General features: G+C 42.1%; 6 protein-coding genes across 6 annotated transcripts; all 6 read right to left on the bottom strand.

The window, feature by feature from the left end:
• Positions 1–28,776: 28,776 nt before the first annotated feature.
• LOC125694023 (heat shock factor protein 5-like) lies at positions 28,777–30,090 on the bottom strand. The gene is made up of 2 exons (XM_048946653.1): positions 29,578–30,090; positions 28,777–29,148 (listed from the first exon to the last, which is right to left on the bottom strand). The coding sequence occupies exons 1-2, from the start codon at positions 30,088–30,090 to the stop codon at positions 28,777–28,779; spliced, it is 885 nt and encodes a 294-aa protein (XP_048802610.1).
• A 2,660-nt stretch (positions 30,091–32,750) lies between these two features.
• Positions 32,751–34,058, bottom strand: LOC125693180 (heat shock transcription factor, Y-linked-like). Its single transcript, XM_048944731.1, has 2 exons — positions 33,546–34,058; positions 32,751–33,116 (listed from the first exon to the last, which is right to left on the bottom strand). The coding sequence occupies exons 1-2, from the start codon at positions 34,056–34,058 to the stop codon at positions 32,751–32,753; spliced, it is 879 nt and encodes a 292-aa protein (XP_048800688.1).
• A 2,632-nt stretch (positions 34,059–36,690) lies between these two features.
• Positions 36,691–37,998, bottom strand: LOC125694027 (heat shock factor protein 5-like). Its single transcript, XM_048946657.1, has 2 exons — positions 37,486–37,998; positions 36,691–37,056 (listed from the first exon to the last, which is right to left on the bottom strand). Exons 1-2 carry the CDS (start codon positions 37,996–37,998, stop codon positions 36,691–36,693), a joined length of 879 nt encoding a protein of 292 aa, XP_048802614.1.
• A 2,492-nt stretch (positions 37,999–40,490) lies between these two features.
• Positions 40,491–41,798, bottom strand: LOC125694026 (heat shock transcription factor, X-linked-like). Its single transcript, XM_048946656.1, has 2 exons — positions 41,286–41,798; positions 40,491–40,856 (listed from the first exon to the last, which is right to left on the bottom strand). The coding sequence occupies exons 1-2, from the start codon at positions 41,796–41,798 to the stop codon at positions 40,491–40,493; spliced, it is 879 nt and encodes a 292-aa protein (XP_048802613.1).
• Positions 41,799–44,248: 2,450 nt separating this feature from the next.
• On the bottom strand, positions 44,249–45,556 carry LOC125694025 (heat shock transcription factor, X-linked-like). The gene is made up of 2 exons (XM_048946655.1): positions 45,044–45,556; positions 44,249–44,614 (listed from the first exon to the last, which is right to left on the bottom strand). Exons 1-2 carry the CDS (start codon positions 45,554–45,556, stop codon positions 44,249–44,251), a joined length of 879 nt encoding a protein of 292 aa, XP_048802612.1.
• Positions 45,557–48,018: 2,462 nt separating this feature from the next.
• On the bottom strand, positions 48,019–49,326 carry LOC125694024 (heat shock transcription factor, X-linked-like). The gene is made up of 2 exons (XM_048946654.1): positions 48,814–49,326; positions 48,019–48,384 (listed from the first exon to the last, which is right to left on the bottom strand). Exons 1-2 carry the CDS (start codon positions 49,324–49,326, stop codon positions 48,019–48,021), a joined length of 879 nt encoding a protein of 292 aa, XP_048802611.1.
• Between the last annotated feature and the right edge of the window lie 21,875 nt (positions 49,327–71,201).

The following is a 71,201-nucleotide window of genomic DNA, read 5'->3' as shown; positions in this document are numbered from 1 at the left end:
AGTGCCTACTGGAAAAAAATCATAGTAACAAAATACATTATTTGTCTTATTTGTTCTTTCTGCTTCTAAATTTTTGAGGAGGACACTATTATACTATCCTACTATATTATGGAGCAACATGCTGTCATTTGGTGGTTTCTTATTTTATTAGTTGGCTGCTATTTTAGAGTCAAACTGTACTTTGTCTATAATGGCATTAAGTGCCTGGAATGAAACTTTGGCTTAAAAGTAACAGAAGTCACCTAAAATATCAGACAGTGTTTACAAGCAAAAGAAGGAGCTGAGGGATGAAAATGAAGACTAGAGAACCCAGTTGTTATATACTGCAAAAAAAAAAAACCTTCTGGCTGAAAACTTCAAAGATAGGTAATTATGTTTCTAAATGGGGAAATCTTTGTTAGGCTGTGAAGAATGTAATTAATTTTATAACATTCTGTAGTATTGTAGTCAATACAGATAGCAGACTTTTTCAGATACTAGCTGTCCAAACACACTCAATTCATTTGAAAAATCTCATTGTGCATTCTCTTAATTCAACAGTGATAAAGCTCTTCTGTGTCACTCCAGTAAACTCAGTCAGTGAGTTTTTCTTAAATGAATTAAACAACTTTAAAGAAAGTGTGTAGTTCCACTCTACATATATTTAACCAGATTCTAAATTTATTACATAAGGTTTTCTATTTGCAAGCAAGTTGTATGGTTTAGTATACAGTGGAATAGATTTGTCTTTTGTATAATTATATTGACTAAAGTAGAAGAATTTCTAGACATATATAGGAAAGTTAAAAAAAAATAAGAAGAAAAGCAATCTAAGAAATCATTGCTCTTTCAGATTATCCTTCATCAGAGTCACTACCTTCTGTCTTATGGAGCACAACAGAGGATGCTTCAGAGGAAAACCCACAAAGTGAATAACAAGGGAGTGGAGAAAATCTAAAAGCTAGAATTACTCTTAAGACTCCAATGAGCCAAATCAGATTCTATAATAAAATATTTCACATGTGAATGTAGTCTTCTACGTGCTTATGACTGCAAGACTGTTGTCTCCAAAGAAGATCTTAGTTTGATCCAGAGGCAAATAGCTTATGTCTTTAAAGTAAAGCCTAGGTCTACTGAGACCTATACAAACAGGAACATTTGCATGTAATAGGCTTCTTGGAGAAAGACCAAGAAAGCGTAGATTACACTGCACCACCATTCCTGCAAAACTTGTATGTTGCTGGTGCTTATTTTATCTATTTTTAAAGCCACTAAAAGGCAAAATTTTATCCTGCACTCTTTATATTTTAGAATATTTTAGATGGCATGATGCTTAAGCAGAAAAGCTAATTCTTGTGGCACACAGCCAATTGTAAGAGGATTCTTTTCCTGCAAAAGAACTTTGTTTTTATTGAGATAGGATAGGGAAGACCAATACATGAAAGTTTTGAGAGAGACTTGGAGATCCTACTGAAATGAGATGATCATGACTATTTGTCATACAGTCCTTGTGTAAGAGGGTGATGACCACTGTATAACCCTTTCTGTATATTACCACTTCTTGTCTGTTTGCACAGGCACACAGGTCTTGGTAATCCTTAAGCCTAACACAGGGTCATCCCTTCCTGCCCCCATGGCTGTCACTGGAGCAAGAGGAAGTATTTGGAGTACTGTGTCCAGGTGTGGAGCCCTCAGTACAAGAAAGACATAGAGATTTTGGAAAGGGTCCAGAGGAGGGTGACTAAGATGATCAGGGGGCTGGAGCACCTCCCCTATGAGGACAGGCTGAGGGAGTTGGGCTTGTTCAGCCTGGAGAAGAGAAGGCTGCGGGGTGACCTCATTGCAGCCTATCAATACCTGAAGGGAACCTACACCCAGGAGGGGAGTAAACTCTTCAAAAGGGCTGACAACAGCAGGACTAGGGGAAATGGTTTTAAGTTGAGGAGGGAAGATTTAGGTTGGATGTTAGGGGGAAGTTCTTTACTAGGAGAGTGGTTAGGCCCTGGAACGGGCTGCCCAGGGAGGTTGTGGATGCCCCATCCTTGGACGTGTTTAAGGCCAGGTTGGACGGGGTCCTGGGCAACCTGATCTGAATGTGTATGTTTGGTGGCCCTGCTAGGCAGGGGGGTTGGAACTACATGATCCCTGGGGTCCCTTCCAACCCGGGTGATTCTGTGATTCTGTGATTCTGTGTGATTTGACTTTCTCTTTTCAACAGATTATGAATGTGGATGAAAAGAAAAAGATTCAAACTTGTCATGTGTTAGAAGATGTGGAATACTGAGCATAAGCCTGCTTTTTGGGTAGCTCCACAGTTAATGATGAATTGTTGAGAGCTTTCAATTTTAGCTAGTGCATTTTCCATTGCTATGTCATATACCACCATGAAAAAGACAAGAACTCTCCTGCCCAGACCACGTTTGAGTATTTGAATCACATGACACATCAAATTATCAACAAAAATGTACACAAAAGTTTTGTGTGATATGCAACAAAGAAAATAGATGTGGTAATGTTCTCCTGAATTATTCATAGGATACTTGTTTATAGAAAAATTGTGTCTATTCATTTAAAAAACTTATTGGGGAGATTGTGATTTGTGGAAAGGATCTGATATCAAGACCATCCTTTTTGTGATTCTTTTTACCCACCTCTTTCATGTAATAACATGTTTGTAGTAACAATAAAAGGCCGTTTGGGTGGAGTTTCAGCTTGAGCTATGATCACTGCTGAAATCTCCTAAGAAGGTTGGACACCATCAAAGTACACATCCCTGCCTTTCAAATACCATGGCTTTCAAAGCAGAGATCAATATTATCTTATTGCCCTTCAAACTACATTGTTACACTGACTGATATAATGGGAAAAACATAAAGTACTTGTTGAGAGGATGGGAAAAATATTTTATAAATATATAGACATCCAGTTATCCATATGAAGACACACTGTGAACACTAAAAATGATGCAAATCTCATTTCAGTAACATAGCTCTTTCAGGAAAACAGAAGTTATTTTCAGAAATGATGCAATTATTTTATCTATGTATCACAGAATATTTTACTAGTGCTGGAAACAACATGAACTTCAAATATAGGTGTGTTCCTTGTATAGAGACTTAATATAATACTGAAATCAGTACTTGTAGACTATATTAAGTCCTTGCACTAATTCTTGGACAGATGAGGAGTCCAGAGTGCAGCATAAAGCAACACATCAAATTTAAGCTATATTCAGGCATACCACCTTACCCTTGTTTTGGGAGAGCAACCTGCACTATCTGAAGCATACGCAGAGTCTTTACAGTTCCTGTCATCAATCAGCTGTATTTTCTGGGGCAGGCTGATACAGCATGCTATCAACAGCATTGGAGCTACACTGCACGGGCACCAAATATGCAGGATTCCTTTTTTTTTTTTTCACATAACCTTTCTGCTCTGCATCTTTACTTCAGAGGAATGGAAAAAGAAAAAAAAAAACAATGCCACTACATGTCAAATGCAAGCAATAATTCACAAAGTGAAAGACCTAGGGAGAAAACACTGTTAGAAAGAAGCTTTCTAATACTTCTAAGAGCGTTCTCTATAGTTGTCCCAGTTGATATCTATTATTAAAAAAAAAAAAAGGAAAGAAAGAAAGAAAGAAAATGATGGTGATAAAATTGTGTATAAAATTAAAATATTATGCACAGCGTTTTGTCTTTTTGGCTTCAGCAGTTTATCATTGTCTTCTTCAGGCCACCAGCAAAACTGGACCTGGCAACTTTCAACCCTGGTCAGAGCTGCTAAAGGTCCTGCATTCACTGGAACTGCAAATGTAGCTTGGGGCCCTGCCTTGGGGCCCTCCACTTTATTATTAGTCCCCTTGCTTTACTGACTCCTTTTGGCTCTTTCCAATTTACAGGTGAACGTTTGTGACAGGTACTCTATAACTTGGATGTTTCTTCAGCCACCATTTCCATCTTCCAAGTAAATGCATTACTGCTTTGTTTAAAGCCCTTGCTTTCCTTTTCATTTGTACTATTTCTGAGTTGAAATATGGGATGCAATTTAGTAAAGCAAACAGATTAATAGAGAAAAAAACAAGAGACATTAAATAATAGTCTCAGCAATTAGATGAGGAAGGGAATTAAATAGCTTAATTCAAAGGCTTTAACATTCTTCACTGCAGGGCTTAGTTTGAATTAATACGTAGTGTACACACATTTATAAATGTCATATATGGGTGGCTCTTTAACAAGGAATATTGAAAGTAATAGCAAAAAGGATTAATCCTTGTATTTTCAGTAAAAGCACTTATTTAAGGTCTGGTGAACTACTGCTTTAATGAGAATGTTATTACTGCAGAAACTGAGTGCTGTGAATGAGACAAAGCAGCTCTTGAAAGAGCTCTCGGATTTTAAAATAAAATAAATGTGGGGTTTCATATCTTTTTACTATTATTTTAATCTCATTTGGGTCAGCCTTCTGGTGCAGTGTCCATTTGGACTGTGGCAGTGTAACCAGCACTACAGTGAATGTCACTGTTTTTCACAATCTGCTTTATTCAATTCAGTGAAGCATTTTTCAAGGCTTAGATTAGCTCAGGCTGTGAAAATTGCAAAGTCATTATGCTATATTTCTTCTGCTTTCCTGAAAAAGCTTGTTATGTTTTTGTTCAGTTTTGGAAGTTTTAAGGCCAAGATCAAGGTTTATGAAAAAGCTGATTTTCAGACATAGAACACAAAAGTGCATTTTTATTTGTTGGGCAAGTGCCAAGAGGCTCATCTAAATATGTGTAATAAAACTGTGGGAAATGTTAATGTATTTATTTGTTTATGCATAAGCTGTTTCTGAAGGCAGATTTAGAGAGTGCCCAACTAAAATGTGTTTATTTCTGTTGGAGAAATGAAATACCAGCACTTAATCTCTCTAATAAAGAGTATGACTGTGAATAATGTGTCGCATTACCCTAAGGTATATCCTTTGTCTGCCTTATAAGTAAAACAAAGAAGGACTCTTGTCATGAAACTGATGGTCCTGGAAGTGTCCTTCAGCCTTCAAATCTGAAACTGGTGATATCTTAAGTAAATGAGTTAATTATAATCTTAGTACTTTGCCAGTCATCTTCATTGTTGATGCTTTGAACAATTAGCACCATTTTTATTTTATTTTATTTCATTTTATTTTATTTATTTTATTTTATTTTATTTTATTTTATTTTATTTTATTTTTCTTGGTAAAAATCTTTGCTAAGTTAGTGTGCACTACAGAGGGACACTTATCTTCTAAGTTCTGATGAATATCCTCACACATAGCACATTTCTGAATTATAAAATATTTGTTGGCTTCCTTTTGCAAGGAAAATAGGCCACTTGACAAATAAATGTGGTTTTCTTGTTCTTTTATTGCTCTGATTGTTTTCCCCTTGCGATACCTACATCATTTCATTTAAAAAAAGGCAAACAAAAACAATGGCAGGAAAAGAATTCTTCACTTCATTCTCAACAGAAATACCTGTTTTGATGGCAAGGCAGCAAGGATCAGCAGTAATGAGAAGGCTGCAGGCAGAGAAACAGGATCTACTAGATAACTAATACAAATAATAGCAAAGAAACAAAACCAGAAACTGAGCTTTCCTCATGCCTTGAAGATCACAGAATTTATGCCCCACAGAGACTTAATTACCTTAATATAGAAGCATTTTCACAACAGATTTTTTTTCCACAAAAGCTTAGTCACTCAGTAATACATTTCAGTTTCTTAATAAAAATTTGTTTCAATAAACATATTTGATTGATTTTTTACAGCTTAAAAAAAAGAAAAAAAGACATTACTGTGGCATTGCAAGTGAACAGACACTTACTGGTGAACTTTCTTCCATGTTCAATATCAAAAGAAACTCAACAATATGAGTGTATTCTAATCTCAATTCCTTGCAAATAAGACCAAACAAAATAAAAGCTTGTTACTCTTCTTTGCTTTGCATGTATTTATTCAAAACATACATAGTTTATTTTTTCTTGAATGCAGTAGACCTCTGGTGAGAGAAGTGGATACTTAGCTAAAATTTATGTCTTTTCTCCTCTTGAACATACAATAATTATCCACTTACCAATGTTCTAATTGGATAAGATTGTCATCACCTACCACTGAAGTCTGATTACAGGAAGAGCTGAAATATCTGTTCTGTTAATATACCTTAACAACGTAACCCTCACTGGCACAGAAAAGCCATGTTTAACAAACCTAGAGTATTTTTACTAATTTTTCAGATTTTGTGAACTTTATATTCTGTCTGTTTTATTTGTGTTTGGTTTTTTGTTTGTTTGTTTGTTTGTTTTTGTTTGTTTGCTTTTTTTTTTAACTGTAAGCTATTGATTTCTTATAAGGAATTACTTATGGGTAATATGTTCTGTAACAATGCAAGGAATTCACATCACTGAGTTGGAAAGAAGCAAAAAGGGCAAATGTATTCAGGTGAACTAATTCATTATACAGATATTTCTAATAGGACCTAAACATTATGTTTATTTACAGTGTAATGGAAAAACTATTTTATTAATGTTTGGGAGATCAGGAATAATTTCACCCTTCCTCCTTTTCAAATATGGAAGGATTGCTTGACTGACTGTGGGAAATTACTTAACCTGTTCACAAAACTTAATTGTTCATCTTACATCATATTTGGTGATGGTTAACATATTCTGAAGATAAAGAGGTTCATATTCTGCACAAGTAGTTAAAGTACATCCACAAGCCACATTTCAGAATCTCTAAGTTTTTGATAAATTAATAAGGAGGAAGGTAAGTAAACAGGAATATAATTAATCAATTTGTTTGTTGTAACCATAAGGAAAAGTCATTGTTATACATACATACATGCTTTGGAGACTGAAGAAATATCAAATGTATATGGTTGTTTTCACAGAATCACAGAATCACAGAATTGTGGGGGTTAGAAGGGACCTCCAGAGATCATCGAGTCCAATATATATGGATACATTTCCATGGTGCACCATTCTATTCTGTATAATCAGTGGAAAAAATATACTACCCTTTATTTTTATAAGATTTCAGTTGTATCTGAAGTGAAATGAGAGCAGTTTGCTTTCATAAATTAGATATTCAGATTAAATTGGTCAAGAAATGATGAATATGTTGCTAATCCTGATAGAAACTGGAATAATATTTTCATAACAGGCCTAACTTCACGTTTGAGAAGTTAATTAGGTGCTGACAGGTCTCCATATCAGGGAAGGGGAATATGAAAGTTAGTTAGAAGAAAACTTATGAGACATCATTTATGAAGCATTGCTACAGCCTAGAAAATCCCCTAATGTCTAAGTTATCATCTATGAATGCTCGAGGATTCCCCTCCCGACTAATTGGGTTTGTATCATTAAACAAAAAATGTTAATCCAGAATATTTCCTGCAGTATGAAGGAGGACGTGGCTGCAAAGGTCTCAGGGCCAGGTACATAGTGCCAGGTGCATCTGCTGGGAGCAGCCACATCCTCACCTGTGGGAGGTACTGCACTGAAGTGCTGAGGCACTCCCTGAAGGGGATTAAAGAGTGGCAACCAGCAGGGAGGGTGGACAGAGGAGTGCTGTGAGGAAGGAGGGGATCTAGAGAATACCCACAGATAATCCATAGATGGAAGTTCCTAAGGTGACAGATTGGAAAGTCATGATTTTTGATAATTCATCTCAGGGTCCTTTTCTACCTCCAGGTCTGCAGTTATGGACAGATTAATATGCAGATGAGGAAGACAGCCTCCTTCAGGGCAGATATCAGAGCCAGCTGAGCCCCACTCAAATATTCACAGAATGTTTGTCAAATAAGCAGCGTGGAAGCTATTGGAGACTCGCTCCTGCAGGGAATGGATGCTCCATCTGCTGACCTGATTTGATGTCTGGGGAGTGCTGCTCACTGGGCAGTGGAGTTCAGAATACCACAGAAAGACTACTGAGGTTTATCTGAGCTGCTCATCCCTTTGGGCAGCAGTGATTCTGCCCGGGGAGTCCTCAAACATTCATGGATGATTGCCTGGCCCTCATGATGAGGGTGCAGAGCATGGGGGTCCCAGGTGGCATCAAGGCAAGCTGGAGGAGCAGCATGTGCTGGCAGCACCAAGGCCAGTAGCATCCTGTATGGTGTGAAAGGAGGCAGAGCCAGGAGATGAGGGACACAGGAGTTTATTCCTCTCTAGTGAGCACATATTAGAACACATCGTGACACTGTCTCCAGTTTTGGACATTGCCAACCTAATTCAAGGTCAGTGGGGGACCCCAGGGCAGTCAAGAGTGGAGCAGTTGTCCTAGGAGGTGAAGTCCCATGGGGGTTGGACTTGATGGGCCTGAGGTAGGGGAAAGCTTCAGGGGGACGCAAAGAAGCAGCCTTGTCTTCAGGGAAGGAATGAGAGGATGTAGGCAGGCACCTTACCATCGTGCATGACTGGAAGCTCTGAGATTGCTTATAAATTGGTGATAAATAAACAAGGGATGTTTCTACAAAGTATAAGGAGAAGCTTTTTCCCTAAGAGGATTTCAGCAGTGGCACAGACTGCCCACAGAGCTGGTGCCCTTTCCATCCTCAGGGGTTTTCAAGATGACAGGATCAAGCCCTGAGCAACTTGGTCTGATGCCAAAGCTGTCCTCTTTGGGAAGGAGAACAAAACTTCTCAAAGTCCTTTCCAGCCTGAGCGATCCTGTGATCGTATGAAATCTGATCCTAATAAGTACAGGAGGAGGAATTATGTAGACTTCTACATTTGCATTTTGTAATTCAGCTCTGAGAAATGAGTGAGAAGGAATTGTAAATTTCATAGAAAATAGAGAATTAGAACAGAGAGACAAGAGAGAACAATCAGGACCACTTGATACAAAATGGGACATAGCTAATCATTTTGGTTGCCCAGAGGCGGAATGGTATCCAGTGTATATATTCTGGAAAGTGTATATATGCTGGAAAGTGCAAAGTGTAGATGTTTAGTGTCTGTTTGCCTGAAGCCTTCATATTCCCTAACTTGCCAGGCTCTACACCATAAATATCTGCTGTTTGGTATTCTCCAAACAACTTCCCTCTTACAGTGAGCTGTGCAGCTGAGCCTAAATCTATCAAACAAATACATTTCAGCTGGATATATTTCAGATAGATTTAAACTCTCAGTTATAGTAGGCTGGCTTTATTTTCCTTTGAATGTAGGGAGACTCCTCAAGAAAATTTTGCCATTTTAGACTCATCTTCACAGGTGTTTGACATCATCCTCACATTCTGAGTGAAGGGTAAGGTTAAAATGTGGAAATGGTAAATAAAGAGTCACATGAAAATATTCATCAATATTAATGTATCACTATTTATCAGACTACAGAAATAAGTAAATTCAGAGTGAGTAGAGTGTATATATGTATTGACATCTGACTTCTTCATACGCATTTTATTTATGGTAGCTATTTGTTTGTATATTTTACACACACAAAAATAAGTAGACAGATAATTATTTAAGCTTCTAGTGAAGAAGTGTCTGTGGGCTGTCTGAAGAAACTGGCTTTATTTTACATTCAGGAGAATATTTCTGGGGAAAAAGAAAAAAAGCAATTTTCCATTCTTAGCTTCCCTTGTAAACAGCTGAGAAAAAAAGGGGAAAAAAAAAAAAAAAAGTCTTATTTAATTATTTTCGTGTTCTTGTTAATATGCTCCCACGCAAACATACATAAATAACTTTAGAAAGCTCTTTAATTACAGTATGCAGGAATGAAGTAGTGCATTCCTGTTGTTTATATCAATCTAACAAGAGACTAGGTATACCAGGTTTATTGATATCCTGATATATTAAATCAGACAACAACCATTTGTACTAATAAGGTAGTACAAGTATTTGCCAATTTATGTACTGCAGCAGAATTTTATATGAAAATAAAATGGAGACTTAACAACTTTTTTCCTCCTTTTTTTTCCTCCCCCTTTCCTTCTTTCAACCTTCTTGACAGTTTTTGAACAAACCCCTGCTCTCCCCAGCAGAAAAGCAATAATTAAATAATTGTGTTTTCTAATCTTTCTTCTACAGATGTAAGATAGCACAAGGTATGCCAAAACACATAATGGCAGATTTATTCTACAGATATAGATGCACAATGTGAGATCTCTTCCAGCTCTCTCAGCTGTGTTTACACTTTTCAACTTACTATCCTGGAAATACTTCTGTATTGTCAACAAAGGCTGTCTTGTAGATGGCTTCTCTCTCCTGTTCCCAAAATATTTTTGTCATATATCCCTTATGGCAACTATAAAAATCATGATTATGCAGATAAAAAGAAGTGTTAGGTTACACACAGCAGAGACAAGATAAAAATGATCTTACCAATATATGATTTTATCTGTATGCAGTACTTTTAGCTATGCATTTTAATTGCAAGCCCAGCTTTTTTCTCTAATGTGTTATGAAAGGATTCAGACTTTTTTGGCAATGGAAACCTTTGACAAAAACTTAATGAAAATTTGTAAATCAGTCCATTTCCAAAATATCAACACCTGTGAAATTTATTTGTGATTTTAATGTTGATATTTCAACAGCTAAGGTTTTGCTCCCACCACCTTGAAAAATACAATCTGTTTTTCTTTTTTTTTTTTTTTTTTCTCCTCTTTTTCTTTCTTTTTTTTTATTTTCTATTTTTCAAGGGGGGACGGTCTTAAACTGAGACAGGGGAGGTTTAGGTTGGATATTAGGAAGAAGTTTTTCACACAGAGGGTGGTGATGCACTGGAACAGGTTGCCCAACGAGGTTGTGGATGCCCCATCCCTGCAGGCCTTCAAGGCCAGGCTGGATGTCGCTCTGGGCAGCCTGGTCTGCTGGTTGGTGACCCTGCACATAGCAGGGGATTGGAACTGGATGAGCATTGCGGTCCTTTTCAACCCAGGCCATTCTGTGATTCTTGCCAGTGGTAGTGAAACTTCTGATTTAATGGCAAGGGAAAAGAAATATATATTTATATGTATTTATTCCTTTAATATTTTTTTTAGTTATTGTTCTCCAGCTACAAAATTACATTGCATATTACTGTTACTCTTTCATGGCATTCTCTATAAGATGAGCTATTGCTAGGTATTCTTCCCATCAAGGATAAAATAACTGACATATAAGCTCTCTGTGTATTGAAGGAAGAGAAATAAAGGTGGGAGCATTTCTCCATCATAACACTTTAATAGCTTTAATAAGTCGTAAATGTGAGTATAATTTAAAGAATGGCTGCATGCTTGCAAACCCACTCCACATCATCTTGCATTTGTCTTGGAATGAAAGCATTTCACAGTTGCTTAGGATGAAAATAAAAACAAAAAATGTTATTGATAGATGAATTTGAGAATAATGAAGGCACCTGGAATTTAGTACTAACGTGCTTTCAAAAATCTGCTTGTGCTTATCCTAAAAGTCTGTGCTTGCATACGAAAATACAAGACTTGACTAAAGCAAGTAAAAATAAATACACTAGAAGAAACAGCATGATGGCCTCTTCTCTATGATCATCTTTGTTGAAATGTGAAGTCCCTTCAAGCAGTATACAACAATCTTGAGAATTAAAAGTTTTGGGATGGTAATATCATTATTATAAAAAGTACGATTTTTGGCCTTAAGACATTATACACAATTCCTTTCAAACTTTTTGTTGTGTAAGTCATCAAAATACAGGCTTTTGATGGAGCGTTCCATAGAATTCCATGGAATTGATTTGTCACCTACTTTGTTGATGAAATCTTAATATTCAGCTATTGAAAGTTTCAGTAAGGTAGTCAAGAGGCAGAAGAATAAAAACAGAAAATCTGAAACTGCTACAAGGTCTTCACCTGTATTCTTGCACTGGGTACAAGTTTTGTTTAATCCTCCATGCTATACTGTACAGGTATTTGTGGTATCTCTGTGTGATATCATGTCAAAATCTCTATGGCTATGGATGTAATAGAGCTCCATAGGGAAGAACTAAGCCATCACAGACTGCTGTGGACTTTATAATACTTATATGCATGGTTAGTGAAAGAATCGTAATACTTCTGTGAAGGCTTCCTGTCCCTCCATGGGTACAGGGGCAACGATTTTGTGCATAGAGGTAAAATGTTGTTTCATCTTAAAATATTTGCTGACATAACTGAAAATGAGTCCAGTTGCATCACAGACTGCTCAACATGCATTCCAGCATGCTAGCTGTTAAAACTTCTGCTAACTTGCAGTTTCTGTCAGGCTTAAAGAGACTTATTTACCATCAACTTCCCATTAGTCAAAGATTCAAAGCTGTCATTCAAAGTTAATCAGGTTTCCTGAAAATCTCTCCTAAAAAGTGTAATTTTAACTTGCTATACACATATGCTGTAATCCAAGTGTCACCAGCTTTCAGGGTGTTTGCACAGATCAAGGAAGAGTTTTTAACTTTAGGGTTTGCTTTTCATTCTGCTAATTGTGTTAGCATGTTTTCCAAGGATGGAAAATATGATTCTATAACAGGCAGTTGCTTATAAACGTACAAGACAAATTAAAGTTGGCAGAATATTAAATAAAGTTAGGAGCTTTCAAGGTTTGTAACGCTTATGAACTTACCTTTTCCCTTTTTACCTTTTCCCTTTGAAAACTTTTTTCAGCTGTTGATCTGTTTAATCAGTTTTTCTTTTTTCAGAGGCCTCTCTGATCTATCTGACCTCTCTCATCAAGATATGATTTCACTCTTGTAAAACAGGAGTTCCTGTGTTGTTCTGAATCATGTAAGGAAAGAGAAAAGGCAAAAATCTTCCCTCTTTTGCCATATTGCAGTACTTTGATGAGACACAGTTTACTGACAGGAAATTCTTCTGGTTAATTTGAACGCACACTGAAAAAAGTTATAGATTATTTAAAACCAAAAAATAAGTTAAAAAACAAAACAGATAGAATTTAGAAAGTTAATACGAAAGAGAAAACAGGACAAGGACAGTTTGAGGAGACATTCTATCATCAAATTTTCTCATTGGAAAAGCATTTCAGACACTTTATTCTTTTTTTCTTATACACATCAAGGGTACTCAGACAAGCAGAAATAATGGCCTCTGGATAATGATTGAAAGGTAATGTCAAAGAACTGGTAACCCAGACACGTGTGACTTATAACAAATTTCCCTCTTTTCCTTTATTTTCTCCTCTATCCAAGAAAAACCATAACACTTAGCAAGTACGCTGCCATATCTTGGAGACATAGAATAATATTCTAGGTTGAAAGGGTTCTTCAGAGGTCAGCTAGTCCAATCTCTCAGTTAAAGCAAACACAGTTACAACAGGTTGCTAAGATCCTTTTCCAGCTAAATTGAGGTTTTCTTTTTCTTCAGAGATGCCTAGAAGACATGTATTTGAGAAACCCATGCCAGCTCATCCACCCACACAGCAAGTACATTTCCTTATATTTAATCAAACTTCCCCATATTCCAGTTTGTGACTGTTATCTATTTTTTTTATTGCTGTGCACTTCTGAGAAGAGTCTTCTGACTTCTTTACACCCTCCCTTCAAGTAGATGTGGACAGCTTTAAGGCCTCCCCTGACTCTTCTCCAGGCTGGAAATAATGAATCAGCTTATTTTTATATGTCACATCAGGCAGATCCCTAATTACTGCTGGATTTGCTGTAGTACGGACAAGACTGTCTCATAGTAGGCACGAAAAAGTGCTTCAAAGTGGACACAGCACTATAGCCACAGTCTCATAAGGCCAAAGAGAAGGGAAGGATCCCTCCATTCATGGGAGACTTCTTTTGAAGACTTCTTTCTTCTTTCAAAGACTATTCTAAAACCAACAGAAGTGACATCTACTGCTTTTTCCTTGCTATGCAGAGTTTCATCACAGAAAGTAATCAGGCTTGGTTAGCCCTTCTAAATATCCGTGCTGGCTCTTTTCAGTCTTGAAGAGTTCTGTGCATGCCTGGAAACAAATGAAGAAGAGGAGTCTTGAAGAATATGTTCTCCATAACCTTCCCTGGGATTGATTTGAAACTGAAAGGCTTGTACTCTCCCTAGTTCTCTTTCCTGCCCTGCTTGCAAATATATGGGATAGTTGTGTCTTGGCAGTCAGTGTTCTGCATCTCTCTGACCTCATTCCTTATGTACCATCCAAAGCCAAAATAAATTTAACGAATAAGATTGTGATTTTTGTATGTGATACACTCGTTGCTTCCTAGATATATGTTTTGTCCTTGTTAAGAAGGGCTTTTTTTTTTCTCCTTTATCTTATAAATGACTTTGATATCTTTGCAATTTTCATTAAATATGATTAGTAGAGAAGTCAACAAGTATGTCAACAGGATTGACCAGGGATGATCTTGATTTTACTTAAGCTGAACAGAAAGTCAGTAATGCAAATACTTAGATGATAAAGGCAGATCAATTGAATTATCATTTTCTTTGCTCTTGATTTAGGAATTAAGATGACCTAGAAAAGAACCTCCCTTCACACTTATTCCATTAGATGTCAGAGAGGGGAGGGTCCACATTAGTTGTCAGCAATTGTCTTCTGTCTTTTATGGGAGTTTTCTATGTATGTTAGGATAGAAGATTAGAGACCTTTAAGGCACCTGTATTTTAACAGGATTTGATAAGACATGAAGAAATCAAACCTCTTTCCTTTTCATACATCATAAGGGTTGTTTAACCAGCAGCTGTATTTGTTTTGAAAGATGCAATTGGATTTAGTCTAATCCCAGAGGTAGAGAGAAAGAACCTCAGTTTATTATCTCCTCTAAAGGGAGGCAACCAACTAAATTCTGCAGCACTTTGTAATACTTTCAGCACCCGGAGGAACAAGAAAGTCTCAAACTGAGTCATACTGTTTAGTCTACAACAGTGTGTTCTGATATATTTTAAACTTGATGATCCAAGAATGTGGGCAGAAATTATACTTCATAACACAATAATGCTTCTATCTATTTACATTCAATCAGCAAGGAAATCTACAGCAAAGCGCTTACTTATATACAAAGGGGAAACTTATTTACGTCTACCTCACAATTCACAGAATTGTAAATGTGTTGCAACTGAATAGACAAAAATGAAATCCAATAAAATATTTTCTCTCTAGCAATTTGTGCCTAAGCACAGAAGGGATCCAGTGGTGTAACTTAATAGGTTGTTACAAATTAACATGTTATAAAAAATGGTCTCACTGCTTTCATAAATGAGCAATATTAAGCTTGGTTTTAGCAGACCAAAGGAAGGCATCCTTTAGACAAACAGGGTATGTATACTTTGCTGTTTATCTCAGAATATTTTAATATAAGAAAATAGTACTTATAAAGAGGGAGCTTAGTCTTTCTGGGCTTAAACTGTGAACAATCAAGAAAAAATGCACCCCAGAAAGTGCATTTAGGTGCTAATAATGCATTATGGTGCATCGTTTTCATAAAACCTTTCATGCCCTAATTTCTCATAGAGAAGCTGGACAACCATCAAATGAGTTCTTCTCTCTCCTTCCCAGAACGTATGTCTCTCTGAGTTGCAGTTTTGTGATTATTTTGTTGTCAGTAATCCACATCAGAACATCCTGTCGACCAGTGGGAGTTAAAGAGTTAATGTTCTGGTTCTGTTTATGAAAACATAGATAACAATAACAAAATACAACTGCAAGGTTGTTAATGATAGTAACAGTTTAAAGAAGAGAAGGTAAATCCAAGATATTCACTTTAGATGCCATTTTTTTTTACATCTAGGAAGACATGGTTTCCGCAGTGTATGGAAAGATTAGGTAGTGCTATCTAAAATACCAGAAAATATTACTATTTTAATGAACACCAAATTCTCCACATCATCTAAGAAAGTGTGGTTACAGAATAAATAAGGTAAATATTTCCATCAATATCATCTGTAAAGAACATATTTTCTCTTTTCTATCCAGAGAGAATATCACAGGAAGAAAATGCTTTCTTTATAACTCATTTCAGTTTTAACAGCATTCTCTGTGTTGCCTTTGATTTTTATTTTGCTTTATTTTATTTTTAAGAGGGAAGATGGAAAACAAAACAAGACACTTATTTTTGTGACTTCAATCTTTTATGTCCTCATTATCTGGTTGGTTACATCTCTTTGTGTACCATGCGTACATGAGATTTATACTATTTTTTTAATTAAAGCTATGTTTTTTGACAAAGAATGTTATTCGGATGTAAATGAATGGTCTTATTTTTTACTTTTAGGAACTCTTTTATTTTCCAAATAATTAAAATTATTCTGGTATTGATTTCTGTGAGGGAGCAGGGTATTCTATGGTAGCACATGACTGAGCAACAAAAGAGATCATAAATTGGAGATAACAGTTGCATTTCTGGAATTGTTGCTGAAATGTGCAGCATTAAAAAATTCAGTCATACATTAGAATGACTCAATAAATAGACAAAACTGCAAATGAGCAGGACAGCAGGAATGTTCACTTGACATTTGTAAGAAAACACATTCCTAATACTATGTGAAGAATGTCCCACATTTGCTAATGAAAGGTTCCTACAAAGTACATTTTTCTGACCCGTATAATCAGTAATGCACTGGCAATTACACTGTAGAGTTGCTTACTGTTTTTTCAACTTCTCTATTCTTAATTAGCATAATGCATACATTGATTTTTCGAATGGTGAAATAAATGAATTTTTTGCCAAATTCTGATTCAGTTAGATATGTTTCCATTATGTTCCAATATTTGAAGGAAGCATGTGAACAGGAGTGAGAACAACTGTTTAAAAGGATGGATAGTGATAGAACAAGAGGAAATGGTTTTCAACTGAAACAGGGGAGGTTAGATATTAGGAGGAAGTTTTTCACACAGAAGGTGGTGATGCACTGGAACAGGTTGCCCAACGAGGTTGTGGATGCCCCATCCCTGCAGGCATTCAAGGCCAGGCTGGATGTGGCTCTGGGCAGCCTAGTCTGCTGGTTGGTGACCCTGCACACAGCAGGGGGTTGGAACTGGATGAGCATTGCGGTCCTTTTCAACCCAGGCCATTCTATGATTCTGTTTCTGTGATTCTATCATTATAGAGTAGGAAATTAAAAAAGGGTTCCTCTTCTCATTTTCACTGTTCCTATTCTAGTGATCCATAGTGGTTTGCAGAGGAGAAGGAAGGTTTTGGTAGAAGGAAGTCACCCTTCTTCTTCTCTCAGTATTGATGAGGCCTCGCTTGGAGTACTGTGCCCAGTTCGGGGCTCCCTAATGCAAGACAGGTGTGACTGGAGCGAGTCAAGCAAATCAACACTATGATGGCTGGAAACACCTCTCCTATAAGGAATGACTGAGAGATCAGGCACTGTTCAGCCTGGGGAAGAGGAGGCTGTGAGTGATTTCATCAGTAGGTGTTCAAATATGTGAAGGGATAATAAGATAAGATAACAAGATGGAGCCAGGCTCATTTAATTGGCACCAAGAGCCAGGACAAGAGGCAACAGTCAGAAACTGAAGAGCAGGATATATGTGCCTGAATATCAGGAAATATTTTGTGCAGGTGATGGGGGACTGGATTGAGTTGCCAAGGTGGTGGATTCTCCTTGGAGATCTTCAAAAGCCATGAAAAAATGAACATTTTCCTGGGTGATCTATCGTTGGACAAAATGACCTCTGGAAGTCTCTTTCAACCTTGAACATTCTGTAACTCTCCCATTCATTTCTGATATTTGTTTTCTTTTTCACCAAGTGCTGTACTAAGATCACATGAGTCTGATTTTGTTTTGTCCTGCTTTAAAGATATCATCTCTTTATGCAGTGAAAGAAACTATTTAATACTATGCAGAACATCTATTCTATAATGGATGCTGAAATTCTCCCTGATAAATTTTACTTTCCCATTCCAGCTCCTCATGGTGCCGTTTTTTGATAAGTTTGAAATCTTATTAAAATTTTCAATAGAGAATCGCACCAGGATATGATAGACTTTAGGGGATAAATTAAGATTAAATACCAGGTAAAGGGATCACTGAGATGTCATTGGATTTTTTAAAGCCTTTTTAAAGAAAAAGCAGCATTTCTCTGTATCAGCACAAAATTCTTACTGTGGATTGGAAAACACCTGAGATTTCACAAAACCTTTCAATTTCTTTCTTCCTTCTTTGAGTGGTAGTATATAAAAATTGGTCATATACAATGAAAGATAATGCCTGCTTATAAACCATAATTTAAGTGACATCTATAGAAAGGAGGAATAATAAGGAGAGAATTGGAGAAAGGGCGATTGTTTTTTCTAGTGTGAATTCTCATTATTTTGTGTTGGCTGTCTTGCTTGATACATATTTCCTTCTGCCAAGACTGTCAGAAACAGTGTGTACCCAGTAACAATAAATCATTACAATATGTACATGCTAGGAATGCAGAGTTGATGGGATTTAAATGTATGGATGCACCAGAAGTTTAGTGCTTTCACAAATCTGTGATCCAGAAGTTTAAACATTTGATAAAGTGAAGTCTTGTATTTAGTATTTCTGTTCCAACATTAAGTTTTTACTATAAGTAGCTAATAAATCTCCAAATAGGAGGTATTTGTGTACTGCAGTAAGATTAAAGAGTTTCAAAAGTAGTTGTAAATTACCTCTGTGCATGGCCCAACTGTAAACTGCAAGATATAGCTTTATCCACTGTAGTTAGATTTCCAACCATGTATTTCAAGGCATGTAATGTGTTTGCAGCTGTGTTGTTAAAGTGAATTAAAGCTGAGCATAAGTAGTCGCTGGCCTTTGAAGATGTCCTCCAAATTGTAGAGAACTTGCAGAAAAGTCATGATTTATTCAGTGCTCACTGAAAGCATTTTTTTCACCCTTCCATGGGAAGCTTTAATAGTACTACCATCCTACTGATCTGGACAGGGCATCCATAATACACCCAAGAAAATGTGTGTCCTCAGAGAGTCTGAAGAGAATAGTGAACTGTAGAACAAAAAGTAATAAAGAGACCTTGTCAGCCTGTAGTATTTCTTTTGTCTCCTGCTTCTGGTAAAATGCCTTTTTTCTTTTTTTTTTTTTGGCCTGTGTGTCTCTACTCCAAAAAAATATACCTGAAATCCCTGTCAATTATGTCACAAGCCAAATAGCCATATGCTTAAATTATTCCCTAGAGAAACCTGCTCTTGAATTTTTTTCTCTCTCCTTTTTGATTCCCAGGTTCCCCAGCCAATGATGTGCTAAAGATCTGTTGACACTGTTAGCATATTTTATAACTGGGCTGTGGAATGACTCTCTGGACTCTCTCATTAATTTTTACAATTCGAAATATTAGCCTCCTTTCAAAGAAAGTGTAATAAATAAATGTCTATGATATTAATGGCAAACACGCTGCTGACTTCTGACATGCCCTTGAATTTCTGAGTTGTAGTAACTTGCAAACCTTATTACTTATGCTAAAGCTCTGGCTGCCGAGTTATATGGGGTTTTGCACTCCCCCATTGTTTACCGGATGACATTTGTTCCTTTGACTCCGGAAGGATGGTGTGGAAGCAAGGGAGCAGACACATAAACGGAACATTTTAACATAAAAGGAAGGTTCTTTTTAAATGCAGAACTGTTAGCTGCAGTCATGGCTCACTTCTGCCTGTTGTGATCTTCACAAGGCAGGTATTGTTTTCTCAGAGCATAATTCTCAATGCAGCATGCTATTCAGGGAGATTTTTCTCCCTACTCTGTAATAGATGCACAGATAACTAATGACATAGCTGTATGCATATTTTAAAGACCTAAAATCTAAGTTGGCAAGGCAACCCTCAACAAGAGGCCTGTGTATCGGCATATTACAAAATGATCTTTAGCATCCTGACTGGATTTCATTCTTCACAGAACTTCTGTCTACAGCACATGTGCTCAGTACACTTGGGGACCTCAGAAAGGACCCTTCCACTTTGCCAGAAGGAAAACAAAGTTTTGATGTCTGTTGATAGCAGACGTTACTGACTCGTTAACATTTCCTCTTGCTGCATACCATTTTTTAATAGCTGTTCTGTCCTAAGTTCTTGCTCTTATCGATCCTTTCTCTGTCCCATTACCATTTGGAAAAGGTTTCACAGACCAACATCCTGCCTCAGCCTGTAGCAATGTGCAATTAAACCTCTTTCCCGGGGGGCTGATCTTACATTCCTGCTCTCCATCTTCAGGAGCTGACAGCCCATCCTCGTGAAAGATTCCTCACCTGCAAAAAAGTGATTTATATTTACTTTATTTGCCTGATTGCTTTTTCTTTTTTGCTGTTTAATGTCTCTTGTCAATGGCTTCGTATTACTAAAGCCCTGAGAATCTGGAAGCAAACACTAACAGGAATTCAGAAGCATCTTCCTGCCTGTCAATCTGGGCCACAGCTATGACAAATTCTTTTTCTTCCAGATACTCTACTGTGATCTTAAAGCAGACATAATGGTACAATGAATAAATAATGGACATTTTCTGATGAAAAAGGGGAATTGCAGAAATTACTTGGTAAATATTAGTGCCACATATATAATTAAGAATTATAATGAAATGCACTGTAATTACTCTTCAATAAATAAATACCAAGCTGCAGTGATACTGTAGGGGGAAAAACGCGGCAGCTTTATACCAATAGGACTTTGACTGGGTTAAATGATGCACGTTAAAGACTTATTTAATCAGTGTACTTAAAAAGTATTTACAGCCTGGTTTTACTTTCAGTGTTTTCATAGTTGATTTTATTGTATTTATTTTATTCTCTGCATGCAGTTGATTTTCCCCTTGCATTAGATCATTGTGTTTAAGCTACGCTTTGGAATTTCTCCATACAGCACTCTAGCTTATCTCCTGCAACACCACAATCGTATCAATAAATTTTATAATTGCAGGGTCAGTAACAAAGAGGCAAGTGCAAGAAAGAGATTAAAAAGGGAGGATAAAGCTGCAAGTGCTAATAGAAAAGAAGAATAACTCTATTGTTGTGTTAGTAATTACATACTGCTGCAATCCTTTCCACCCCTGGAATTTGCTGCTGCACCAGTCAGTGCAGGCACAGCTGCCTGTTCAGCAGCTGAGGAGCTGGCAGAAGCTGGGTACAAAAGCTGCTACATATAGCTCCTATAGATTATCTTTCAAAATAGCCAGGACTCAGAAGGAGAAAAACAAAGGACTGGAAAGGATAACTTGCATGAGCCTCAAAGCAGAATCCATGCTTTTCTTCTCACTTGGAGGCAATATCTGTATGAGATGTAAGGATAAGCTATGTTCTCTGTGACAGGATTTGTGCCTGGAGAGCTTCAGTCACATATGGCATGGGATAGATATCTCAACAAATGTCTTCTTACCAGCTCTTCTAGCCATCTCTGACAGCCATCCCTCATTTATCAGAATGCATGTTAGAAATTCAGTTTGGCATTCCTGCTGAGAGATAGCCAGCATTACAAACTATAATGCCAATAATTTTGCGAGATAGAACAAACTATTCACAGCAGTGTATAAAAGGATATTCACCTTGGGAAAGTGTATGTGTGTGTATGCATACAGCACTGCTGATCTTGAGAATGAGATATCATTTTAAAATAGAAATATATTGCAGTTCACAATTTCTGTGACTATGACACATTTGGGTAACTTTTTCTACCAAAGTGTTTCATAATCATCTAAAGTTTTCTGTATAGTGAACGATATTTCTGAGCCCATTTGCTGTACAATATCTGAATGTGGCTGAGATGCACCAGAAGCAACACATTGACTTTGGGGAACTCATCAAAGCTCTGTGAAGAACAAAGAGAAGCTCCAGACTCATTCTTAAGTGAGAAAGGACAAGAACAGCTTGGACTGGGCAAGGGCTGGGTCCTAGTATGGCCTGTGAATGTATCAGTTAGCTAACCCTGCTATGTGGTTCATCCCCCATATTTAAGAATATAATTTATGTATAACTATAGATACAGTTTTCATTACATCTCTATTAATTTTTCTAAATGATCCTGAATATTTCCTATATTTTATTGTTTTTAGAAGATTTTTGATTCTGAATCTCTTTGTGTATTGCTTTCATTTATTAAGATGTAATTGTTAGAACAGCTTTGTGCATCACAATAAAAAATCCAGCAATGGCATTTAAGAAGTTTCTCTTCCTTTCCATTAAGAATGATAGCATTTTGTTACATTGATTTCATCCTCTGCCAGTTTTAGCTCAGGCAATTGAACTACATCCTTATTTTTTACTTGGGTTCATAACTCAAAATAGTAAAGAATAATGAAGTAATTATGAAAACAGCACTCTTCAAAAAGGGTGGAAGGAACTAAGAGAAAGTCCATGTCTGTAAATGGAAATAGAAACAGTCTATAACATTTGCTGGATAGAACTTAATTATACTCACCCTAAATTAGTGAGATTGTTAGATTTGAAAAACTTTAACAAGGAAATAGGTTTCCAGGTTTCTGCACTTCTGTCAGTGTGCTATTAACTATTGTCTACAATTAATTTTAATATATCCTTTGAAAGGTCACAGCAACTAGGGAAAGAGGACTGGAAAAAAGTAAATGTCACTACTATCTTCAGAAAGAACATGAGGGAAGATCCAGGCAACTACGGGCAGGTCAGCCTTACTTAAAATACTGGGAAGATAACTGAGCAATCAGGAAACCATTTTCAAAAATACAAAGGACAAGAAGAGTAGTCAGTGTGAATTTACAAAGGGACAATGTGCTTAAACAACACGATAGTCTTCATTAAGGAGATGATTAGTTCCCTCATCCCCACAGTCTTTCTGTCCTGTGACCACCTAGAGACATCCCTGCTTATCTCTTCATCCCACATGGACCCAAAGACCCAGAATGAGGAGCACATCCATGCAGAAGATAGTTGGGAATAGGATATATGAGAATATAATATTGATCATAGGGATCAGGCATGAGGCTCAGCCAAGCAGCACTTGTTTATAAATGACTTTTTATCCCTTTTTCCCACTATTTTGCCCCACTTGCCCTCCCTAGTCCATTTTGACCTTTTTCTTTCCCTGCCTGTGGGCCTTCCTTTAAGCAAAGCATATGAAGTCCCATGTATCTTCACAATCCTCTTCATGCCTGGTGAAATAAACTTTATGCTATCCCTTAATGCTCTTAGCTTTCTCTATATCCTATGCACCTGTATGCTGTAACTCTTTTTTTTTTACATGCTGCTAGGTGAAGAAAATTTCTTTATTCTTCTTCATCAAGGTAAATCCTTCACCTTGGTCTGCCATCAGACTGACTCACTTGGTGGCTGCATCTCTCCCTGGCTCAGCTGCCGGCCACTGTTCACCTGATCCTTGCCATGCCTTCGTGTTTAATGTGATTAGCTGTTGGTCGGATAACCTGACTGACTGCAACGCCAGGGAACCAGGCTACATTTCAAGTGAAAATGTGGTTTCCACAAGGCTGCAATTTTCTCAGAGAAATATCTGTTTTCCTCCCACTCCTTCTGCATGAAGGAATTAGGAAAGTTAAAAATGAGCTACTTTGTGTCAAGTTGGCTCAAGTGGAAAAATTGGCATGTATAACGTATAACTGAACTGTAAGCCCTGTGTTTGACATGAGTCTAGGCCTGTTGTAGCTACAGTCATGTCTCTGGGGAGATTATTTTTTGGCACCCTAGAGTTTTCTTCCCCCTTCACAAGGCAGGTTTGTCATACATAAATAATATGTACAGTTTCAAAAATATGTATAAAGAGTAAAACTTCTGTGTGTTATTGATAGAATAGTACAATACTACTTAGGATAAAGATCCTAACCAGGCAAAGTGACCTAACCACTTCTGCATGAGATGCACAATAAAAAAAATTGTTAGCAAGTTAAATATAAAGCACCTACTAGAAGATACACTTAAAGTATACATGTAGTTTAGCCAATTATTATCTATATAATTAAAACATAATAAGAAAAGTTCAAAGGTAGGTAACTTTAAGTAATTGTCTTTTAAAAAGACATTATGATAATTTCATTTTTTGTACAGAATGTTTGAATAAGAGCAGAAGATGAGCAGGACTGTAACGACTAATATAATGGTTTCCATTTTAGCTGTAATTTTAACAACATAATGTTGTGGTTCTGTCTACTTGCTGGAGTTCTGTCGATCCCAGTATATTTCATTTCCTTGCTGAATGCCTGCTTGTGTGAGGTAATATTATTCCAAAGTGAAGTGGTTTAACCTCTGCAAAAGTGCTTGAGTTAATCTTTAATCTTTTCTCAAAATGAATTTTTCAGAATTATTTTTAAACAAGCTTTCAGTACCAGTGAAAGGTGTGAAAGGTGTGAGCTCTATTTACTCTTTTTTTTTTTTTCTTTTTCTCTCCTAGCCAGGACGCGAGATGCATATCTCATTACAAATGACAATTTGGTAGATGGAAAATTTCTCCCATTATACCCTAGACTCCAGAACGGCTCACTTCTCCATACTAACTATTACAGCCCACGGTATCAGTAGCTCAGCTCCTCTATAATGCTTCATATGAGTATAATAACTTTGCAAACAAGTTCTGCAGATCCAGAATACCAGACCTATCTTTTTCTCCCACACCAGCATGTTCATCTCAAAATGTTGCATGCTTTTGCATCCTTTATCCTTTCTAGTTGGCACTGATTTCATTTTAAATTCAGCAGATGCCTGTTCCCTAAAGGTCTGAAATTTTGGTATCATTTCACAAAAGCAACAGAAGAACTCCAGTGAGCTTCAGTCTATCCCAACAGAAGTTTGGTTTTAGCTGGTAAACACTGTATTACACTTTCCTAATCATGTATTCAAGGTGTGTGTGCATATGTGTGGGGGGCACACTAAATACAGTTAGCTTAGGAATCAATTGCTACCAAGCTTTTGAAGCATATCACAGGCCCTGCATTCAACTGAGCAAAATGCCAGACCTTTGAATTGTTAGCCACGCAGGACACAATGAGAACTTTTAACTGAGGATTCCTCTTCGCACTGAGTCACTGAAAAAGTTAACAGGTCAAGAAGAAATGGAGCCAGAAGCTCAGCTTAATTTCTAAATGTCATTTTATATCATGATCTCAAATCTACGCACTATAGATACTGGAGACCTGTCTGAAAAGTGACAAGAATTAAACACGCTGACCCTGCGATAAAGGCAGTACTTGGCTACCTGCTTAACAAGAACCCCACAGGCAGGAGTGAACAGCACATTTTCCTTGCACTGTAATCTGTTCTTTAAAGAGCTGCATATAAGGGAAGGCTAGGCTGCAGTGTAGCAGGTCACCAGAGAGGTGGATCTAGTATATAAAGAAGAACCAGTAGGAGATGATGCTATTTAAATTTTCTCTCCAATAATAGCTTTTCTTTGTTTGCTTGCTTGTTTTATAAAAACAATGGCTATAAGTCCATTTTCTACAAGTCAAGTGCCTGCAAAGCCTTGTTTTATTTACTTAGTGTGAAAGATTAGCTGTATATTATGTGGCTTTGCACAGCAATGGCTGCCTCATAAGGACCTCAGAACAACACAGCCACTTTGTGCAACCCAGAACATTTATTTTAGCTTATCTAAAAGTGACTCTTCATATGCCTGTTCACCCATCCCTAAGCATTCTGCCTGTTCCAAACAGTGGATGGGAGACAGCAGTATGAAAACTGAATCCTCAGCTGTCTGCATCAGGCCCTGGTTCCTTCTCTTGTAGAATACTTATTACTGAGATGGACTTCTAAAATGGAAGTACAGTTCTCAGCAAGGTTAATCTCAAGGCAAAAGAAAAACATTAGTGACTATTTACTTACCCAAAACTTTAAAGTTCTGTAAATTCATGATTTGTTGTGATATATATGTCTAATACCCCCTCAAAGAAGATGTGCCATAGTTACCATCTTTGATAATGTGAATAAAATGGAATAAAAGCATAGTATTATTCAGTAACTGTACATATCCCAAATGATACAATAAACTGTATCTAACCAAATTAACCAAATCTTTTTGATTGTGATTTTCAGTGATTAGATAAGCTATATATACTGCATTAGAACTTCATACTCAGAGATTGCAGGTAGTTTTTTAGACACACTTATCAGAGCATAATAGGAATTAGAAGATGAAATGCTGTTAGTAATAACCCCAAAGGTACAACATAAAAAGGCAGTTTACAGGTTTGGTGCATTCCATTTATCAGTGAGAATCAAAATATTTTTTAATATTTTAATTATAAGGTTCTTATCAGAAAGAAGCATCTCACAGATATAAAGAAACTACCTATATATTAGATTTATTGTTTATGTATAATGTAAAAAAAGTACAGAAAAATTATTATTATTATTATTATTATTATTATTATTATTATTATTATTATTATTCCAGCTGTGTATCTTCACAGAAATTCTGTAACGCAAATAAAATTCAAATGCATTAAAAGTACAAAATATTTCAAAATCTTTTGAGTCATTTAGACTCATTACAAATTCAGTTCAGAATGCTGCATAACTTATAATGCACTGGAGATGAGTGAATGTTATAGTCCTGCTATGATGGGCCCCAAATACTATATTTTGGTAAGATTTGATCCAAGAAGGTGTTCAGTACTTTTTCCCACTTAATGCTGTTGAGTTTACACATCATTTTTTCTGCAAGTTTTCCTTTTCTTTCCAATGCCATGGACCTAACCACGTGATTTAGAGTTCGTTCTCAATTAGAATTCCCTGTTAAACTCATGCTCATGCACTGTACATAGTAGTACACGTGCATCATTGCCTCAATCTATCATGTAGTTTTATCAGAAGGTAATCAGTCCTGCCCAGCTCAATCTGTCCCTGTAGATCCATGCCTGCTAGCTGTGAATCACTATTTCTCATCCTTCCTCTTTCAGCTCTCAATAGCTAGATTATTTTCACAGCTTCTATGCACACCTCACTCTGCTCGTTGAAAGCAGCCTAATGGAAAACTCTTTCAGATTGCTTACTTAGAGTGGATGCAAAAATGTTCACATCTAATTATTACATGAAAGATATTCTATTTCCACTACAGGTGGAAGCTATTCTTAAAGGAGAAGGTCTTCTTTAAATTTTTAAACTTTTTTCTAACATTTTCTTTCCTTTATTTGAAGCTCAGTTTACCTCACACCAAGTGGCAGGTTGAATAACCTCTCTGTGGGTTCTTACAGCTTATTTTGCTTATGATGAGGTTAGTTATATAACTGCATGACTACTGGAATTTCAAAGATACTTTCAGCTAATGCAACACTATCTCTGCCAAAGTCACAGAAAGGCTTTTCACTAATTACTCAGGCTGCTGACTGACAGGTGAAGGTCTTCCTTTTATTGTCAACCATGCTGCATATGGCTGGTCATTAGCCTCCTATGATTACACATGTCGAAGGCAGATGTTCAGTCACAACTGGAATTGTGGGTTTGTTCTGCTTGGGCAGGGGCTGAGGGCCTGGTATGACCTTCTTGGCCTTGTGCAAGGGTGGAGGGTCCCACGTGATGCTGGGAAAAGCCACTGAGTCCCATTAGTGCTCTCAGAACTTTGACCATATCAGTGCTCCTTCCTGGATTGAATACTAAAAGCGTGTAGTGAGGGAAGGCCACAAAAGCACTAGAGAAACTCAGAAATCTTGGGCAAATACATATCATACAGTTGCACCTCAAAACTTCGGTTATAATTGTCCAAACATTGAAAAACAGGTTTTTGTGTGATAAGGCCAGAGCATACCCCAGAATTACGGGTGAATTTCTCATAGCAGTGAAACAGATTTTATACAGCAGTGCTCCCATTTGCTTTATTTGCCACCTATAACAAAACTGCAAAACCCAATTATTCTTCATCTAAAAATAAGCAAAAATTATGTCATTTGTGGAAACAAAGGGAGAGGGAGAGACATTTCATTTCCTCATCATCAGAGAGGCACTGATGGCTTAATCAGGATCCAGGATTCTTATCCTTCATCACTACTCAGCTCAGGTAAGGCCACATTTACAGTACCATGTGCTGTTCTAGATCCCCAGTACAGAGAACCGTTGACCTTGCTGGAGTGAGTCCAGAAAAGGACCACACAAATAATCAAGAGACTAAAGCGTTGCTCCTGAGAAATCACTGTGTGAGTTGTGACTGTTTAGCCTGTAGAAGAAAAGACTCCAAGAAAATATATCCATGTGTAACAACTTAAGGGGTGCTGTGAAGAAGATGGAGCCAAATAGTTCTCAGTGGTACCCAGTGACAGGACAGGAGACAATGGGCATAAATCATAAAAAATTCATTATGAATATGAGGAAACACTTTTTTACTGGGGCACATACCAGTTACACCAGTGAATAAAGGGCTAATTGGTTTTATTCCTAAAAGGGCAGAAGTAGTTGAGCACGAAGAATGGGAAAGATAAGGGCTACCTCAAGCGTAACCCAAGGAGCCTGCTGATTGGCCCAGGAGCCACATCCTAGAAGCCATCCTAGAAACTGAACCGCTTGAAGCTGCCATACTTCCTCAAAGTACACGCGGGCCAGAAGGAAGTGCACAGTGAGGACGGCACACCTCCTGTCCCTGGGACACCGGGGCACCCACCCACCCACCCACTCACCCACCCCCAGAGGACAGGCAGGCAGAGGGACCAGGCACTTTGCGCAGCTCCAGCTGCACACCTGCACGCCCCGGGCTCCCATCACTCCGTGCATCAGGCTTGCTTCGCACAGTGCCTGCTTCGCGTTTGGCACCTTTGCCAAAACCCACGGGGCGGGGATGGGGGAAACACATGGAAGGCTCCCTAAAGGCAACCCCCCCCCCCCCCCCCCCCCCCCCCTTGGGCGTAGGAAGAGTAGCCTTCAGTCAGACCGAAGAAACAGGACAGGACAAGGGAGAAGCATTTTAAACATTTATTTTCTAAACTACGACTCTACACTATCTCCTACACTACTGCTGCCATCAGCAGCGCTTCCTGGGGCGCAAGTTGTAGCGGCGTCCAACTCCATCACCCCCAGCTCCGCTATCGGGTCTCAGCCCCCGTGGAAAAGGACCGCTTGGTGCTGGACGTCTGCTGTGATGTGCAGCAGCAGCAGCAGCAGCAGCAGCAGGAGCAGCATTGCAGCTGCTGCCAGGGAGCTCACTGCCCGCCCGTGCAGCAGCACCTGACTGCATGTCTGGCTGCAGGCTTCTGCTCTGCTGGCCCTCCTGCCAACCCCACTGGAAGGCCTGCAAGGAGGAAGCTGGTCTCCTCCTAGCTCCAAGACTCCGCTTGAATCTTCTTTGGCACTGGAGACGATCTCTCTGGAAATAGGGATGATAGTAGCAGAGTAACTGCAAAATGCAAAGAGGAAGAGTTAGTCACCACCATTTCAAGACTGGGAAAACAAAGATACAAGGCATGAGATTTGGAATCTCAAGAGACCGTCGGAGCGGACTCTCGGGGGCCGTTTCCACACAAAAGAATTCCGTTGCACACCTTCGTTTCATACGCACAGCCACGTCCCATGCCATTCTGTCACACTGCCCCTCTGCTGCCACCTTTCATGGGCCAACATAAACAAGGAGGCACTACGTGCAGAGCAGCCCTTGTAATAACCACCCCTGCTTGCATTTCTCTCATTTGCCAGCCGCAGAGTGATGGAGGGTTCTCAGAAGCACAAGTACCCAAGTGTCACCAGCTGTCAGCCACCTCACTTTGCACTGGCTGGCCACCAATGCCGCTGTGCCGAGAGCCATCTCACAGCTAGAGGGACTACGTACCTGGCTCGGAGTGGAAATTGATGCTCCCTGTGCTAGGAACTGAGCACATGGGGCAGACGTTGGCAAATCCGCGTCCGTGATGTAGAAGCCATGCTGATGAAGGCGACGGACAAAATCTTTCATGTTGCCAACATCAAAGACTTGGAGAGTTCCTCCTCTGGCCAGTACTTCCGCTCTGAAGAACGCCTCCTCAATCACAATGAAGTCTCCCTCATCGCCCCACCGAATGGACTGGAAGCCAACACTTTCAACAACTTTCCAGAGGGTGTTGAGAAAGGAGCACGATGTCATGTCACTGTCATAGCCGCAGCATTGCTCAGACAGACCGCGGCATCGTCTTTTGGCACTGACTTCCCCGGGAGAAAATGGGGAAGCCTTCTCCTCTTGGAGAGGTCCAAGGGCAGCATGCGCAGCTGCTCTTTTAGCACCGAGCCGGCGGGCAGCAGATGCCGAGACTGCCGACTCGGTGCTTGGAACAGAGGCACCCGATGTTTCTGAGGAAGGTGTCTCCATTGGAAGTTGGAATTTGTCACCTGGGCAGAAATTCCTGTCCACAACCGCTCGCGCAGCCAACAAGGCTTGTCCTCCCACCAGCAGCAGGAAGCGCACAGCCAACAAGGCTTGTCCTCCCACCAGCAGCAGGAAGCGCACAGCCAACAAGGCTTGTCCTCCCACCAGCAGCAGGAAGCGCACAGCCAACAAGGCTTGTCCTCCCACCAGCAGCAGGAAGCGCACAGCCAACAAGGCTTGTCCTCCCACCAGCAGCAGGAAGCGCACAGCCAACAAGGCTTGTCCTCCCACCAGCAGCAGGAAGCGCACAGCCAACAAGGCTTGTCCTCCCACCAGCAGCAGGAAGCGCACAGCCAACAAGGCTTGTCCTCCCACCAGCAGCAGGAAGCGCACAGCCAACAAGGCTTGTCCTCCCACCAGCAGCAGGAAGCGCAATGGCACCCGTGCTGCAGGCAGGGGGGCCTCCACAAACGTGTCCATGGAGACGTTCCACAGCGTCACAGTTGCATCACAGAGCAGAGATTGTTTGCTGGCAAAATGGGGCAGCCAGATTCACGTTCATGAAGGAAATAGGATCCCAGCTATTTATGCTCCCCAAACCAACACATAAAAAGATACCTGTATTTTCCTCCCCGAGGAGTATTCTTTTAATAATGCCCTCACTGGCTTTATATATATATATATATGTATGTTTTATATATATACGTAGGCAGACATACATGCATATACAGCCATAGAGATATCAATATATGGCCTAACAGGTGCTTTCTGTGTCTGACTATAGGAAGCAAATGTGAGAAATACGACTTGCATATGATAAAGACGAAGGAATTCCTCCGATCCCTTATTCTGTAGAGATTCATTCGTACTTCTCCTGTCCTGTGTTCCCCTCTTAGGGAAAATTCAAAAGGAATCATGCTTAGACACCACAGTCTTGTCTTGTACTGGTCACTCCGTGATTCAGAGCAAGCCAAGATGGTGATTAGCACACGGTGAACACACTTCTCTTTGATTTCTCCAACCGTCCTGTAACCCAAGATCCTTCCCTTCCCTCTAAATTGCCCAATTTTTACAATAGCACATCATGAAGAGCAGGTGGCCAACAGAAAGATCATCAGAGGAAAGAAGAGCTCCTCTGAGGACTTCTCATATCTAGGCACTGATTGAGTGATAAACCCTTCAAAGAGGTAGAGAGTCAAAGGTTCCCTCACGTGGAAGCACAGCAAGCAATAAATGACATGGATATCTAGCTTGTAAGTGCTGTCCTTCTCTGCACCCCTTGGCAGTGGAATATGTATCAATGCAATAGGGAATGCACGAGCCTGCTTTTCCCCATCAAACCAGCAGCACAGGCAACAGGAGAGGGCGTTTCCTGAGCGGCAATCTTTTGTTCCCTTTGCAGAGCTCCCAGGTTACACGACCGTCCCCCCTCCCCCCACTCTGCAAAGAGAAAACACTTTTGAGAGTTTGGGAAATACTTGGTAACATTTGCCAGCTTCTCCTGATGTCTTGATGAAAGCGTTTCCATTCTTTTCAAGCTCCAAGTCCACCAGCACCTGATCACGTACTGCACACCTCTTTTTTCCTCTACTGAAGACAGAGTATCTCTTTAAAGCTCCTCCGCTAGTGTTTGAGTCCTTCCTCTGTAAGCAAAGGATACAGTGGCAGACTTCAACACAACCTCCTCACACGCATTCTGTGACAAACAGACTAAGCTGCGCTGCGCTCCAACTCCTTGTCCCAGGAAGGCAGGCATTTGCTATAGCACAAATGATTGCACTCCAGCACGTTCTGCACGTGAGCCTCCTGTTAGCACAGACAAATACCAGCCCTTTGCAGCTCCGCTTTCTCTGACACAATTGGAAGTGAGTCCAACGCACACAACGTGCACTTCATCACCGGGTCTGCAGGTGAACCAAGCCACAAGTAGCAGCGATGTAACACAAGCCCATGTGTGCTGTCTAAAGCATTCCCTCTGATGAGGTGGGTTCTCTCCAGCTAGAGGGAGTCATCAAAGGAGCCTGCATCCACTCTTACTTTGGTACTGGGGCACATACCAGTTACACCAGTGAATAAAGGGCTAATTGGTTTTATTCCTAAAAGGGCAGAAGTAGTTGAGCACGAAGAATGGGAAAGATAAGGGCTACCTCAAGCTTAACCCAAGGAGCCTGCTGATTGGCCCAGGAGCCACATCCTAGAAGCCATCCTAGAAACTGAACCGCTTGAAGCTGCCATACTTCCTCAAAGTACACGCGGGCCAGAAGGAAGTGCACAGTGAGGACGGCACACCTCCTGTCCCTGGGACACCGGGGCACCCACCCACCCAGCCACCCCCCACCCACCCCCAGAGGACAGGCAGGCAGAGGGACCAGGCACTTTGCGCTGCTCCAGATGCACACCTGCACGCCCCGGGCTCCCATCACTCCGTGCATCAGGCTTGCTTTGCAAAGTGCCTGCTTCGCGTTTGGCACCTTTGCCAAAATCCACGGGGCGGGGATGGGGGAAACTCATGGAAGGCTCCCTAAAGGCAACCCCCCCCCCTTGGGCGTAGGAAGAGTAGCCTTCAGTCAGACCGAAGAAACAGGACAGGACAAGGGAGAAGCATTTTAAACATTTATTTTCTAAACTACGACTCTACACTATCTCCTACACTACTGCTGCCATCAGCAGCGCTTTCTGGGGCGCAAGTTGTAGCGGCGTCCAACTCCATCACCCCCAGCTCCGCTATCGGGTCTCAGCCCCCGTGGAAAAGGACCGCTTGGTGCTGGACGTCTGCTGTGATGTGCAGCAGCAGCAGCAGCAGCAGGAGCAGCATTGCAGCTGCCGACAGGGAGCTCACTGCCCGCCCGTGCAGCAGCGCCTGACTGCATCTCTGGCTGCAGGCTTCTGCTCTGCTGGCCCTCCTGCCAACCCCACTGGAAGGCCTGCAAGGAGGAAGCTGGTCTCCTCCTAGCTCCAAGACTCCGCTTGAATCTTCTTTGGCACTGGAGACGATCTCTCTGGAAATAGGGATGATAGTAGCACAGTAACTGCAAAATGCAAAGAGGAAGAGTTAGTCACCACCATTTCAAGACTGGGAAAACAAAGACACAAGGCATGAGAATTGGAATCTCAAGAGACCGTCGGAGCGGACTCTCGGGGGCCGTTTCCACACAAAAGAATTCCGTTGCACACCTTCGTTTCATACGCACAGCCACGTCCCATGCCATTCTGTCACACTGCCCCTCTGCTGCCACCTTTCATGGGCCAACATAAACGAGGAGGCACTACGTGCAGAGCAGCCCTTGTAATAACCACCCCTGCTTGCATTTCTCTCATTTGCCAGCCGCAGAGTGATGGAGGGTTCTCAGAAGCACAAGTACCCAAGTGTCACCAGCTGTCAGCCACCTCACTTTGCACTGGCTGGCCACCAATGCCGCTGTGCCGAGAGCCATCTCACAGCTAGAGGGACTACGTACCTGGCTCGGAGTGGAAATTGATGCTCCCTGTGCTAGGAACTGAGCACATGGGGCAGACGTTGGCAAATCCGCGTCCGTGATGTAGAAGCCATGCTGATGAAGGCGACGGACAAAATCTTTCATGTTGCCAACATCAAAGACTTGGAGAGTTCCTCCTCTGGCCAGTACTTCCGCTCTGAAGAACGCCTCCTCAATCACAATGAAGTCTCCCTCATCGCCCCACCGAATGGACTGGAAGCCAACACTTTCAACAACTTTCCAGAGGGTGTTGAGGAAGGAGCACGATGTCATGTCACTGTCATAGCCGCAGCATTGCTCAGACAGACCGCGGCATCGTCTTTTGGCACTGACTTCCCCGGGAGAAAATGGGGAAGCCTTCTCCTCTTGGAGAGGTCCAAGGGCAGCATGCGCAGCTGCTCTTTTAGCACCGAGCTGGCGGGCAGCAGATGCCGAGACTGCCGACTCGGTGCTTGGAACAGAGACACCCGATGTTTCTGAGGAAGGTGTCTCCATTGGAAGTTGGAATTTGTCACCTGGGCAGAAATTCCTGTCCACAACCGCTCGCGCAGCCAACAAGGCTTGTCCTCCCACCAGCAGCAGGAAGCGCACAGCCAACAAGGCTTGTCCTCCCACCAGCAGCAGGAAGCGCACAGCCAACAAGGCTTGTCCTCCCACCAGCAGCAGGAAGCGCACAGCCAACAAGGCTTGTCCTCCCACCAGCAGCAGGAAGCGCACAGCCAACAAGGCTTGTCCTCCCACCAGCAGCAGGAAGCGCACAGCCAACAAGGCTTGTCCTCCCACCAGCAGCAGGAAGCGCACAGCCAACAAGGCTTGTCCTCCCACCAGCAGCAGGAAGCGCACAGCCAACAAGGCTTGTCCTCCCACCAGCAGCAGGAAGCGCAATGGCACCCGTGCTGCGGGCAGGGGGGCCTCCACAAACGTGTCCATGGAGACGTTCCACAGCGTCACAGTTGCATCACAGAGCAGAGATTGTTTGCTGGCAAAATGGGGCAGCCAGATTCACGTTCATGAAGGAAATAGGATCCCAGCTATTTATGCTCCCCAAACCAACACATAAAAAGATACCTGTATTTTCCTCCCCGAGGAGTATTCCTTTAATAATGCCCTCACTGGCTTTATATATATATATATGTATGTTTTATATATATACGTAGGCAGACATACATGCATATACAGCCATAGAGATATCAATATATGGCCTAACAGGTGCTTTCTGTGTCTGACTATAGGAAGCAAATGTGAGAAATACGGCTTACATATGATAAAGACGAAGGAATTCCTCCGATCCCTTATTCTGTAGAGATTCATTCGTACTTCTCCTGTCCTGTGTTCCCCTCTTAGGGAAAATTCAAAAGGAATCATGCTTAGACACCACAGTCTTGTCTTGTACTGGTCACTCCGTGATTCAGAGCAAGCCAAGATGGTGATTAGCACACGGTGAACACACTTCTCTTTGATTTCTCCAACCGTCCTGTAACCCAAGATCCTTCCCTTCCCTCTAAATTGCCCAATTTTTACAATAGCACATCATGAAGAGCAGGTGGCCAACAGAAAGATCATCAGAGGAAAGAAGAGCTCCTCTGAGGACTTCTCATATCTAGGCACTGATTGAGTGATAAACCCTTCAAAGAGGTAGAGAGTCAAAGGTTCCCTCACGTGGAAGCACAGCAAGCAATAAATGACATGGATATCTAGCTTGTAAGTGCTGTCCTTCTCTGCACCCCTTGGCAGTGGAATATGTATCAATGCAATAGGGAATGCACGAGCCTGCTTTTCCCCATCAAACCAGCAGCACAGGCAACAGGAGAGGGCGTTTCCTGAGCGGCAATCTTTTGTTCCCTTTGCAGAGCTCCCAGGTTACACGACCGTCCCCCCTCCCCCCACTCTGCAAAGAGAAAACACTTTTGAGAGTTTGGGAAATACTTGGTAACATTTGCCCCCTTCTCCTGATGTCTTGATGAAAGCGTTTCCATTCTTTTCAAGCTCCAAGTCCACCAGCGCCTGATCACGTACTGCACACCTCTTTTTTCCTCTACTGAAGACAGAGTATCTCTTTAAAGCTCCTCCGCTAGTGTTTGAGTCCTTCCTCTGTAAGCAAAGGATACAGTGGCAGACTTCAACACAACCTCCTCACACGCATTCTGTGACAAACAGACTAAGCTGCGCTGCGCTCCAACTCCTTGTCCCAGGAAGGCAGGCATTTGCTATAGCACAAATGATTGCACTCCAGCACGTTCTGCACGTGAGCCTCCTGTTAGCACAGACAAATACCAGCCCTTTGCAGCTCCGCCTTCTCTGACACAATTGGAAGTGAGTCCAACGCACACAACGTGCACTTCATCACCGGGTCTGCAGGTGAACCAAGCCACAAGTAGCAGCGATGTAACACAAGCCCATGTGTGCTGTCTAAAGCATTCCCTCTGATGAGGTGGGTTCTCTCCAGCTAGAGGGAGTCATCAAAGGAGCCTGCATCCACTCTTACTTTGGTACTGGGGCACATACCAGTTACACCAGTGAATAAAGGGCTAATTGGTTTTATTCCTAAAAGGGCAGAAGTAGTTGAGCACGAAGAATGGGAAAGATAAGGGCTACCTCAAGCGTAACCCAAGGAGCCTGCTGATTGGCCCAGGAGCCACATCCTAGAAGCCATCCTAGAAACTGAACCGCTTGAAGCTGCCATACTTCCTCAAAGTACACGCGGGCCAGAAGGAAGTGCACAGCGAGGACGGCACACCTCCTGTCCCTGGGACACCGGGGCACCCACCCACCCACCCACTCACCCACCCCCAGAGGACAGGCAGGCAGAGGGACCAGGCACTTTGCGCTGCTCCAGATGCACACCTGCACGCCCCGGGCTCCCATCACTCCGTGCATCAGGCTTGCTTCGCACAGTGCCTGCTTTGCGTTTGGCACCTTTGCCAAAACCCACGGGGCGGGGATGGGGGAAACTCATGGAAGGCTCCCTAAAGGCAACCCCCCCCCCCCCCCCCCCCCCCCCCCCCTTGGGCGTAGGAAGAGTAGCCTTCAGTCAGACCGAAGAAACAGGACAGGACAAGGGAGAAGCATTTTAAACATTTATTTTCTAAACTACGACTCTACACTATCTCCTACACTACTGCTGCCATCAGCAGCGCTTCCTGGGGCGCAAGTTGTAGCGGCGTCCAACTCCATCACCCCCAGCTCCGCTATCGGGTCTCAGCCCCCGTGGAAAAGGACCGCTTGGTGCTGGACGTCTGCTGTGATGTGCAGCAGCAGCAGCAGCAGCAGCAGCAGCATTGCAGCTGCTGCCAGGGAGCTCACTGCCCGCCCGTGCAGCAGCGCCTGACTGCATCTCTGGCTGCAGGCTTCTGCTCTGCTGGCCCTCCTGCCAACCCCACTGGAAGGCCTGCAAGGAGGAAGCTGGTCTCCTCCTAGCTCCAAGACTCCGCTTGAATCTTCTTTGGCACTGGAGACGATCTCTCTGGAAATAGGGATGATAGTAGCACAGTAACTGCAAAATGCAAAGAGGAAGAGTTAGTCACCACCATTTCAAGACTGGGAAAACAAAGACACAAGGCATGAGAATTGGAATCTCAAGAGACCGTCGGAGCGGACTCTCAGGGGCCGTTTCCACACAAAAGAATTCCGTTGCACACCTTCGTTTCATACGCACAGCCACGTCCCATGCCATTCTGTCACACTGCCCCTCTGCTGCCACCTTTCATGGGCCAACATAAACGAGGAGGCACTACGTGCAGAGCAGCCCTTGTAATAATCACCCCTGCTTGCATTTCTCTCATTTGCCAGCCGCAGAGTGATGGAGGGTTCTCAGAAGCACAAGTACCCAAGTGTCACCAGCTGTCAGCCACCTCACTTTGCACTGGCTGGCCACCAATGCCGCTGTGCCGAGAGCCATCTCACAGCTAGAGGGACTACGTACCTGGCTCGGAGTGGAAATTGATGCTCCCTGTGCTAGGAACTGAGCACATGGGGCAGACGTTGGCAAATCCGCGTCCGTGATGTAGAAGCCATGCTGATGAAGGCGACGGACAAAATCTTTCATGTTGCCAACATCAAAGACTTGGAGAGTTCCTCCTCTGGCCAGTACTTCCGCTCTGAAGAACGCCTCCTCAATCACAATGAAGTCTCCCTCATCGCCCCACCGAATGGACTGGAAGCCAACACTTTCAACAACTTTCCAGAGGGTGTTGAGGAAGGAGCACGATGTCATGTCACTGTCATAGCCGCAGCATTGCTCAGACAGACCGCGGCATCGTCTTTTGGCACTGACTTCCCCGGGAGAAAATGGGGAAGCCTTCTCCTCTTGGAGAGGTCCAAGGGCAGCATGCGCAGCTGCTCTTTTAGCACCGAGCCGGCGGGCAGCAGATGCCGAGACTGCCGACTCGGTGCTTGGAACAGAGGCACCCGATGTTTCTGAGGAAGGTGTCTCCATTGCAAGTTGGAATTTGTCACCTGGGCAGAAATTCCTGTCCACAACCGCTCGCGCAGCCAACAAGGCTTGTCCTCCCACCAGCAGCAGGAAGCGCACAGCCAACAAGGCTTGTCCTCCCACCAGCAGCAGGAAGCGCACAGCCAACAAGGCTTGTCCTCCCACCAGCAGCAGGAAGCGCACAGCCAACAAGGCTTGTCCTCCCACCAGCAGCAGGAAGCGCAATGGCACCCGTGCTGCGGGCAGGGGGGCCTCCACAAACGTGTCCATGGAGACGTTCCACAGCGTCACAGTTGCATCACAGAGCAGAGATTGTTTGCTGGCAAAATGGGGCAGCCAGATTCACGTTCATGAAGGAAATAGGATCCCAGCTATTTATGCTCCCCAAACCAACACATAAAAAGATACCTGTATTTTCCTCCCCGAGGAGTATTCCTTTAATAATGCCCTCACTGGCTTTATATATATATATATGTATGTTTTATATATATACGTAGGCAGACATACATGCATATACAGCCATAGAGATATCAATATATGGCCTAACAGGTGCTTTCTGTGTCTGACTATAGGAAGCAAATGTGAGAAATACGGCTTACATATGATAAAGACGAAGGAATTCCTCCGATCCCTTATTCTGTAGAGATTCATTCGTACTTCTCCTGTCCTGTGTTCCCCTCTTAGGGAAAATTCAAAAGGAATCATGCTTAGACACCACAGTCTTGTCTTGTACTGGTCACTCCGTGATTCAGAGCAAGCCAAGATGGTGATTAGCACACGGTGAACACACTTCTCTTTGATTTCTCCAACCGTCCTGTAACCCAAGATCCTTCCCTTCCCTCTAAATTGCCCAATTTTTACAATAGCACATCATGAAGAGCAGGTGGCCAACAGAAAGATCATCAGAGGAAAGAAGAGCTCCTCTGAGGACTTCTCATATCTAGGCACTGATTGAGTGATAAACCCTTCAAAGAGGTAGAGAGTCAAAGGTTCCCTCACGTGGAAGCACAGCAAGCAATAAATGACATGGATATCTAGCTTGTAAGTGCTGTCCTTCTCTGCACCCCTTGGCAGTGGAATATGTATCAATGCAATAGGGAATGCCCGAGCCTGCTTTTCCCCATCAAACCAGCAGCACAGGCAACAGGAGAGGGCGTTTCCTGAGCGGCAATCTTTTGTTCCCTTTGCAGAGCTCCCAGGTTACACGACCGTCCCCCCTCCCCCCACTCTGCAAAGAGAAAACACTTTTGAGAGTTTGGGAAATACTTGGTAACATTTGCCCCCTTCTCCTGATGTCTTGATGAAAGCGTTTCCATTCTTTTCAAGCTCCAAGTCCACCAGCGCCTGATCACGTACTGCACACCTCTTTTTTCCTCTACTGAAGACAGAGTATCTCTTTAAAGCTCCTCCGCAAGTGTTTGAGTCCTTCCTCTGTAAGCAAAGGATACAGTGGCAGACTTCAACACAACCTCCTCACACGCATTCTGTGACAAACAGACTAAGCTGCGCTGCGCTCCAACTCCTTGTCCCAGGAAGGCAGGCATTTGCTATAGCACAAATGATTGCACTCCAGCACGTTCTGCACGTGAGCCTCCTGTTAGCACAGACAAATACCAGCCCTTTGCAGCTCCGCCTTCTCTGACACAATTGGAAGTGAGTCCAACGCACACAACGTGCACTTCATCACCGGGTCTGCAGGTGAACCAAGCCACAAGTAGCAGCGATGTAACACAAGCCCATGTGTGCTGTCTAAAGCATTCCCTCTGATGAGGTGGGTTCTCTCCAGCTAGAGGGAGTCATCAAAGGAGCCTGCATCCACTCTTACTTTGGTACTGGGGCACATACCAGTTACACCAGTGAATAAAGGGCTAATTGGTTTTATTCCTAAAAGGGCAGAAGTAGTTGAGCACGAAGAATGGGAAAGATAAGGGCTACCTCAAGCGTAACCCAAGGAGCCTGCTGATTGGCCCAGGAGCCACATCCTAGAAGCCATCCTAGAAACTGAACCGCTTGAAGCTGCCATACTTCCTCAAAGTACACGCGGGCCAGAAGGAAGTGCACAGCGAGGACGGCACACCTCCTGTCCCTGGGACACCGGGGCACCCACCCACCCACCCACTCACCCACCCCCAGAGGACAGGCAGGCAGAGGGACCAGGCACTTTGCGCTGCTCCAGATGCACACCTGCACGCCCCGGGCTCCCATCACTCCGTGCATCAGGCTTGCTTCGCACAGTGCCTGCTTTGCGTTTGGCACCTTTGCCAAAACCCACGGGGCGGGGATGGGGGAAACTCATGGAAGGCTCCCTAAAGGCAACCCCCCCCCCCCCCCCCTCTTGGGCGTAGGAAGAGTAGCCTTCATTCAGACCGAAGAAACAAGGACAAGTCAGACCGAAGAAACAAAGAAACAAAGAAACCGAAGGACAAGGGAGAAGCATTTTAAACATTTATTTTCTAAACTACGACTCTACACTATCTCCTACACTACTGCTGCCATCAGCAGCGCTTTCTGGGGCGCAAGTTGTAGCGGCGTCCAACTCCATCACCCCCAGCTCCGCTATCGGGTCTCAGCCCCCGTGGAAAAGGACCGCTTGGTGCTGGACGTCTGCTGTGATGTGCAGCAGCAGCAGCAGCAGCAGGAGCAGCATTGCAGCTGCCGACAGGGAGCTCACTGCCCGCCCGTGCAGCAGCGCCTGACTGCATCTCTGGCTGCAGGCTTCTGCTCTGCTGGCCCTCCTGCCAACCCCACTGGAAGGCCTGCAAGGAGGAAGCTGGTCTCCTCCTAGCTCCAAGACTCCGCTTGAATCTTCTTTGGCACTGGAGACGATCTCTCTGGAAATAGGGATGATAGTAGCACAGTAACTGCAAAATGCAAAGAGGAAGAGTTAGTCACCACCATTTCAAGACTGGGAAAACAAAGACACAAGGCATGAGAATTGGAATCTCAAGAGACCGTCGGAGCGGACTCTCAGGGGCCGTTTCCACACAAAAGAATTCCGTTGCACACCTTCGTTTCATACGCACAGCCACGTCCCATGCCATTCTGTCACACTGCCCCTCTGCTGCCACCTTTCATGGGCCAACATAAACGAGGAGGCACTACGTGCAGAGCAGCCCTTGTAATAACCACCCCTGCTTGCATTTCTCTCATTTGCCAGCCGCAGAGTGATGGAGGGTTCTCAGAAGCACAAGTACCCAAGTGTCACCAGCTGTCAGCCACCTCACTTTGCACTGGCTGGCCACCAATGCCGCTGTGCCGAGAGCCATCTCACAGCTAGAGGGACTACGTACCTGGCTCGGAGTGGAAATTGATGCTCCCTGTGCTAGGAACTGAGCACATGGGGCAGACGTTGGCAAATCCGCGTCCGTGATGTAGAAGCCATGCTGATGAAGGCGACGGACAAAATCTTTCATGTTGCCAACATCAAAGACTTGGAGAGTTCCTCCTCTGGCCAGTACTTCCGCTCTGAAGAACGCCTCCTCAATCACAATGAAGTCTCCCTCATCGCCCCACCGAATGGACTGGAAGCCAACACTTTCAACAACTTTCCAGAGGGTGTTGAGGAAGGAGCACGATGTCATGTCACTGTCATAGCCGCAGCATTGCTCAGACAGACCGCGGCATCGTCTTTTGGCACTGACTTCCCCGGGAGAAAATGGGGAAGCCTTCTCCTCTTGGAGAGGTCCAAGGGCAGCATGCGCAGCTGCTCTTTTAGCACCGAGCCGGCGGGCAGCAGATGCCGAGACTGCCGACTCGGTGCTTGGAACAGAGGCACCCGATGTTTCTGAGGAAGGTGTCTCCATTGCAAGTTGGAATTTGTCACCTGGGCAGAAATTCCTGTCCACAACCGCTCGCGCAGCCAACAAGGCTTGTCCTCCCACCAGCAGCAGGAAGCGCACAGCCAACAAGGCTTGTCCTCCCACCAGCAGCAGGAAGCGCACAGCCAACAAGGCTTGTCCTCCCACCAGCAGCAGGAAGCGCAATGGCACCCGTGCTGCGGGCAGGGGGGCCTCCACAAACGTGTCCATGGAGACGTTCCACAGCGTCACAGTTGCATCACAGAGCAGAGATTGTTTGCTGGCAAAATGGGGCAGCCAGATTCACGTTCATGAAGGAAATAGGATCCCAGCTATTTATGCTCCCCAAACCAACACATAAAAAGATACCTGTATTTTCCTCCCCGAGGAGTATTCCTTTAATAATGCCCTCACTGGCTTTATATATATATATATGTATGTTTTATATATATACGTAGGCAGACATACATGCATATACAGCCATAGAGATATCAATATATGGCCTAACAGGTGCTTTCTGTGTCTGACTATAGGAAGCAAATGTGAGAAATACGGCTTACATATGATAAAGACGAAGGAATTCCTCCGATCCCTTATTCTGTAGAGATTCATTCGTACTTCTCCTGTCCTGTGTTCCCCTCTTAGGGAAAATTCAAAAGGAATCATGCTTAGACACCACAGTCTTGTCTTGTACTGGTCACTCCGTGATTCAGAGCAAGCCAAGATGGTGATTAGCACACGGTGAACACACTTCTCTTTGATTTCTCCAACCGTCCTGTAACCCAAGATCCTTCCCTTCCCTCTAAATTGCCCAATTTTTACAATAGCACATCATGAAGAGCAGGTGGCCAACAGAAAGATCATCAGAGGAAAGAAGAGCTCCTCTGAGGACTTCTCATATCTAGGCACTGATTGAGTGATAAACCCTTCAAAGAGGTAGAGAGTCAAAGGTTCCCTCACGTGGAAGCACAGCAAGCAATAAATGACATGGATATCTAGCTTGTAAGTGCTGTCCTTCTCTGCACCCCTTGGCAGTGGAATATGTATCAATGCAATAGGGAATGCCCGAGCCTGCTTTTCCCCATCAAACCAGCAGCACAGGCAACAGGAGAGGGCGTTTCCTGAGCGGCAATCTTTTGTTCCCTTTGCAGAGCTCCCAGGTTACACGACCGTCCCCCCTCCCCCCACTCTGCAAAGAGAAAACACTTTTGAGAGTTTGGGAAATACTTGGTAACATTTGCCCCCTTCTCCTGATGTCTTGATGAAAGCGTTTCCATTCTTTTCAAGCTCCAAGTCCACCAGCGCCTGATCACGTACTGCACACCTCTTTTTTCCTCTACTGAAGACAGAGTATCTCTTTAAAGCTCCTCCGCTAGTGTTTGAGTCCTTCCTCTGTAAGCAAAGGATACAGTGGCAGACTTCAACACAACCTCCTCACACGCATTCTGTGACAAACAGACTAAGCTGCGCTGCGCTCCAACTCCTTGTCCCAGGAAGGCAGGCATTTGCTATAGCACAAATGATTGCACTCCAGCACGTTCTGCACGTGAGCCTCCTGTTAGCACAGACAAATACCAGCCCTTTGCAGCTCCGCCTTCTCTGACACAATTGGAAGTGAGTCCAACGCACACAACGTGCACTTCATCACCGGGTCTGCAGGTGAACCAAGCCACAAGTAGCAGCGATGTAACACAAGCCCATGTGTGCTGTCTAAAGCATTCCCTCTGATGAGGTGGGTTCTCTCCAGCTAGAGGGAGTCATCAAAGGAGCCTGCATCCACTCTTACTTTGGTACTGGGGCACATACCAGTTACACCAGTGAATAAAGGGCTAATTGGTTTTATTCCTAAAAGGGCAGAAGTAGTTGAGCACGAAGAATGGGAAAGATAAGGGCTACCTCAAGCGTAACCCAAGGAGCCTGCTGATTGGCCCAGGAGCCACATCCTAGAAGCCATCCTAGAAACTGAACCGCTTGAAGCTGCCATACTTCCTCAAAGTACACGCGGGCCAGAAGGAAGTGCACAGCGAGGACGGCACACCTCCTGTCCCTGGGACACCGGGGCACCCACCCACCCACCCACTCACCCACCCCCAGAGGACAGGCAGGCAGAGGGACCAGGCACTTTGCGCTGCTCCAGATGCACACCTGCACGCCCCGGGCTCCCATCACTCCGTGCATCAGGCTTGCTTCGCACAGTGCCTGCTTCGCGTTTGGCACCTTTGCCAAAACCCACGGGGCGGGGATGGGGGAAACTCATGGAAGGCTCCCTAAAGGCAACCCCCCCCCCCCCCCCCTCTTGGGCGTAGGAAGAGTAGCCTTCAGTCAGACCGAAGAAACAAGGACAAGTCAGACCGAAGAAACAAAGAAACAAAGAAACCGAAGGACAAGGGAGAAGCATTTTAAACATTTATTTTCTAAACTACGACTCTACACTATCTCCTACACTACTGCTGCCATCAGCAGCGCTTTCTGGGGCGCAAGTTGTAGCGGCGTCCAACTCCATCACCCCCAGCTCCGCTATCGGGTCTCAGCCCCCGTGGAAAAGGACCGCTTGGTGCTGGACGTCTGCTGTGATGTGCAGCAGCAGCAGCAGCAGCAGGAGCAGCATTGCAGCTGCCGACAGGGAGCTCACTGCCCGCCCGTGCAGCAGCGCCTGACTGCATCTCTGGCTGCAGGCTTCTGCTCTGCTGGCCCTCCTGCCAACCCCACTGGAAGGCCTGCAAGGAGGAAGCTGGTCTCCTCCTAGCTCCAAGACTCCGCTTGAATCTTCTTTGGCACTGGAGACGATCTCTCTGGAAATAGGGATGATAGTAGCACAGTAACTGCAAAATGCAAAGAGGAAGAGTTAGTCACCACCATTTCAAGACTGGGAAAACAAAGACACAAGGCATGAGAATTGGAATCTCAAGAGACCGTCGGAGCGGACTCTCGGGGGCCGTTTCCACACAAAAGAATTCCGTTGCACACCTTCGTTTCATACGCACAGCCACGTCCCATGCCATTCTGTCACACTGCCCCTCTGCTGCCACCTTTCATGGGCCAACATAAACGAGGAGGCACTACGTGCAGAGCAGCCCTTGTAATAATCACCCCTGCTTGCATTTCTCTCATTTGCCAGCCGCAGAGTGATGGAGGGTTCTCAGAAGCACAAGTACCCAAGTGTCACCAGCTGTCAGCCACCTCACTTTGCACTGGCTGGCCACCAATGCCGCTGTGCCGAGAGCCATCTCACAGCTAGAGGGACTACGTACCTGGCTCGGAGTGGAAATTGATGCTCCCTGTGCTAGGAACTGAGCACATGGGGCAGACGTTGGCAAATCCGCGTCCGTGATGTAGAAGCCATGCTGATGAAGGCGACGGACAAAATCTTTCATGTTGCCAACATCAAAGACTTGGAGAGTTCCTCCTCTGGCCAGTACTTCCGCTCTGAAGAACGCCTCCTCAATCACAATGAAGTCTCCCTCATCGCCCCACCGAATGGACTGGAAGCCAACACTTTCAACAACTTTCCAGAGGGTGTTGAGGAAGGAGCACGATGTCATGTCACTGTCATAGCCGCAGCATTGCTCAGACAGACCGCGGCATCGTCTTTTGGCACTGACTTCCCCGGGAGAAAATGGGGAAGCCTTCTCCTCTTGGAGAGGTCCAAGGGCAGCATGCGCAGCTGCTCTTTTAGCACCGAGCCGGCGGGCAGCAGATGCCGAGACTGCCGACTCGGTGCTTGGAACAGAGGCACCCGATGTTTCTGAGGAAGGTGTCTCCATTGCAAGTTGGAATTTGTCACCTGGGCAGAAATTCCTGTCCACAACCGCTCGCGCAGCCAACAAGGCTTGTCCTCCCACCAGCAGCAGGAAGCGCACAGCCAACAAGGCTTGTCCTCCCACCAGCAGCAGGAAGCGCACAGCCAACAAGGCTTGTCCTCCCACCAGCAGCAGGAAGCGCACAGCCAACAAGGCTTGTCCTCCCACCAGCAGCAGGAAGCGCAATGGCACCCGTGCTGCGGGCAGGGGGGCCTCCACAAACGTGTCCATGGAGACGTTCCACAGCGTCACAGTTGCATCACAGAGCAGAGATTGTTTGCTGGCAAAATGGGGCAGCCAGATTCACGTTCATGAAGGAAATAGGATCCCAGCTATTTATGCTCCCCAAACCAACACATAAAAAGATACCTGTATTTTCCTCCCCGAGGAGTATTCCTTTAATAATGCCCTCACTGGCTTTATATATATATATATGTATGTTTTATATATATACGTAGGCAGACATACATGCATATACAGCCATAGAGATATCAATATATGGCCTAACAGGTGCTTTCTGTGTCTGACTATAGGAAGCAAATGTGAGAAATACGGCTTACATATGATAAAGACGAAGGAATTCCTCCGATCCCTTATTCTGTAGAGATTCATTCGTACTTCTCCTGTCCTGTGTTCCCCTCTTAGGGAAAATTCAAAAGGAATCATGCTTAGACACCACAGTCTTGTCTTGTACTGGTCACTCCGTGATTCAGAGCAAGCCAAGATGGTGATTAGCACACGGTGAACACACTTCTCTTTGATTTCTCCAACCGTCCTGTAACCCAAGATCCTTCCCTTCCCTCTAAATTGCCCAATTTTTACAATAGCACATCATGAAGAGCAGGTGGCCAACAGAAAGATCATCAGAGGAAAGAAGAGCTCCTCTGAGGACTTCTCATATCTAGGCACTGATTGAGTGATAAACCCTTCAAAGAGGTAGAGAGTCAAAGGTTCCCTCACGTGGAAGCACAGCAAGCAATAAATGACATGGATATCTAGCTTGTAAGTGCTGTCCTTCTCTGCACCCCTTGGCAGTGGAATATGTATCAATGCAATAGGGAATGCCCGAGCCTGCTTTTCCCCATCAAACCAGCAGCACAGGCAACAGGAGAGGGCGTTTCCTGAGCGGCAATCTTTTGTTCCCTTTGCAGAGCTCCCAGGTTACACGACCGTCCCCCCTCCCCCCACTCTGCAAAGAGAAAACACTTTTGAGAGTTTGGGAAATACTTGGTAACATTTGCCCCCTTCTCCTGATGTCTTGATGAAAGCGTTTCCATTCTTTTCAAGCTCCAAGTCCACCAGCGCCTGATCACGTACTGCACACCTCTTTTTTCCTCTACTGAAGACAGAGTATCTCTTTAAAGCTCCTCCGCTAGTGTTTGAGTCCTTCCTCTGTAAGCAAAGGATACAGTGGCAGACTTCAACACAACCTCCTCACACGCATTCTGTGACAAACAGACTAAGCTGCGCTGCGCTCCAACTCCTTGTCCCAGGAAGGCAGGCATTTGCTATAGCACAAATGATTGCACTCCAGCACGTTCTGCACGTGAGCCTCCTGTTAGCACAGACAAATACCAGCCCTTTGCAGCTCCGCCTTCTCTGACACAATTGGAAGTGAGTCCAACGCACACAACGTGCACTTCATCACCGGGTCTGCAGGTGAACCAAGCCACAAGTAGCAGCGATGTAACACAAGCCCATGTGTGCTGTCTAAAGCATTCCCTCTGATGAGGTGGGTTCTCTCCAGCTAGAGGGAGTCATCAAAGGAGCCTGCATCCACTCTTACTTTGGTACTGGGGCACATACCAGTTACACCAGTGAATAAAGGGCTAATTGGTTTTATTCCTAAAAGGGCAGAAGTAGTTGAGCACGAAGAATGGGAAAGATAAGGGCTACCTCAAGCGTAACCCAAGGAGCCTGCTGATTGGCCCAGGAGCCACATCCTAGAAGCCATCCTAGAAACTGAACCGCTTGAAGCTGCCATACTTCCTCAAAGTACACGCGGGCCAGAAGGAAGTGCACAGCGAGGACGGCACACCTCCTGTCCCTGGGACACCGGGGCACCCACCCACCCACCCACTCACCCACCCCCAGAGGACAGGCAGGCAGAGGGACCAGGCACTTTGCGCTGCTCCAGATGCACACCTGCACGCCCCGGGCTCCCATCACTCCGTGCATCAGGCTTGCTTCGCACAGTGCCTGCTTTGCGTTTGGCACCTTTGCCAAAACCCACGGGGCGGGGATGGGGGAAACTCATGGAAGGCTCCCTAAAGGCAACCCCCCCCCCCCCCCCCCCCCCCCCCCTTGGGCGTAGGAAGAGTAGCCTTCAGTCAGACCGAAGAAACAGGACAGGACAAGGGAGAAGCATTTTAAACATTTATTTTCTAAACTACGACTCTACACTATCTCCTACACTACTGCTGCCATCAGCAGCGCTTTCTGGGGCGCAAGTTGTAGCGGCGTCCAACTCCATCACCCCCAGCTCCGCTATCGGGTCTCAGCCCCCGTGGAAAAGGACCGCTTGGTGCTGGACGTCTGCTGTGATGTGCAGCAGCAGCAGCAGCAGCAGGAGCAGCATTGCAGCTGCCGACAGGGAGCTCACTGCCCGCCCGTGCAGCAGCGCCTGACTGCATCTCTGGCTGCAGGCTTCTGCTCTGCTGGCCCTCCTGCCAACCCCACTGGAAGGCCTGCAAGGAGGAAGCTGGTCTCCTCCTAGCTCCAAGACTCCGCTTGAATCTTCTTTGGCACTGGAGACGATCTCTCTGGAAATAGGGATGATAGTAGCACAGTAACTGCAAAATGCAAAGAGGAAGAGTTAGTCACCACCATTTCAAGACTGGGAAAACAAAGACACAAGGCATGAGAATTGGAATCTCAAGAGACCGTCGGAGCGGACTCTCGGGGGCCGTTTCCACACAAAAGAATTCCGTTGCACACCTTCGTTTCATACGCACAGCCACGTCCCATGCCATTCTGTCACACTGCCCCTCTGCTGCCACCTTTCATGGGCCAACATAAACGAGGAGGCACTACGTGCAGAGCAGCCCTTGTAATAACCACCCCTGCTTGCATTTCTCTCATTTGCCAGCCGCAGAGTGATGGAGGGTTCTCAGAAGCACAAGTACCCAAGTGTCACCAGCTGTCAGCCACCTCACTTTGCACTGGCTGGCCACCAATGCCGCTGTGCCGAGAGCCATCTCACAGCTAGAGGGACTACGTACCTGGCTCGGAGTGGAAATTGATGCTCCCTGTGCTAGGAACTGAGCACATGGGGCAGACGTTGGCAAATCCGCGTCCGTGATGTAGAAGCCATGCTGATGAAGGCGACGGACAAAATCTTTCATGTTGCCAACATCAAAGACTTGGAGAGTTCCTCCTCTGGCCAGTACTTCCGCTCTGAAGAACGCCTCCTCAATCACAATGAAGTCTCCCTCATCGCCCCACCGAATGGACTGGAAGCCAACACTTTCAACAACTTTCCAGAGGGTGTTGAGGAAGGAGCACGATGTCATGTCACTGTCATAGCCGCAGCATTGCTCAGACAGACCGCGGCATCGTCTTTTGGCACTGACTTCCCCGGGAGAAAATGGGGAAGCCTTCTCCTCTTGGAGAGGTCCAAGGGCAGCATGCGCAGCTGCTCTTTTAGCACCGAGCCGGCGGGCAGCAGATGCCGAGACTGCCGACTCGGTGCTTGGAACAGAGGCACCCGATGTTTCTGAGGAAGGTGTCTCCATTGCAAGTTGGAATTTGTCACCTGGGCAGAAATTCCTGTCCACAACCGCTCGCGCAGCCAACAAGGCTTGTCCTCCCACCAGCAGCAGGAAGCGCACAGCCAACAAGGCTTGTCCTCCCACCAGCAGCAGGAAGCGCACAGCCAACAAGGCTTGTCCTCCCACCAGCAGCAGGAAGCGCACAGCCAACAAGGCTTGTCCTCCCACCAGCAGCAGGAAGCGCACAGCCAACAAGGCTTGTCCTCCCACCAGCAGCAGGAAGCGCACAGCCAACAAGGCTTGTCCTCCCACCAGCAGCAGGAAGCGCAATGGCACCCGTGCTGCGGGCAGGGGGGCCTCCACAAACGTGTCCATGGAGACGTTCCACAGCGTCACAGTTGCATCACAGAGCAGAGATTGTTTGCTGGCAAAATGGGGCAGCCAGATTCACGTTCATGAAGGAAATAGGATCCCAGCTATTTATGCTCCCCAAACCAACACATAAAAAGATACCTGTATTTTCCTCCCCGAGGAGTATTCCTTTAATAATGCCCTCACTGGCTTTATATATATATATATGTATGTTTTATATATATACGTAGGCAGACATACATGCATATACAGCCATAGAGATATCAATATATGGCCTAACAGGTGCTTTCTGTGTCTGACTATAGGAAGCAAATGTGAGAAATACGGCTTACATATGATAAAGACGAAGGAATTCCTCCGATCCCTTATTCTGTAGAGATTCATTCGTACTTCTCCTGTCCTGTGTTCCCCTCTTAGGGAAAATTCAAAAGGAATCATGCTTAGACACCACAGTCTTGTCTTGTACTGGTCACTCCGTGATTCAGAGCAAGCCAAGATGGTGATTAGCACACGGTGAACACACTTCTCTTTGATTTCTCCAACCGTCCTGTAACCCAAGATCCTTCCCTTCCCTCTAAATTGCCCAATTTTTACAATAGCACATCATGAAGAGCAGGTGGCCAACAGAAAGATCATCAGAGGAAAGAAGAGCTCCTCTGAGGACTTCTCATATCTAGGCACTGATTGAGTGATAAACCCTTCAAAGAGGTAGAGAGTCAAAGGTTCCCTCACGTGGAAGCACAGCAAGCAATAAATGACATGGATATCTAGCTTGTAAGTGCTGTCCTTCTCTGCACCCCTTGGCAGTGGAATATGTATCAATGCAATAGGGAATGCCCGAGCCTGCTTTTCCCCATCAAACCAGCAGCACAGGCAACAGGAGAGGGCGTTTCCTGAGCGGCAATCTTTTGTTCCCTTTGCAGAGCTCCCAGGTTACACGACCGTCCCCCCTCCCCCCACTCTGCAAAGAGAAAACACTTTTGAGAGTTTGGGAAATACTTGGTAACATTTGCCCCCTTCTCCTGATGTCTTGATGAAAGCGTTTCCATTCTTTTCAAGCTCCAAGTCCACCAGCGCCTGATCACGTACTGCACACCTCTTTTTTCCTCTACTGAAGACAGAGTATCTCTTTAAAGCTCCTCCGCTAGTGTTTGAGTCCTTCCTCTGTAAGCAAAGGATACAGTGGCAGACTTCAACACAACCTCCTCACACGCATTCTGTGACAAACAGACTAAGCTGCGCTGCGCTCCAACTCCTTGTCCCAGGAAGGCAGGCATTTGCTATAGCACAAATGATTGCACTCCAGCACGTTCTGCACGTGAGCCTCCTGTTAGCACAGACAAATACCAGCCCTTTGCAGCTCCGCTTTCTCTGACACAATTGGAAGTGAGTCCAACGCACACAACGTGCACTTCATCACCGGGTCTGCAGGTGAACCAAGCCACAAGTAGCAGCGATGTAACACAAGCCCATGTGTGCTGTCTAAAGCATTCCCTCTGATGAGGTGGGTTCTCTCCAGCTAGAGGGAGTCATCAAAGGAGCCTGCATCCACTCTTACTTTGGTACTGGGGCACATACCAGTTACACCAGTGAATAAAGGGCTAATTGGTTTTATTCCTAAAAGGGCAGAAGTAGTTGAGCACGAAGAATGGGAAAGATAAGGGCTACCTCAAGCGTAACCCAAGGAGCCTGCTGATTGGCCCAGGAGCCACATCCTAGAAGCCATCCTAGAAACTGAACCGCTTGAAGCTGCCATACTTCCTCAAAGTACACGCGGGCCAGAAGGAAGTGCACAGCGAGGACGGCACACCTCCTGTCCCTGGGACACCGGGGCACCCACCCACCCACCCACTCACCCACCCACCCACCCACTCACCCACCCCCAGAGGACAGGCAGGCAGAGGGACCAGGCACTTTGCGCAGCTCCAGATGCACACCTGCACGCCCCGGGCTCCCATCACTCCGTGCATCAGGCTTGCTTCGCACAGTGCCTGCTTCGCGTTTGGCACCTTTGCCAAAACCCACGGGGCGGGGATGGGGGAAACTCATGGAAGGCTCCCTAAAGGCAACCCCCCCCCCCCCCCCCCCCCCCCTTGGGCGTAGGAAGAGTAGCCTTCAGTCAGACCGAAGAAACAGGACAGGACAAGGGAGAAGCATTTTAAACATTTATTTTCTAAACTACGACTCTACACTATCTCCTACACTACTGCTGCCATCAGCAGCGCTTTCTGGGGCGCAAGTTGTAGCGGCGTCCAACTCCATCACCCCCAGCTCCGCTATCGGGTCTCAGCCCCCGTGGAAAAGGACCGCTTGGTGCTGGACGTCTGCTGTGATGTGCAGCAGCAGCAGCAGCAGCAGGAGCAGCATTGCAGCTGCCGACAGGGAGCTCACTGCCCGCCCGTGCAGCAGCGCCTGACTGCATCTCTGGCTGCAGGCTTCTGCTCTGCTGGCCCTCCTGCCAACCCCACTGGAAGGCCTGCAAGGAGGAAGCTGGTCTCCTCCTAGCTCCAAGACTCCGCTTGAATCTTCTTTGGCACTGGAGACGATCTCTCTGGAAATAGGGATGATAGTAGCACAGTAACTGCAACGTGCAGAGTTACACATTTGCCTTGCCCCCCTTCCACTCTGCAAAGAGAAAACACTTTTGAGAGTTTGGGAAATACTTGGTAACTTTTGCCCCCTTCTCCTAATGTCTGAATGAAAACGTTAGCATTCTTTTCAAGCTCCAAGTCCACCAGTGCCTTGTACAACAAGGACAAGGCAGCTTGGCTTGTCGTGCCATGAGCAACAAACTGAAGGTCTCCTCATATGGAATTTAAAATATTTGATTCTAGGCCAAAATTTACTGAGGAATATATCTCCCGCATACTCTTTGACAGGTTTCTCTTGGTCGTGCTTTCTACTCAAAGGCTTTTTTTTTGACAGGTGGATGTCAAGTTTTGAAAAGAACTGACAGCACGTTTATAAGCCCAGTTGTGCTGATGTAGAGAATTTGAATTTGATACTTATAAAAAACTTTCATAATTTTTGTTTTTACAGGATATATTGCTAGTGTTCATTCTAATGTGCAATAGATTTTATGAACCTTTAATTTGTTGGGAATGAAAAGGTAAATATTTCTTGCTCTCATTTAACAAAATAGTAAAATGTTGTAGATTTAGTGTATACCTGTTAATTAAAATCCTGTGCAAGATTATGGATTTTCAAATAATTAAAACACAATTTTGGAAAAGGGTCACATTACTTTTTTTTTCCAATTCATTTGATCTTGATGTCCTTTATTCAAAGATCAATTATTTCATAATAACATTGTGCATGATTTTATGATCATAATAGCTGAATGGAGATTTAAGGTAGAGCATATGAGAGTTTAACGAGTGTCTATTATTTCTCAACATTCAGTACAGCAGCAAAAGAAATTGAACAAGCAGAAGAAAAGGAAGTAGTGCTTCAAAGCAACAACTGTATTTATGAGGGAATCTCCTAAACATCTGGACCAAAGATCAAATTTTCCTGTATCTCCCTTGATACTACATACTGCAAGTGCTTCCTGACTGAGGATCTGTCAGTTCACAGTTCAAGTCAGTGAATCAGATAGAGAAATGGTTTTCTGCACATAGGAGATGAGAAAAAAAGGAGCAGCACAAACTACCATCACCTCGTTCCAGAGGTGACTTTGATTTTGAGACTTCCATCGCATTCCTTCTTCTTACTCAGGTTCAGTACCTGCTTTCTCACAGAATCACAGAATCATAGGGGTTGGAAGGGACCTCTGGAGATCATCTGGTCCAACCCTGCAGCTAAAGCAGCAGGTTCCCTGCAGTAGATTGCACAGGAAATCATCCAGGGAAGTTTTGCGTATTTCTGGAGATGTGCAAAAGGTGGTATGCAGAAGGAGATTCCACAGCCTCACAGATTCATAGACAAATTTCATTTGAAGACATGCTGTTTTCACCTGTCTCTGTGCTGAATGGTGAAACCACTGGCAAGGATTTTTTGCTTATAAAATAATGCTGTTGACCTTACTTTGTAATTTTGTGGCCCATGGACTACAAGAAATTAAATGTAAGACATTGCTAAACAAACACAAGCCTTTTCCCACACTGGTGATTCATATTAACATGTTCATCAAAAAGACCTTTACTGTAATTTCTGATCGTATGGCAGTTAAAATTATCTGCAGCAGGGTCAAACACATCAAACCAGGAAAATCTATCAGTGACCCAGATTAGCTAAGCTTCTTCCCAGACTTCATTTCCAGGCACTCTGATTTGAGGGCACCAGATCCTTCAGGGAGGAAAGCTAAGCTGTTCCTGCTTACCAGATTACCCAGAGACTTCAAAGTCCAGTAAAATAATGTCTTATAGTAGCTTTAGGTTCTTCAGCCTTGTTCCTGATCAGAACACTAACTTTCATTATATTCAACAAAAAGACCACACAAAGTACTTGATTCTCTTGGCATAATTTCTAGACTATTATTTCAGTCCAGTAGAATATCTAATTTTAAATACCAAATCCTATCCTTAATTAAAATCATCACGTTGTCTGTAACACTAAAAGGCACCATATGGCTTTATGTCACTAGAAACCACCATCTCTAATAGCCTTTTTCCTGTTGCTAGCAATGATACAAAATGGAATTGAAGAAAATTGAACAATTTCACTTATTTAAGCTTATTTCCCAAAGGCTTCAGTTCAGCACTTCCAGAATAAGATCTCCGTCCTAAGTCAGTGGGTGGGAAGTACAAAAACAAGTAATAAACTGAGCTCTTGAAACTTTAATTTCCCAAACCCCAGCTGTAACTTGATCTACATTATAACAAAAAACAGACAATATAAAGCCTCTCCAGCAAGTAGTCTTCTTTCCACCTCTATGACTACTGGACAATCCAAAAGCTAGCTGGGCTCCTGAGGTTTCACATTCACAAATGCTAGCACCTATCCAGTTACAATGTTAGAACCCCACGCTGAAGGTAACAAAAAGGAATCCTTTTTTTTTTTTTTTTTTTTTTTTGTATTTACCCATTTCCTTGTTCTGCAGGCAGTGAAGAATGCAGTCATGGACTGGGTTCTTGGACATTTCTTTTTTAACCAATTCTAACCACAAAGTTCACTATAAAACTTTAGAAAGGTAACAGGGGCCTAGGCTAAAACGCAGCATGATCTACTGGCCTATGCAAACACCAGTTAACTTCTTAATTATGTGGCTGTAGAAGAATAGAAATATAAGATGACACTAATTTTGAAAATCTAGCTCAAATCTAAATCCAAAAGTGATTTTACATAAGGGAAATGTTGCTAAGTGACAATGAATCTATCTATTCTTTATTGAAAACAGTTTTCTGTAGGTGTAATTCAGTAGAGAATGGTTCTCTGCTGTGCTAGGTTGCCAAATACTAATCCACCTAGAACTACATTCAAGCAATATTAACCTACAACATGAAGCAACAGAAAGCATTATTCTTTTTTGACACAGCCCATTTCTAATCTGTCAGGACCCGATGGCATCTGGGAAAAGAATGATCCCAAATATGAATGATAATGTCCACCACGCTACAGTAGAAATATTATAAAATTTGGCTATAATCATCAGTAGACTTTTTTTCTTTCTCTTATGTTTTTTCAGCACGTATATAAAATAGCTATATAATTTCTTTAGTTAAAACATGCCTTATTTTTATCGATTATCTAAAATGAAGGGTGACTTTTTGCCTTAAAATAATACCAGCTAGCTCTCTAACCCTCCATCTATACTTTTAGGTCACTAAAAACCACATATTTCAGTTTATACAAGGCAATTTCCTAACTCTGAAGCTCTTGCAGAAGCCTGAAATAAAACGTCAACCTTTGAATTTCTTTAACCTAATTGCAAAGCTCCCCAAATCTGAGAGGTATCACTTCTCTCTCTACTAATCTATCTGCCCCAGGAATTCTGGAAGCGTATAGAGGTAAATTGGCCTGCAGAGGCATTAGATTTACTAGCCCTATCTTTCAATCCTACTTTGTATCATACTCCAGGTCAACAAAACTACACTAGATGTTTGATTATCTCCTAAATCCATGCTAGAATCCAAACCCTGAGGGATTTATTGAATATGAACCCATAGACATGAATATAATGAAAAATCGGATTTGGCTGTCATAAAATATCTTCCTAATTTTCATGGTCATGCAGCATTAAACATTATAAAAAAAAAATTCTCTGTATTTTACTGCTCTCATGCTGACCAAATACCTTATCAATACAGTGAACAGCAAACAGTAAAATCTGAAAAATGAAAAAAACAATGTAGACTTCAGCACTGTTTTCCTAATTCAAGAATCCACAAGCATTTAGCAATGAAGTATTCAGCCAGTGAAAATTGGATATTAAGAAAAATTACTTCTCCAAAATAGTTGTGAGGCATCAGCACAGGCTGCCTTGGGAGGTGGTGGAGTTACCAACCCTGGAGGTGTTCAAGAAATGTGTAGATATGGCAGAGAGCCATGGTTTAGTGGGCATGGTGGTGATGGGTTGATGGCTAGATTATTTTAGATTATCTTAGATTATTTTAGAACTAGATTATCTTAGTGGTCTTACCCAACCTTAATAATTCTATAATTCTACATGGGTTCACTAACTGCTCAGAACCCTTTAAAACTGTAGTCTTTATTTCAGCCAGTGATTATCTACCCATATATTGAAAGATGTGCCAAGCCTTTGATCTCATGAACCTGTTTCTAATTTCAGAGCTCTGCAGTATCCAGTCATGATCAGTTTACAAAATCATAGCTATAATTACAGCTGTGTGGCAGCATTTACAGCAAAATACAACTTAAGTCAGTGACTATTTAGAATAACATCTTATTTATTATAAATGTTAGCTAAGGAAAATCTAGTAGAAAATGTGTTCTTCACATCTTCTTCCCTCAAATCTTAACTCTATCCAAATTCATAACCCAGACTTCAATTAGCTCCTGATGGCTGATCGGTATGACAAAATTGGATATGTGATATCAGCACATTTGATAACCACAGCTTTCTTCCTATCCCTGCACAGTGAAGTGAATTTTGCATTAACCTTAGATATCGAATCCTTTTCTCAAGATCTGCCCTCCTCCACAGTCACAGCACAGGTTTCTCATGATTACAGTTTCCAAGGCCTTTTACCGGTCTTCACTGTTTTTAGTGTAGTGAAAAAATAATGAAAATCATTTTAAAAAATGAAAATTATTGTTAAAAGTTTATCTAGACATGCTCCCAAATGAAATACAAAAGAATTTTTTTGCTGAAATAAAATGATGCTAAGCACTGAAAATTTTCTATGATGGGTAATAAAGTACTCCAAATCAGAAATTCTTTAATAAAGATATACATTGCCTCAGCTCATTTAGCAGATGAAATGCACTCCTGACTCAGCTTTCAGCACGTAAGCTAGAAATAAAGCACAACAGGAAGAGCCTGAAGTTTCCAGCTAGGTCTTACTTGAATCTCGACACTGAAAGGACTGGTAGACAAGCTGTTCCCAGAGGAAAAAATAATTCGCCTGGCAACTGTAATCTATTCTGTGGAGTCAAATCAATAATCGGCAGGAAGTAAAATAATAAATAACACTACCCTGCTGGATGGAAAGAAATGGAAATAAGATTTCTGGTGCAAATGAGGAATGACAGTAGCAAGGGGAAAAAAAAAACATGCTGTGTAACTCCATTTTCAAGAAAATGGGGTTTGCCTGCAATCTGTAAGAGAACTAAAATAGGAACAGAATACCTTTGCAACATGTTCTGAACAGAATGTATTTTCTTTAGTATAGAAACACAACTGTTCAGTAAAGTCTTTTTTATTCCAGCTTTAAAACTTGAACAGGCTGCAATGCTATTCATTTCACTGTTACAGTTTATCTCATTATCAGTCAAACAGTAAAATTCATAGCTGTACAACTACTGTTGGAATGCTGGTGGTAAGTAGACTAGTGCTGTAGGTCTTCAGGTTTGACCCAGGACGGCCATCAGTTTTCCCACAGATGATTTGCTCCAGCAGTGCAAAATGTAAGGCAGCCCTACTGGGGAAGGGGTGGGGATGGAAAGAGATTCTTGCTCACAGATTTTCTTTACACTTCATTTCTCCGTATGTTTTTCTATTTGTGAAATCAGTGTGTATGTGTTAAAACATGGTAGCAATTATTATAGTAAGTAGACAGTGTTATAATAATGACAATTACACTCACATTCCTTGCAAATTGCATGAAGATTTGTATGTCTTACGCATGAGGAAAACTAGGGGCTGCTACTGCAACAGAAGATTATTTTAAATTCAGTACTCTTATGCTTTGCAATTAGGATTTAATTCTTCTCATCTTAGCATGCTAATGTTATTGTGTCCACAGTTATAGCTCATACTTGAGAGTCTCCAGCCTACTAAGGCATCACAGTTTAACAGATTTTTCTCATCCCTCCCTTATTTTTTAAGAATGCTTAACTTGGAATTTTTGATTTATTTTTATTTTCAAAGATTCTACTGTCTGAATTAATGATTGCCATGATCAAATGTAGTTATTCATGTCTTATTAGAATGTACTAGGACAGATTTAAATGCCTACGCAAGAGTTTTACTGAACAATGCAGAATGGTCAGACCTTGACAGGGTCAGTCTCCAAAAGTAGAAAAAATATGCAAGACTCACAGAGAGTGAGTAAAATCTGAAACACTGGTCATATGTCAACAGAGCTCAGTATTATTAACATATTTAATATTTTTTCTCACAAATAAAAGCCTGGTATATTTTACTAGGAGTCATACGCACCGATTATAAGTTTTCAAGCAGAAAATGTATGATCACTCAGACAAAATTATGAATATTGAAAAGGTCAAAATAATCTTTCACATTATTATCGTTCTTACTCCACTTATGGGAGACAATGGATTTTTTTCCCTAACACACAAGATGAGCCACCATTAGTTCATCCTTTTGATAAAGTTTATGAAAAGAATGAAAATTTACATTGAATACATTGACGTTCGAAAATTCTTACCTTCAATTTAATGATTCTTCTTTCAAGATATAACAAGATCTTTCCTGGCTCTCTGCATGTAAAATGATCTCTTGACTTATTAGAAGTAGATCTGTAGGCTTCTTCAGTGAGGCAATAGTGTTCTGGGAGTTTGTTCTTATTCAAAATAATAGTGCTCCCTAACTACTTTTTTTAATACTTGCCAAAAAAGGTGAATGGAAAGAGGATCTTATGTTGGCGAATATTGGAAGATGTTTCAAGTTAAATAATTTAATAGACATTGTTTTCCTTAAATATGACTTAAATATTTCCTTAAATATTCCTTAAATAAAGTTAGATGTCAGACTTGAGAAATGTAGCACACTATCATCTGTACTGAATATCAATGCATAGCAGTATCTTTTGATTTCATGAGTTGTAGCTTCTGTTATGTGATTGCTACAGAAGAGCTAGATGCCCACATTCATTTGTTTCCCTTCTCTTAAGTGAACTGACATCTAATGGAAGATGATAGATTTGTATCATCACAAATAGCTGAACAGATTTCTAATGTGTGAAACACTTAATACCTTGAATATGAAACCAACATAGAATTAAGGATGGAAGGAAGGGAAAATGATAGGGAGAGGCATTCACTACATATAGAAGTAAAATATATTTCATAAAAATCTGTCCCGCTAACAGTTTAAAATGAAAACAAAAAAACCCACAGCACTCCCACCAATAAAATGAGATACACACATGTATCTCTTGCAGTGATGCAAATTTTTCCGGCATATGGTTGGCACCCATAGCAAAAATGGCTGTTGAGACAAAAAGTGGTGACATCTTGGAAACATTTTGCTATGACAAACACGAAAGTACAGGAGAGTCTGGAAAAAATCTCAGTGTCTCTTGTTGCTGGAAATTGCATTTAAGAAGGAAGCAATGAACTTTATTTGATGTAGAAACATGTTCCACCTGGTTTTATGGACTAGTCTCTGCTATTTGGTTATGATATACACAGACATAGATTGTGTTAAAATGAAAGATATTTCATTGTTTTAGTGTATGGAAAAATAAGAATTACAATGATGCTCTTGTCTGTTTAGCTGTTCTGAAGGACAAAGTCTTATTTAGAACACTCTCTGTTGAGCTAGCCATAAACAAGTAGAGTGGACCATTCCCTTCAAGAATATACAGGACTAGCTTTCAGGTCAAGGCAGTGATGACAGTGGAAAGGTAATGTAGGAATCATGATGAGTGGAATGTGTCGAAAGTTAGGAATACCACATGCCATACTGATCAGCATTATCGCATAATTATTGCGCTATTATTCTTGCAAATTTTTGTATTTTGATTTCTAGTCAGAAACTGGAACTCATGGCAATGACAGCAAATCGCAAATGTAATTTCATCCAGTGAAGTGTATTCATTTTGAATGTAGGAGCTGAACTGAAAACTATGACAATTCTCTACTTGCTCATTAAATCTAAGGGAAGGAAAAAAAGACCAGAAAATTGAAATTGTGCGTTATGGACATAATTAAAATGCAAAGTTGGTTCTCTCTCTTTTTTTTTAATTTTTTTTTATTTTTTCCTAGAAATAAAAAGAAGAGCTCAGAAAGAAAACCTTTTGAGTGGACAGCTAAACTAATTAAAAGTAATAATCTTCTTGATTAATCTATCTTGAGATGAAGGTATAGATGAAGGTATAGAGCACCTTTTAAGGATGCTACACAGTGTCATTCATTGACATTAGAGGAGGATTGGAAGTATCAACTGGTAAGTAAAATCTAGCAAACAACATCAGACAGCTTACAGATTGATTTCTTAGCAATCTCCTTTAAACACTTTGCTCAATACTGCAGCAAAAACATTGTCTTGTTTATAACTGAGATGGAAACAGAGGGCAGTTAAGAGAGTATCTATTAGCATTTGGAAAAGTGCATGGGTGATGTACAAGCAAGTACAGTGTTAATTTAGGTCATAAAGACATTGACATAAACTACTCTGTAAAAATAAAAAATGAAAATAACTAAAAATTATGACCAACAGCTCACAGGAAAAGATAAGTTTGGAAGGCTGAATGTTATTTCTTCATGGTCAGTTCAACCACAGATGAATGAAGCGGATTCATTCAAAGGTAATGGCCTCAGAAATCTGTGTATTTCATTAAACGAGATTCAAAAAAATTACTCAGATGTTTTATAGAAATGACTATTAAAAAACATTGCTGATGGGCCACAGTTTCTATACTACAAACTGAGGGGGAGCATGCTGTGAACTGTACAATATAATGGAAGTTTAAAATTCATGCTACAGAATCACCTCTGGAACAATTTATTTGATCTATTCTGAAATGACATGTATAAATAAAAAACATCATAAAAATGAGAAAATTCAGATCAAAACAAACAGAAGGGTTATAAATGAATATATATATGAAACCATATCATCGACAATTTGCATCTTGCAGCATTGGTGGGTGTAAAAAATCAGAGATGGATAGCATTTAAAAATAACAGCATTTTGAGAACAAAGACAACCTATAATTCTCCCTTTCTCATTGTTTTATTTTCTGTATTAAAACGCTACCTTACATAAAAATATACACAACCCTTATATTTTCTTAGAATTTACTTTAAATAAACAGAGGCCTTTCAAGCTAGGTTACTCACAGAAAGAGATTAAGTGATGGGTGACATAGCCCAGCTAACAGTAGCTATGTAACACAGGTAACAATTAAAAATAAGATAACAAAAACAAACACTACCAAATCCCTTCTGCAGGTGACTCAGCCTTATGTGATGGTAGCATAATCAAGGCTCATCACAGGAAAATGAGGAAAAAAGCACAAACTACACACAGCAATTGGCACGTGTAATACCAACCAGTAGCTCAGTGTTTTAGCTAGGTTAAACTTCGTCACTTCTTAGAAAAAGAAAATGGAAGATGATGGTGGGTTGACCTTAACTAGCTGCCCACCCAGCTGCTTGTGGCTAAGATAAAGAGGTCACTCCCTAATTACCTAGAGAAACTGTGGATTTCCCATCCCTGTAGGTACTTGAGGCTAGGTTGGAAGGGGAGGGTTTTGTGCAGCCTGGTCTGGAGGGTGGAAACCCTGTCCATGGCAAGGGAATTAGAACTACATGTTATTTAATGTGTTTTCCAAGTCAAGCTGTTCTATGATTCTTTATCAATTAATTTAATTTCTTGCCAATTAAAATTGGAATGGTATGTACACCTTCCCCCAACCCCTCTTCCTCCCATGCTCAACATCACTCATCCGTTCCTGATGAGGTGATGGTCAGTTCATAGTAACTATTTTCTGCCTTTTCTTCCTCCTCAGTTTTCCTCTGCTCTAGCATGGATCTACTCCATGAGCCACAGTCCTTCAGAAGCACTCAGCTCCAGCATGAGCCCCCCCATGTACTGTAATTTCTACCTGCCTGAGCTCCCCTTTGGGCTGCAAAGTAGATACCTGCTCTGACAAGGTCCTCAGTGGGCTGCAGGAGAACAGCCTGCTCCACCCATGGGCCTCTCCTTGGTTGCAGGGAACTTCTGCTCCTCTCTTGGAACTCCTAATTCCCTTCTTCTGCACTGATCTTGATGGCTTCAGTCTTTTCTTTCACATTTTTCCTATTGCTCTCTCTTAAAAGTTGCTACATAGCAATTATACTCTTTCTTAAATACCCCATTTACCTTGCCATGACACTGGTGCATTTTTATATTGGGTTTATGTATATCCTTCTCCCTGAGATGCTTCTGTGTTATCAAAGCTTATGGTTTTATTGTTAGTCTCAAATACTTCATGCTTTTTAATTGAGAGCCTTCTGCTTTATACAGAACAATCCAGACATCCTTTTGGTTTAGAATGCACTTTTAGCTCTCAGGGCAGTAGATTAAATTTGGAAAATGTGACTTTTAACAGATCAAACACCGAAGTCAATTAAAATGAAATAAGTTGCTACTTCTAGAGCACATGGCTCTGAAGCAGATTTCACAATTATTGAATAATTTCCATTAGTACCCAAACACCCCAGCAGTCTAGATAAGGTAGAGCAGCCCAGGATCTGCAGTATAATGCTGTAGACGTATATCAGCCGTTTTACACTCAACAATTTTCTGCTTTGGCAACACTGCAAGTTGTCTTTTTTAGGAGCAATGAAGGACTGATTTAAAAGAATCTTTAGCAAATCCACAACCCCTAGAAAACATCATCCAAAGACTTGTTCCATTTATTTTGAATTTGAATTCATAATCAACAAGCAATTAGGAATATAGTATTTTGTCATTTTATGCAAATTCTGCTTCTACAAAAAGCATTTTAATCCCTAGATTAGACATTGCAGAGGACATGACAAAGCATAAAGACATGGCGAGATACAAGTACGGTTGGAATCCTCCCTAATCGTTACTCAACTCCTTTTTCAGTGCAATGCTATGTTAGAAAGGCACATGAATACCCCTCGCTGAGCAAGAGAATACAATTAACAGCAAATATTGCAGGGTCTAAAAATATAAACTAGCAAAGTTCAATAATGAGCTCTCAGCTACAAGTTAGAACATCAAAAATCTTTTCCCATATTTGGAGGTCTTGTGCTGAATGTAGTGAGTGGTCCATGAATAGGTGTTGATTTACATTGTGCAATGTGTACTTCCTGACTAAAGGAAGGATAAATATTCTTGAAGATGCCAGACCTCTGACTTCGATGATGGAAGTAGTCTGATGCTGTCCTTGAAATAATAGTTAGAAGGAACTTTGACTTGTTCATTTTTCAGCATGCTAAATTAGCTTACCTGGCTGCAATCATAGTAGCAGAACTGTTTTGCCAGACAATGAGCTCACAGATTCTTCACTGGAATTACATACGGACAACTACAGCTCCTGATGTCTCACAGAAGCTTGTGCTTTGATGCTACCCACCAAAAAACTAGAGCTGCCAGTGTTTCAAGCTCTCTCTGACCAATATCACCAGCCAAAAGAACAGTGACCTGCCACAGTAAACTAGTGTAGAGATAACTGATGATCATGGTGTGCAGTGTGAATGAACTGTGCATTTCCAGCTGGCCATTTGTAACACACCTATTGCAGGTAACAACCCCTGAATGTATTCCTGAAGGTGTTCAGGCCATGCATAATAATTTCAGTGGTTAACTAAGAAAGCATTTCATGAAAATGTTCACTGAATTTTGTACACTGATGAGAAACCTTGATGAGTCCTCTAAGCTAATTATGAGCCAGTCTCTGCTGTGTTGAATGCTTTTGTCTTTTTGTAAAAAAAAAATATAAAATAAGATTTAGTGTGTTCTGTCTTTGGAAGGGAGTTAGGAAATGGGTACTGCTGAAATGACACCTTAATATATACAAGCAGAACACAACATTAGTTCTAGAGGCTGTACGCTGTATCTACCAGAAAGAATATCAGATATGTTTTGATGGAAGTGAAAGTGATAAACCATATTTTCTCTGAAGCGTTTCTTTTATATCAACCTGAAAAATGTTGATTTTCTAAAAAGATATGGATCACAAACTGCTCATCACTATTCTTAGCACTAAGAACTCAGAGCGTTGCCTGACTAATTTTCTTTCTAAAAACAGAGTGGATTCATTTTAATTAAAAGTAGGTAATGCATAAAGGGGAGGAGTTTTTTTGCCAGTTAGTTTGTTTTGAAAATGAGTGACTTTCACTAAACCAAATTTCCACTAATTTTTTCTCAGGAATTACCCAACATTTCACTGTATAGCATTAAAATTATCAACCTTTAGGTGTTCTCAAGAATGACAATTGAGATGCCAATAAAAATGTTTGCAGAATAAGTTCTGCATTAATGATGTGGATCAATATAATATCTGTGAAGTTGCCATATAAAAAAAGGCACATCAGCTAAAGGGAAACAAGCCAGTATCTGTGTTTTCAGAAACATATTTCAAAATAACTTGGATATAATTGCAGCGAAGAAGTAGTCAAGGAATTTGAGGAGAATTCTAAATTATTTGCTTGTAAAATAACTTCTAATTGACTTCTCATTTCTGACCATGAAGACTGAATTCAAAAATAATGTCCTTTTTTTTTCTTCTTCTTTTCTTGTGGCTATAAAATTTTTCATAGGGGCAAAAAAGTAGGTGAAATCACTAAACATAAGAGTTTAGACTGGTATATGAAGGCATGTGCTATAGACTGTTCCCAAAATACTCTATTGTGGAACCAGAAGCAGAAATTAGTTATTCCTGGGTTTTACATAAATACGCACTTTAAAACCACATCAGGGATAACAGTTTGCTTACTTCCTGTATTTGAACAATGACAAGCCCAGAGAAGCTGGCTGGTTCCACATGCACTCCTATACAAACTATCCAAGATGTTTGATAGTTTGATAGTTTGATAGTTTGATAGTATCCAAGATGATAGTTTGAAGGATGGGAGAAGTAGTGATATGCTCACTTTCTGTGAATTGTGAATCTAAGCACTTAAAAAGGTAAATAGATAGCCAGTGTTACATACGCACTTGTGAAAATGTCCAAATAGTCTTACAGTCATTTAATCATACAAAGAATGCTAAACAGAAAAACAGCGATAAGCGCACACAGATTGGCAGCAAGGAGCAGTTTACAAAACTGGGACCATTTTCACTTCATTTTTATTTAATAGTAGTGTTTCCATGTCTCATCCAAGCTGAGATCTTGTAATCCAGAAATGCTTAATTATTAAATACAGAACTTCAGTTTAAAGGGTTCTGACTCACTCAGAACAGACAAGGCCTCAGTGCTAGTTAGGTCACAGACATTTGAAGTCTGAAGATTAACAGAAGTTAAGTTACATAATTAATAGCAAGAATAAAGAAACAAGAAGTAACCAAATCTCTCTCCTTTAACTATGGTTAAAATGAACTTAGAGAAATGGCCCTTTAATCTCACCACAGAGACCCTAAATCAAGACTAATGCAGTGCTCAAAATACCTGATGTACAACCAAGCTAAAGGGGAGAAAAGAGAGAATCATAGCTTGATAGAATGGTTTGGGTTGAAAGGGACCTTAAGATCATCTAGTTCCAACCCCCCTGCTATAGGGGAAGAGAAGAGAAATACTGAGATAAGGTTCTTATTAATGAACATCATTGGAACATCTAATGGCCTTACAGAAGAGAACTTCACTGAGAAAATAATTCTGAAAAATGGGTTATCCATAAAAGGTATCTGTAGCCTTATTGCCATAGTAGCTAACAGGGCTGTAATGGGTGCAATTAAGTTTTGAAGAAAATCCTAAAATTTCATGAGATTTTTGTCCTTGAATCAGAACAGATTCCTAAGTGTTTCCATTTTTTAAAGGTGAGGAGTTCAAGAATTATTTATTTAGAGAACATTCAACTTTTAAAACCTTACTTCTGCCAGAAAATGTTTTTTTAGATAGACTTTTCCCAACTTCTTATGTTGTTGTTCCCTCAAGCCTACTGTATCACTGATAAGAAAAACTCCCAATTGAGGTTATGATACTTACAATATACTAGCACCATAATACTTGCATAATGTGTGCAAAAATAAAATCAAAAGGGGGATTACAGTAAATCAGTAGAGACTTTCAGGGCCCAGATGGCTCTCGAAGACTTCACTGCCCCTGACATGCTCTTTCCAAGTCCCCATCCTAGCCTTTGTTTTCATATGTTATTTTGTTTTGCTTCACTACTTTCCAGCAATGTCTTAAAAGCAAGATGAAAGCCTTGGAAGAATAACTCAAACATTTTAAAGGAGGACAGGATGGAATAGATGAATTTACATCTACCTACATAAGATAACAAGCATTTCATCCCCTAAACAGACAGAATTCTACACAATTGACAAAGATTTTTATAACTGACATCAGTTGACCATAGCATTTTTTTCACTGATGTCAAATTGTGAACCACTTTCTTTTTCTGGTGACTATATTTCATTATATTGTGAGGAGGCTGTACATATCTCATGGCTTGGATAAATGTGAGATTGTCAGCATAAAATGACTTAGGTATATATACTGAGACTAAAACAAAGAGAGTAGCAAAATTTGCTATGGCGCTTTCTTAATTTTCTTCTGAGGTAGCTGAGAGAAACAGGGAAGGTACAAGGCCAGTTAAAAGCAATTGGTGAATATTTGAATTCTTAGAATAAATAAATAAACAAAGATATCAATGTGGAAATCAGATCTAAAGAACAATTTTCTGAAAGCTTCCCAGTCTCTGCTGGGCACTAGGACCACTTTTGTTCTGGAGAATACCTAAAGGTAAGAGATAATACTAAGTCCTTTTTTTTCAGGCACAGAATATCTGTGATTTGACTGGGCTCTTCTGTACTGCACCAGACTTTATTTTAGGGCATCTCTGGGCCTTTCAGACAGCTTGTTACCTAGCAGAGGATTTACCCAGTGCAAAACAACAATTTAGTAATGAAGTTGCTGAGTTTTTAGTATAAGCCTAATTCATAAAAGAGATGTACTTCTGTCCTCCATATAAGAGTCAGTCTTTCTTTATGCCACCTCCCTTGTTTTGGAATGTATAATCTCTTTCCAAGGAAGTTAGTGGAAGAGTATATTTTTTAAAAAAGAGAGAGAAGATATTCTGAGATCCATCTTTTTTCTTTTTTTTTTTTTTTTTTTTCCGGTAGTGTGTGAATGCGAATATTACATCAGCACTTGCAGTTGAAGACTTCATTTTTGTGTTGTATGAATTTAGCCCAATTAGGTTGGGATTTGCATTCAGAAGAGGAGGGAACTGAGATGAAATCAATTCTTAGGGCCCCAGGATTCACAAAGTTATCTAGATAAGCACTTTAAATTGCAAAGTAATCAATGAAAGGAGTATTTAGAAAATTACTAAATTGTGAAAACTTTTATTTTTGTTTATTTATTTTTTTTTAAATGAGGAATAACATGAAACCACTTGAACCAGAGTCTTTTTACTTTGTGATCTTGGAATGTTGTCCTCACAGTTGGGCTCTAAGACAGATATTCTGTGCATAGGAGCTACGAACACAGGAGTGATGAGGTTTGAAGAGACAACTTTGCAATACAACAGAAGAAGCACCTGAGGCTTGTAGATTTGGCTGTTTGTCCTCCAGTTAAAAAAAGAATGAAGCTTTCAGAGCTCTCAAACAGTGTTAGCTGTTAAAAAATACTAGTTAAAGAGAAATCTCATCCAGTCAAGAGAGTGAGTATCATAGGTGAGAGCAGCATGGTTTAAGAGTCTGCCACACACTGTCTGACAAAGAATAGGACACAGATAAAGCCCTTCAATTGCATCTGGAATGTAATGCTCAATTCTGGGCTCAATAGTTCATGAGATGCTTGGTGAGACTGCTGCAGTGGTGGCCCACAAAGGCTATTAGTGAGCTGAAAACTATGCTTTGCAAGGAGAGCCTGCAGTTTGTATTTGCTCAGTCAAGAGACAACCTAATGGGAAAGTTTAGACAAGAGGTTTAATTTCTGATGCATCCAAAGGTGGAGATCCCACAGTGTCCCCAGATGACTGGGGATACATAATTACAATTAATTGTATGATTATGAATGAAGTACTTGAAGAGCACAGACTGAATTCTTATTTGAAGCTTGGACCAGGATCTCATTTAAGATCTGGGAAGGGTTGGTAAACTTTTTTTTTTTTTTTTTAATGATTGAATTAATGTCTTCGCTTGGGTCAGAATCAGAATATTCCCAGATAGGAAAGGCAATAGAAGAAGAAGCAGTGAACACAAATTGGAAAATGGAAAATTGTAATTAGAAATGGGGAAAAAGAAAATTTCTTCATGTTAGTGGTCAAACTCCAGTCATCTGGGGATACTGTGGGATCTCCACCTTTGGATGCATCAGAAATGCAACTTGATACAGACAGATGACCTATGGAGATCAATTTCAACCTACATTTATCTGTGTTCTTTGGATGCTTATGAACCTTGTAAATGAAACCTGCAACATCATTGCATACTTTTGGCTTTATCAACAAAACAGAATGTTTTCTAATGTATTTTCTCTTCAGTGTAGTCAGCAGCATGGCTCAGATTTGGGGGAAGTCAGCAGTGCAGGATGTGGGAATCAGAAGGTTCCTTTGCCTTTGAAATGGCTGTACTGAGAGGGAATATAGAACGCTAGAAGGAAAATGGAAATAATAAAGTAATCTCACAAACAAAATACAAACAAGAAATACATGAAGATACTTGATCTGGCAATATGAGTTCAAATTTTATTAGCATGCTCTAGCTTGGCATTTGACACACTTTCTGTGATGACTGAAGTTACTCCTCTGAGATGATTTTATTTCTAATTTAGATCAGATGCTCTCATAGCTCTGTACAGCACCTGCTTTATATCTCAGTTTCTCACTCTAAGGGAAAACAGAGAGAATATTTTTTTAAAAGCCAAATTTTAAATGCCAAAAAAAATTAACATACAAATGGGTGCAGATGTTGCTTTCATAAAGGTTCATAGCGCACACACAAACATCAATAATACACAATGCAGAGAGTTTAATCTCCTTCTTCTCATTCCACATTGGAAATATTTTGTAGTACATCACTGGCATTGGGAAAGATGGCCATTAGTTTTGTAGTCTGTTTTTCATTTTCTTTATATCATTATATTTACTCCCAAAGAACCAACAAAATGAACCAACACAATTTCCTCCTGGGTGTGTCTTAATTCAGAATGACTAAACAACTTATTTCTATGTGCTGCAACTGATTTCCAATTTAGTACCAAATGCCAGTATTTGAGTCACAGGCTGTTAAGTGCAGCTGACATTATGTGCACTCTGATTTTCTGACCCATATCTAGTTCATAGCCCATACTCTAGTGAAGTCTTGAGGAACCACTATGTATGTTCTGTATTTTTAATGGTAAAAAGTATTTGCAGTTGTCTCATTGTATACATATAGCATCTGATTACAGAGCCTACAACATGTTATAGTTACAATTAATTGTATGATTAGAATGAAGTACTTGAAGAGCACAGACCGAATTCTTATTTGAAGCTTGGACCAGGATCTCATTTGAGATCTGGGGAGGGTTGGTAAACATTTTATTTTTTTAATGATTGAATTAATGTCTTTGCTTGGGTCAGAATCAGAACTTTAAATATGTATAAGAAGATAAGCAGTAAGGATACTGCATTTGGTGTATTTTGAATGAATGATATCTGTAATACCAAAATTACAAAGAAATAGAAATGAAAAAAAGAGAATTTCCCTGTGTGTCAGAGCATTATATTAATGCTCATTAATATCATACAGAAACTATCTGACAGTACACGATGAAGCATGATATCCCACGGTGGAGTAGGATAGAATAATAAGCCACAAGAGTTGTACTTGGTTGTTCTTGTTTTGTTCTTGTGTTCTGTTGTTGTTTTTGCTTGTTTTTCTCTACTCCAATCTATGACATGAAAGTCCTTGCTATGAAGCTCCAAATCCCATGCTCTTCAGAAGCCTGTGAGGCTAGAATAGGCTACTTACATCTTATCTTGTCTATGTCTGCATGTTTTGCATGTTAAAATTCAGCAAAGTTCTAGATGTGAAACCAACAAGTACAATCCTGGTTTCTGTCAATAACAATCTTAACCAAGGGGATAGGAAACAATATTACTAGTAAGTGATCTCTCAGCCAACTGAACTGGTTGTTACTACCTGATGCTTCCATGTTGTCCTGTAATCCAAACAAAACTCCTTGACTGTTCATACAGCCTGGATTTGATTCTCATGTTGGCTCTGATCTAGAGAGGATCAAGTCACTCTCCAGAATGGAGTGTTCAGACAAGGGGCAATCACAGTAGACCATGGGAAGAGCAACTAGCTAGACTAGGCAGTGTGGATGAACTGGCTTAAGGCACCTGACTGTGAACTTAAATTCAAGACCCAGAAACCAAAGTCCTGCAGAAATAGATTCCCACTAAAATCAATTAGTTTTTAGTTATGCATGTAATTTTGAATGTCTGAAGACTAATGCCAGAGAATCCAGCTGATGGCTGGCAGATTCCCAAAGACCGTGCCATCTGCAACATCCCTACATCTCTTCCCTGTCCCACTGGTGCTGCACTGGTGGGCATGAAATCATCCACAGAGACAGTGAATGTATTTTTGGGTGGAGAGCATTTATTTTCATGGTTGAGTAGAAATGGCAGGCTATCACACTGGCCACTGGGTTTCAGGTTGCTCGACCGATAGAACAGAATCACATTTGTGATTTGCATCCCTTGCATGAACTTGACCACAGACAGTCACATCCACGTACTATAGCAGCATTCTTCTTTCACAGTATTAAAAGTGGGAGTATCCAACTTCTCAAATAGCAAACAAGCTTTCAAATTGTAACCTAAACCATTCACCCATTACTGGGAAACTAGTGTTCTATTTCTATTCTCTTAATGATGGATCCTCCATCTCCTTTTGACATGATAACCCTTCAAACAAGGTTTGCATCTCTTTAGGATTTCCTGTGGAAATAAGCAGATAAATAATTAAATATGTTTGCATAACTAAAAGTTAAAGAAATCAAATCAGAAGACTTTCCTGAACATGGAACTGAGGCAGGATTTTT

Source organism: Lagopus muta, chromosome 5, assembly GCF_023343835.1.
Source record: "Lagopus muta isolate bLagMut1 chromosome 5, bLagMut1 primary, whole genome shotgun sequence".
Lineage (NCBI taxonomy): Eukaryota > Metazoa > Chordata > Aves > Galliformes > Phasianidae > Lagopus > Lagopus muta.
This window is presented reverse-complemented; position numbering and strand designations above follow the sequence as displayed.

Coding starts and splice junctions, on each gene's coding strand:
- LOC125694023 (XM_048946653.1), bottom strand. CDS start 30,090: ATGGAGACACCTTCCTCAGAAACATCGGGTGCCTCTGTTCCAAGCACC. Junction 29,149..29,577: donor CAATTTCCACTCCGAGCCAG/GTACGTAGTCCC, acceptor TGCATTTTGCAG/TTACTCTGCTACTATCATCC.
- LOC125694024 (XM_048946654.1), bottom strand. CDS start 49,326: ATGGAGACACCTTCCTCAGAAACATCGGGTGCCTCTGTTCCAAGCACC. Junction 48,385..48,813: donor CAATTTCCACTCCGAGCCAG/GTACGTAGTCCC, acceptor TGCATTTTGCAG/TTACTGTGCTACTATCATCC.
- LOC125693180 (XM_048944731.1), bottom strand. CDS start 34,058: ATGGAGACACCTTCCTCAGAAACATCGGGTGTCTCTGTTCCAAGCACC. Junction 33,117..33,545: donor CAATTTCCACTCCGAGCCAG/GTACGTAGTCCC, acceptor TGCATTTTGCAG/TTACTGTGCTACTATCATCC.
- LOC125694025 (XM_048946655.1), bottom strand. CDS start 45,556: ATGGAGACACCTTCCTCAGAAACATCGGGTGCCTCTGTTCCAAGCACC. Junction 44,615..45,043: donor CAATTTCCACTCCGAGCCAG/GTACGTAGTCCC, acceptor TGCATTTTGCAG/TTACTGTGCTACTATCATCC.
- LOC125694026 (XM_048946656.1), bottom strand. CDS start 41,798: ATGGAGACACCTTCCTCAGAAACATCGGGTGCCTCTGTTCCAAGCACC. Junction 40,857..41,285: donor CAATTTCCACTCCGAGCCAG/GTACGTAGTCCC, acceptor TGCATTTTGCAG/TTACTGTGCTACTATCATCC.
- LOC125694027 (XM_048946657.1), bottom strand. CDS start 37,998: ATGGAGACACCTTCCTCAGAAACATCGGGTGCCTCTGTTCCAAGCACC. Junction 37,057..37,485: donor CAATTTCCACTCCGAGCCAG/GTACGTAGTCCC, acceptor TGCATTTTGCAG/TTACTGTGCTACTATCATCC.